The following is a 72,089-nucleotide window of genomic DNA, read 5'->3' as shown; positions in this document are numbered from 1 at the left end:
GTGTAAGTATGTAGGACTAGTAGCATGCAAAATTTTGTGCTATTGCCATAGAGAATGCATTGGGCGTTTAAGTTAAATAACTCATAAACTACAAAACATAAAAATAAAAATAAGTTCCAGCATGTGTCTCCACAGAAAGCTGAATAATAAAAAGTGTGAATGGAGTTTCTAGGTGAAAGTGACTTTTGACGTGCCTATAGAGCTGCCATTGAGCCCCATGTTAAATGTCTCAAATTTGAAAGCACTATATTTCTAAAACTATGAAACATTTCAAAGATTCCTTTTCAGGCAAACATGTCCACCGTAAGATGAACCTAAGTAGGCTAGAATGGGGTTGCTAGGTGTAAGTATGTAGGACTAGTAGCATGCGAAATGTTGTGCTATTGCCATAGAGAATGCATTGGGCGTTTAAGTTAAATAACTCATAAACTACAAAACATAAAAATAAAAAAAAGTTCCAGCATGTGTCTCCACAGAAAGCTGAATAATAAAAAGTGTGAATGGAGTTTCTAGGTGAAAGTGACTTTTGACGTGCCTATAGAGCTGCCATTGAGCCCCATGTTAAATGTCTCAAATTTGAAAGCACTATATTTCTAAAACTATGAAACATTTCAAAGATTCCTTTTCAGGCAAACATGTCCACCGTAAGATGAACCTAAGTAGGCTAGAATGGGGTTGCTAGGTGTAAGTATGTAGGACTAGTAGCATGCGAAATGTTGTGCTATTGCCATAGAGAATGCATTGGGCGTTTAAGTTAAATAACTCATAAACTACAAAACATAAAAATAAAAATAAGTTCCAGCATGTGTCTCCACAGAAAGCTGAATAATAAAAAGTGTGAATGGAGTTTCTAGGTGAAAGTGACTTTTGACGTGCCTATAGAGCTGCCATTGAGCCCCATGTTAAATGTCTCAAATTTGAAAGCACTATATTTCTAAAACTATGAAACATTTCAAAGATTCCTTTTCAGGCAAACATGTCCACCGTAAGATGAACCTAAGTAGGCTAGAATGGGGTTGCTAGGTGTAAGTATGTAGGACTAGTAGCATGCAAAATTTTGTGCTATTGCCATAGAGAATGCATTGGGCGTTTAAGTTAAATAACTCATAAACTACAAAACATAAAAATAAAAATAAGTTCCAGCATGTGTCTCCACAGAAAGCTGAATAATAAAAAGTGTGAATGGAGTTTCTAGGTGAAAGTGACTTTTGACGTGCCTATAGAGCTGCCATTGAGCCCCATGTTAAATGTCTCAAATTTGAAAGCACTATATTTCTAAAACTATGAAACATTTCAAAGATTCCTTTTCAGGCAAACATGTCCACCGTAAGATGAACCTAAGTAGGCTAGAATGGGGTTGCTAGGTGTAAGTATGTAGGACTAGTAGCATGCGAAATGTTGTGCTATTGCCATAGAGAATGCATTGGGCGTTTAAGTTAAATAACTCATAAACTACAAAACATAAAAATAAAAAAAAGTTCCAGCATGTGTCTCCACAGAAAGCTGAATAATAAAAAGTGTGAATGGAGTTTCTAGGTGAAAGTGACTTTTGACGTGCCTATAGAGCTGCCATTGAGCCCCATGTTAAATGTCTCAAATTTGAAAGCACTATATTTCTAAAACTATGAAACATTTCAAAGATTCCTTTTCAGGCAAACATGTCCACCGTAAGATGAACCTAAGTAGGCTAGAATGGGGTTGCTAGGTGTAAGTATGTAGGACTAGTAGCATGCGAAATGTTGTGCTATTGCCATAGAGAATGCATTGGGCGTTTAAGTTAAATAACTCATAAACTACAAAACATAAAAATAAAAATAAGTTCCAGCATGTGTCTCCACAGAAAGCTGAATAATAAAAAGTGTGAATGGAGTTTCTAGGTGAAAGTGACTTTTGACGTGCCTATAGAGCTGCCATTGAGCCCCATGTTAAATGTCTCAAATTTGAAAGCACTATATTTCTAAAACTATGAAACATTTCAAAGATTCCTTTTCAGGCAAACATGTCCACCGTAAGATGAACCTAAGTAGGCTAGAATGGGGTTGCTAGGTGTAAGTATGTAGGACTAGTAGCATGCAAAATTTTGTGCTATTGCCATAGAGAATGCATTGGGCGTTTAAGTTAAATAACTCATAAACTACAAAACATAAAAATAAAAAAAAGTTCCAGCATGTGTCTCCACAGAAAGCTGAATAATAAAAAGTGTGAATGGAGTTTCTAGGTGAAAGTGACTTTTGACGTGCCTATAGAGCTGCCATTGAGCCCCATGTTAAATGTCTCAAATTTGAAAGCACTATATTTCTAAAACTATGAAACATTTCAAAGATTCCTTTTCAGGCAAACATGTCCACCGTAAGATGAACCTAAGTAGGCTAGAATGGGGTTGCTAGGTGTAAGTATGTAGGACTAGTAGCATGCGAAATGTTGTGCTATTGCCATAGAGAATGCATTGGGCGTTTAAGTTAAATAACTCATAAACTACAAAACATAAAAATAAAAAAAAGTTCCAGCATGTGTCTCCACAGAAAGCTGAATAATAAAAAGTGTGAATGGAGTTTCTAGGTGAAAGTGACTTTTGACGTGCCTATAGAGCTGCCATTGAGCCCCATGTTAAATGTCTCAAATTTGAAAGCACTATACTTCTAAAACTATGAAACATTTCAAAGATTCCTTTTCAGGCAAACATGTCCACCGTAAGATGAACCTAAGTAGGCTAGAATGGGGTTGCTAGGTGTAAGTATGTAGGACTAGTAGCTTGCCAAATTGTGTGCTATTGCCATAGAGAATGCATTGGGCGTTTAAGTTAAATAACTCATAAACTACAAAACATAAAAATAAAAATAAGTTCCAGCATGTGTCTCCACAGAAAGCTGAATAATAAAAAGTGTGAATGGAGTTTCTAGGTGAAAGTGACTTTTGACGTGCCTATAGAGCTGCCATTGAGCCCCATGTTAAATGTCTCAAATTTGAAAGCACTATATTTGTAAAACTATGAAACATTTCAAAGATTCCTTTTCAGGCAAACATGTCCACCGTAAGATGAACCTAAGTAGGCTAGAATGGGGTTGCTAGGTGTAAGTATGTAGGACTAGTAGCATGCCACATTTTGTGCTATTGCCATAGAGAATGCATTGGGCGTTTAAGTTAAATAACTCATAAACTACAAAACATAAAAATAAAAAAAAGTTCCAGCATGTGTCTCCACAGTAAGCTGAATAATAAAAAGTGTGAATGGAGTTTCTAGGTGAAAGTGACTTTTGACGTGCCTATAGAGCTGCCATTGAGCCCCATGTTAAATGTCTCAAATTTGAAAGCACTATATTTCTAAAACTATGAAACATTTCAAAGATTCCTTTTCAGGCAAACATGTCCACCGTAAGATGAACCTAAGTAGGCTAGAATGGGGTTGCTAGGTGTAAGTATGTAGGACTAGTAGCATGCAAAATGTTGTGCTATTGCCATAGAGAATGCATTGGGCGTTTAAGTTAAATAACTCATAAACTACAAAACATAAAAATAAAAAAAAGTTCCAGCATGTGTCTCCACAGAAAGCTGAATAATAAAAAGTGTGAATGGAGTTTCTAGGTGAAAGTGACTTTTGACGTGCCTATAGAGCTGCCATTGAGCCCCATGTTAAATGTCTCAAATTTGAAAGCACTATATTTCTAAAACGATGAAACATTTCAAAGATTCCTTTTCAGGCAAACATGTCCACCGTAAGATGAACCTAAGTAGGCTAGAATGGGGTTGGTAGGTGTAAGTATGTAGGACTAGTAGCATGCGAAATTTTTTGCTATTGCCATAGAGAATGCATTGGGCGTTTAAGTTAAATAACTCATAAACTACAAAACATAAAAATAAAAAAAGGTTCCAGCATCTGTCTCCACAGTAAGCTGAATAATAAAAAGTGTGAATGGAGTTTCTAGGTGAAAGTGACTTTTGACGTGCCTATAGAGCTGCCATTGAGCCCCATGTTAAATGTCTCAAATTTGAAAGCACTATATTTCTAAAACTATGAAACATTTCAAAGATTCATTTTCAGGCAAACATGTCCACCGTAAGATGAACCTAAGTAGGCTAGAATGGGGTTGCTAGGTGTAAGTATGTAGGACTAGTAGCATGCCAAAGTTTGTGCTATTGCCATAGAGAATGCATTGTGTTGCGGAGGATGAGAGGAATGCTCTCATCCTCCGCAACACCCATTCTCATACACCGCTATACACCGCGAGGATATGGGCTATAGCCCATATCGTACGGCATACTATACTGTAGCACGCCGTTTTTCATAATTTTTGAGGATTTGGAAAAAAATTAAAAATTAAAAAAACGATGGGTTATAGCCCATTGTTTTTTTTAATTTTTGAAAAATATAATATCCTCGTTTTTCATCATTTTGGACCATTGGCTATAGCCCATATCGTACGGCATACTATAGCACGCCGTTTTTCATCATTTGTGAGGATTTGAAAAAAAAAAAAAAAAAAACGATGGGTTATAACCCATCGTTTTTTGAATTTTGAATTTTTTTTTTTGAATCCTCGTTTTTCATCATTTTGGACCATGGGCTATAGCCCATATCATATGGCATACTATAGCACGCCGTTTTTCATCATTTTTGAGGATTTGAAAAAAAGAAAAAAATTAAAAAAACGATGGGTTGTAGCCCATCATTTTTTTACATTTTTTTAAACCTCGTTTTTCATCATTTTGGACCATATCGTACGGCATACTATAGCACGCCGTTTTTCATCATTTTTGCCATTGAGCCCCATTGTAAATTTGAAAGCACTATATTTCTAAAACTATGAAACATTTCAAAGATTCCTTTTCAGGCAAACATATCCATCGTAAGATGAACCTAAGTAGGCTAGAATGGGGTTGCTAGGTGTAAGTATGTAGGACTAGTAGCATGCGAAATGTTGTGCTATTGCCATAGAGAATGCATTGGGCGTTTAAGTTAAATAACTCATAAACTACAAAACATAAAAATAAAAATAAGTTCCAGCATGTGTCTCCACAGAAAGCTGAATAATAAAAAGTGTGAATGGAGTTTCTAGGTGAAAGTGACTTTTGACGTGCCTATAGAGCTGCCATTGAGCCCCATGTTAAATGTCTCAAATTTGAAAGCACTATATTTCTAAAACTATGAAACATTTCAAAGATTCCTTTTCAGGCAAACATGTCCACCGTAAGATGAACCTAAGTAGGCTAGAATGGGGTTGCTAGGTGTAAGTATGTAGGACTAGTAGCATGCGAAATGTTGTGCTATTGCCATAGAGAATGCATTGGGCGTTTAAGTTAAATAACTCATAAACTACAAAACATAAAAATAAAAAAAAGTTCCAGCATGTGTCTCCACAGAAAGCTGAATAATAAAAAGTGTGAATGGAGTTTCTAGGTGAAAGTGACTTTTGACGTGCCTATAGAGCTGCCATTGAGCCCCATGTTAAATGTCTCAAATTTGAAAGCACTATATTTCTAAAACTATGAAACATTTCAAAGATTCCTTTTCAGGCAAACATGTCCACCGTAAGATGAACCTAAGTAGGCTAGAATGGGGTTGCTAGGTGTAAGTATGTAGGACTAGTAGCATGCGAAATGTTGTGCTATTGCCATAGAGAATGCATTGGGCGTTTAAGTTAAATAACTCATAAACTACAAAACATAAAAATAAAAATAAGTTCCAGCATGTGTCTCCACAGAAAGCTGAATAATAAAAAGTGTGAATGGAGTTTCTAGGTGAAAGTGACTTTTGACGTGCCTATAGAGCTGCCATTGAGCCCCATGTTAAATGTCTCAAATTTGAAAGCACTATATTTCTAAAACTATGAAACATTTCAAAGATTCCTTTTCAGGCAAACATGTCCACCGTAAGATGAACCTAAGTAGGCTAGAATGGGGTTGCTAGGTGTAAGTATGTAGGACTAGTAGCATGCAAAATTTTGTGCTATTGCCATAGAGAATGCATTGGGCGTTTAAGTTAAATAACTCATAAACTACAAAACATAAAAATAAAAAAAAGTTCCAGCATGTGTCTCCACAGAAAGCTGAATAATAAAAAGTGTGAATGGAGTTTCTAGGTGAAAGTGACTTTTGACGTGCCTATAGAGCTGCCATTGAGCCCCATGTTAAATGTCTCAAATTTGAAAGCACTATATTTCTAAAACTATGAAACATTTCAAAGATTCCTTTTCAGGCAAACATGTCCACCGTAAGATGAACCTAAGTAGGCTAGAATGGGGTTGCTAGGTGTAAGTATGTAGGACTAGTAGCATGCGAAATGTTGTGCTATTGCCATAGAGAATGCATTGGGCGTTTAAGTTAAATAACTCATAAACTACAAAACATAAAAATAAAAAAAAGTTCCAGCATGTGTCTCCACAGTAAGCTGAATAATAAAAAGTGTGAATGGAGTTTCTAGGTGAAAGTGACTTTTGACGTGCCTATAGAGCTGCCATTGAGCCCCATGTTAAATGTCTCAAATTTGAAAGCACTATATTTCTAAAACTATGAAACATTTCAAAGATTCCTTTTCAGGCAAACATGTCCACCGTAAGATGAACCTAAGTAGGCTAGAATGGGGTTGCTAGGTGTAAGTATGTAGGACTAGTAGCATGCGAAATGTTGTGCTATTGCCATAGAGAATGCATTGGGCGTTTAAGTTAAATAACTCATAAACTACAAAACATAAAAATAAAAATAAGTTCCAGCATGTGTCTCCACAGAAAGCTGAATAATAAAAAGTGTGAATGGAGTTTCTAGGTGAAAGTGACTTTTGACGTGCCTATAGAGCTGCCATTGAGCCCCATGTTAAATGTCTCAAATTTGAAAGCACTATATTTCTAAAACTATGAAACATTTCAAAGATTCCTTTTCAGGCAAACATGTCCACCGTAAGATGAACCTAAGTAGGCTAGAATGGGGTTGCTAGGTGTAAGTATGTAGGACTAGTAGCATGCGAAATGTTGTGCTATTGCCATAGAGAATGCATTGGGCGTTTAAGTTAAATAACTCATAAACTACAAAACATAAAAATAAAAAAAAGTTCCAGCATGTGTCTCCACAGTAAGCTGAATAATAAAAAGTGTGAATGGAGTTTCTAGGTGAAAGTGACTTTTGACGTGCCTATAGAGCTGCCATTGAGCCCCATGTTAAATGTCTCAAATTTGAAAGCACTATATTTCTAAAACTATGAAACATTTCAAAGATTCCTTTTCAGGCAAACATGTCCACCGTAAGATGAACCTAAGTAGGCTAGAATGGGGTTGCTAGGTGTAAGTATGTAGGACTAGTAGCATGCCAAATTGTGTGCTATTGCCATAGAGAATGCATTGGGCGTTTAAGTTAAATAACTCATAAACTACAAAACATAAAAATAAAAATAAGTTCCAGCATGTGTCTCCACAGAAAGCTGAATAATAAAAAGTGTGAATGGAGTTTCTAGGTGAAAGTGACTTTTGACGTGCCTATAGAGCTGCCATTGAGCCCCATGTTAAATGTCTCAAATTTGAAAGCACTATATTTGTAAAACTATGAAACATTTCAAAGATTCCTTTTCAGGCAAACATGTCCACCGTAAGATGAACCTAAGTAGGCTAGAATGGGGTTGCTAGGTGTAAGTATGTAGGACTAGTAGCATGCCACATTTTGTGCTATTGCCATAGAGAATGCATTGGGCGTTTAAGTTAAATAACTCATAAACTACAAAACATAAAAATAAAACAAAGTTCCAGCATGTGTCTCCACAGTAAGCTGAATAATAAAAAGTGTGAATGGAGTTTCTAGGTGAAAGTGACTTTTGACGTGCCTATAGAGCTGCCATTGAGCCCCATGTTAAATGTCTCAAATTTCAAAGCACTATATTTCTAAAACTATGAAACATTTCAAAGATTCCTTTTCAGGCAAACATGTCCACCGTAAGATGAACCTAAGTAGGCTAGAATGGGGTTGCTAGGTGTAAGTATGTAGGACTAGTAGCATGCAAAATGTTGTGCTATTGCCATAGAGAATGCATTGGGCGTTTAAGTTAAATAACTCATAAACTACAAAACATAAAAATAAAAAAAAGTTCCAGCATGTGTCTCCACAGAAAGCTGAATAATAAAAAGTGTGAATGGAGTTTCTAGGTGAAAGTGACTTTTGACGTGCCTATAGACCGATTCCGTACCGGTTTCATGGTCGCAGCCTACGTATTTCCTGTAGGCGGACTCGACATAGCTGCGGGAGCAAAACCCTCACCAGGCGCACCTCTTCCACTACAGTGAACGGCAGAGTGACTGATGTTAGTTTGCCTCAAACTTTACTCCTTTACCTGATTTTTTACTAACACTAACATTACAAAGATGCCCAGAACATCGAGATGAACCTTTGTAGTTTATGGCTGCTCCAACAGTAGTGGCAACATAAAAATAAAATAAAAACGGAATGTCTAATATCCACCGCGATGGCGGAGACCAGAGCCATTGAGTAATGGTTGAGACAAAGCAGTGAAAGATACATAACGCCAGTCTTACCCAATACCAAATATTTATGTTTTATTAACACAAGGCTGCTGTACTTTATACCTCATACTTTAAATGCTTAGTATGAGGTATAAAATACAGCAGCCTTGTGTTCATAAAACAGAAAGATTGGGTATTGGGTAAGACTGAAATTATGTATCTTGCAGGATTCTTCACTGCTTTGTCTCAACCATTACTCAATGGCTCTGGTCTCAGCCATCGCGGTGGATATTAGACATTCCGTTTTATTTTATTTGTTATGTTGCCACTACTGTTGGAGCAGCCATAAACTACACAGGTTCATCTCGATGTTCTGGGCATCTTTGTAATGTTAGTGTTAGTAAAAAAGCAGGTAAAGGAGTAAAGTTTGAGGCAAACTAACATCAGTCACTCTGCCGTTCACTGTAGTGGAAGAGATGCGCCTGGTGAGGGTTTTACCCCCGCAGCTACGTCGAGTCCGCCTACAGGAAATACGTAGGCTGCGACCATGAAACCGGTACGGAATCGGTCTATAGAGCTGCCATTGAGCCCCATGTTAAATGTCTCAAATTTGAAAGCACTATATTTCTAAAACTATGAAACATTTCAAAGATTCCTTTTCAGGCAAACATGTCCACCGTAAGATGAACCTAAGTAGGCTAGAATGGGGTTGGTAGGTGTAAGTATGTAGGACTAGTAGCATGCGAAATTTTGTGCTATTGCCATAGAGAATGCATTGGGCGTTTAAGTTAAATAACTCATAAACTACAAAACATAAAAATAAAAAAAAGTTCCAGTATGTGTCTCCACAGTAAGCTGAATAATAAAAAGTGTGAATGGAGTTTCTAGGTGAAAGTGACTTTTGACGTGCCTATAGAGCTGCCATTGAGCCCCATGTTAAATGTCTCAAATTTGAAAGCACTATATTTCTAAAACTATGAAACATTTCAAAGATTCATTTTCAGGCAAACATGTCCACCGTAAGATGAACCTAAGTAGGCTAGAATGGGGTTGCTAGGTGTAAGTATGTAGGACTAGTAGCATGCCAAAGTTTGTGCTATTGCCATAGAGAATGCATTGTGTTGCGGAGGATGAGAGGAATGCTCTCATCCTCCGCAACACCCATTCTCATACACCGCTATACACCGCGAGGATATGGGCTATAGCCCATATCGTACGGCATACTATACTGTAGCACGCCGTTTTTCATAATTTTTGAGGATTTGGAAAAAAATTAAAAATTAAAAAAACGATGGGTTATAGCCCATTGTTTTTTTTAATTTTTGAAAAATATAATATCCTCGTTTTTCATCATTTTGGACCATTGGTTATAGCCCATATCGTACGGCATACTATAGCACGCCGTTTTTCATCATTTGTGAGGATTTGAAAAAAAAATAAAATAAAATAAAAAACGATGGGTTATAACCCATCGTTTTTTGAATTTTGATTATTTTTTTTTTAATCCTCGTTTTTCATCATTTTGGACCATGGGCTATAGCCCATATCATATGGCATACTATAGCACGCCGTTTTTCATCATTTTTGAGGATTTGAAAAAAAATTAAAAATTAAAAAAACGATGGCCCATCGTTTTTTGAATTTTTGATTTTTTTTTAATCCTCGTTTTTCATCATTTTGGACCATGGGCTATAGCCCATATCGTACGGCATACTATAGCACGCCGTTTTTCATCATTTTTGAGGATTTGAAAAAAAAAAAAAAAAAAAAACGATGGGTTGTAGCCCATCATCTTTTTTACATTTTTTTAAACCTCGTTTTTCATCATTTTGGACCATATCGTACGGCATACTATAGCACGCCGTTTTTCATCATTTTTGCCATTGAGGCCCATTGTAAATTTGAAAGCACTATATTTCTAAAACTATGAAACATTTCAAAGATTCCTTTTCAGGCAAACATGTCCACCGTAAGATGAACCTAAGTAGGCTAGAATGGGGTTGCTAGGTGTAAGTATGTAGGACTAGTAGCATGCCAAAGTTTGTGCTATTGCCATAGAGAATGCATTGTGTTGCGGAGGATGAGAGGAATGCTCTCATCCTCCGCAACACCCATTCTCATACACCGCTATACACCGCGAGGATATGGGCTATAGCCCATATCGTACGGCATACTATACTGTAGCACGCCGTTTTTCATAATTTTTGAGGATTTGGAAAAAAATTAAAAATAAAAAAAACGATGGGTTATAGCCCATTGTTTTTTTTAATTTTTGAAAAATATAATATCCTCGTTTTTCATCATTTTGGACCATTGGTTATAGCCCATATCGTACGGCATACTATAGCACGCCGTTTTTCATCATTTGTGAGGATTTGAAAAAAAAAAAATAATAAATAAAAAACGATGGGTTATAACCCATCGTTTTTTGAATTTTGATTATTTTTTTTTTTATCCTCGTTTTTCATCATTTTGGACCATGGGCTATAGCCCATATCATATGGCATACTATAGCACGCCGTTTTTCATCATTTTTGAGGATTTGAAAAAAAATTAAAAATTAAAAAAACGATGGGTTATAGCCCATCGTTTTTTGAATTTTTGATTTTTTTTTAATCCTCGTTTTTCATCATTTTGGACCATGGGCTATAGCCCATATCGTACGGCATACTATAGCACGCCGTTTTTCATCATTTTTGAGGATTTGAAAAAAAAAAAAAAAAAAAAACGATGGGTTGTAGCCCATCATCTTTTTTACATTTTTTTAAACCTCGTTTTTCATCATTTTGGACCATATCGTACGGCATACTATAGCACGCCGTTTTTCATCATTTTTGCCATTGAGGCCCATTGTAAATTTGAAAGCACTATATTTCTAAAACTATGAAACATTTCAAAGATTCCTTTTCAGGCAAACATGTCCACCGTAAGATGAACCTAAGTAGGCTAGAATGGGGTTGCTAGGTGTAAGTATGTAGGACTAGTAGCATGCGAAATTTTGTGCTATTGCCATAGAGAATGCATTGGGCGTTTAAGTTAAATAACTCATAAACTACAAAACATAAAAATAAAAAAAAGTTCCAGCATGTGTCTCCACAGAAAGCTGAATAATAAAAAGTGTGAATGGAGTTTCTAGGTGAAAGTGACTTTTGACGTGCCTATAGAGCTGCCATTGAGCCCCATGTTAAATGTCTCAAATTTGAAAGCACTATATTTCTAAAACTATGAAACATTTCAAAGATTCCTTTTCAGGCAAACATGTCCACCGTAAGATGAACCTAAGTAGGCTAGAATGGGGTTGCTAGGTGTAAGTATGTAGGACTAGTAGCATGCGAAATGTTGTGCTATTGCCATAGAGAATGCATTGGGCGTTTAAGTTAAATAACTCATAAACTACAAAACATAAAAATAAAACAAAGTTCCAGCATGTGTCTCCACAGTAAGCTGAATAATAAAAAGTGTGAATGGAGTTTCTAGGTGAAAGTGACTTTTGACGTGCCTATAGAGCTGCCATTGAGCCCCATGTTAAATGTCTCAAATTTCAAAGCACTATATTTCTAAAACTATGAAACATTTCAAAGATTCCTTTTCAGGCAAACATGTCCACCGTAAGATGAACCTAAGTAGGCTAGAATGGGGTTGCTAGGTGTAAGTATGTAGGACTAGTAGCATGCAAAATGTTGTGCTATTGCCATAGAGAATGCATTGGGCGTTTAAGTTAAATAACTCATAAACTACAAAACATAAAAATAAAAAAAAGTTCCAGCATGTGTCTCCACAGAAAGCTGAATAATAAAAAGTGTGAATGGAGTTTCTAGGTGAAAGTGACTTTTGACGTGCCTATAGAGCTGCCATTGAGCCCCATGTTAAATGTCTCAAATTTGAAAGCACTATATTTCTAAAACTATGAAACATTTCAAAGATTCCTTTTCAGGCAAACATGTCCACCGTAAGATGAACCTAAGTAGGCTAGAATGGGGTTGGTAGGTGTAAGTATGTAGGACTAGTAGCATGCGAAATTTTGTGCTATTGCCATAGAGAATGCATTGGGCGTTTAAGTTAAATAACTCATAAACTACAAAACATAAAAATAAAAAAAAGTTCCAGTATGTGTCTCCACAGTAAGCTGAATAATAAAAAGTGTGAATGGAGTTTCTAGGTGAAAGTGACTTTTGACGTGCCTATAGAGCTGCCATTGAGCCCCATGTTAAATGTCTCAAATTTGAAAGCACTATATTTCTAAAACTATGAAACATTTCAAAGATTCATTTTCAGGCAAACATGTCCACCGTAAGATGAACCTAAGTAGGCTAGAATGGGGTTGCTAGGTGTAAGTATGTAGGACTAGTAGCATGCCAAAGTTTGTGCTATTGCCATAGAGAATGCATTGGGCGTTTAAGTTAAATAACTCATAAACTACAAAACATAAAAATAAAAAAAAGTTCCAGCATCTGTCTCCACAGTAAGCTGAATAATAAAAAGTGTGAATGGAGTTTCTAGGTGAAAGTGACTTTTGACGTGCCTATAGAGCTGCCATTGAGCCCCATGTTAAATGTCTCAAATTTGAAAGCACTATATTTCTAAAACTATGAAACATTTCAAAGATTCATTTTCAGGCAAACATGTCCACCGTAAGATGAACCTAAGTAGGCTAGAATGGGGTTGCTAGGTGTAAGTATGTAGGACTAGTAGCATGCCAAAGTTTGTGCTATTGCCATAGAGAATGCATTGTGTTGCGGAGGATGAGAGGAATGCTCTCATCCTCCGCAACACCCATTCTCATACACCGCTATACACCGCGAGGATATGGGCTATAGCCCATATCGTACGGCATACTATACTGTAGCACGCCGTTTTTCATAATTTTTGAGGATTTGGAAAAAAATTAAAAATTAAAAAAACGATGGGTTATAGCCCATTGTTTTTTTTAATTTTTGAAAAATATAATATCCTTGTTTTTCATCATTTTGGACCATTGGCTATAGCCCATATCGTACGGCATACTATAGCACGCCGTTTTTCATCATTTGTGAGGATTTGAATTTTTTTTAAAGTTTTTTGAATTTTGAATTTATTTTTTTAATCCTCGTTTTTCATCATTTTGGACCATGGGCTATAGCCCATATCATATGGCATACTATAGCACGCCGTTTTTCATCATTTCTGAGGATTTGAAAAAAAAAAAAAAAAAAAAAAACGATGGGTTATAGCCCATAATTTTTTTTACATTTTTTTAAACCTCGTTTTTCATCATTTTGGACCATATCGTACGGAATACAATAGCACGCCGTTTTTCATCATTTTTGTCATTGAGCCCCATTGTAAATTTGAAAGCACTATATTTCTAAAACTATGAAACATTTCAAAGATTCCTTTTCAGGCAAACATGTCCACCGTAAGATGAACCTAAGTAGGCTAGAATGGGGTTGCTAGGTGTAAGTATGTAGGACTAGTAGCATGCGAAATTTTGTGCTATTGCCATAGAGAAGGCATTGGGCGTTTAAGTTAAATAACTCATAAACTACAAAACATAAAAATAAAAAAAAGTTCCAGCATGTGTCTCCACAGAAAGCTGAATAATAAAAAGTGTGAATGGAGTTTCTAGGTGAAAGTGACTTTTGACGTGCCTATAGAGCTGCCATTGAGCCCCATGTTAAATGTCTCAAATTTGAAAGCACTATATTTCTAAAACTATGAAACATTTCAAAGATTCCTTTTCAGGCAAACATGTCCACCGTAAGATGAACCTAAGTAGGCTAGAATGGGGTTGCTAGGTGTAAGTATGTAGGACTAGTAGCATGCGAAATTTTGTGCTATTGCCATAGAGAATGCATTGGGCGTTTAAGTTAAATAACTCATAAACTACAAAACATAAAAATAAAAAAAAGTTCCAGCATGTGTCTCCACAGAAAGCTGAATAATAAAAAGTGTGAATGGAGTTTCTAGGTGAAAGTGACTTTTGACGTGCCTATAGAGCTGCCATTGAGCCCCATGTTAAATGTCTCAAATTTGAAAGCACTATATTTCTAAAACTATGAAACATTTCAAAGATTCATTTTCAGGCAAACATGTCCACCGTAAGATGAACCTAAGTAGGCTAGAATGGGGTTGCTAGGTGTAAGTATGTAGGACTAGTAGCATGCCAAAGTTTGTGCTATTGCCATAGAGAATGCATTGTGTTGCGGAGGATGAGAGGAATGCTCTCATCCTCCGCAACACCCATTCTCATACACCGCTATACACCGCGAGGATATGGGCTATAGCCCATATCGTACGGCATACTATACTGTAGCACGCCGTTTTTCATAATTTTTGAGGATTTGGAAAAAAATTAAAAATTAAAAAAACGATGGGTTATAGCCCATTGTTTTTTTTAATTTTTGAAAAATATAATATCCTCGTTTTTCATCATTTTGGACCATTGGCTATAGCCCATATCGTACGGCATACTATACTGTAGCACGCCGTTTTTCATCATTTGTGAGGATTTGAAAAAAATTAAAAGTTTTTTGAATTTTGAATTTATTTTTTTAATCCTCGTTTTTCATCATTTTGGACCATGGGCTATAGCCCATATCATATGGCATACTATAGCACGCCGTTTTTCATCATTTTTGAGGATTTGAAAAAAAATTAAAAAAAAAAAAACGATGGGTTATAGCCCATCATTTTTTTTACATTTTTTTAAACCTCGTTTTTCATCATTTTGGACCATATCGTACGGCATACAATAGCACGCCGTTTTTCATCATTTTTGCCATTGAGCCCCATTGTAAATTTGAAAGCACTATATTTCTAAAACTATGAAACATTTCAAAGATTCCTTTTCAGGCAAACATGTCCACCGTAAGATGAACCTAAGTAGGCTAGAATGGGGTTACTAGGTGTAAGTATGTAGGACTAGTAGCATGCGAAATTTTGTGCTATTGCCATAGAGAATGCATTGGGCGTTTAAGTTAAATAACTCATAAACTACAAAACATAAAAAAAAAAAAAAGTTCCAGCATGTGTCTCCACAGAAAGCTGAATAATAAAAAGTGTGAATGGAGTTTCTAGGTGAAAGTGACTTTTGACGTGCCTATAGAGCTGCCATTGAGCCCCATGTTAAATGTCTCAAATTTGAAAGCACTATATTTCTAAAACTATGAAACATTTCAAAGATTCCTTTTCAGGCAAACATGTCCACCGTAAGATGAACCTAAGTAGGCTAGAATGGGGTTGCTAGGTGTAAGTATGTAGGACTAGTAGCATGCGAAATTTTGTGCTATTGCCATAGAGAATGCATTGGGCGTTTAAGTTAAATAACTCATAAACTACAAAACATAAAAATAAAAAGAAGTTCCAGCATGTGTCTCCACAGAAAGCTGAATAATAAAAAGTGTGAATGGAGTTTCTAGGTGAAAGTGACTTTTGACGTGCCTATAGAGCTGCCATTGAGCCCCATGTTAAATGTCTCAAATTTGAAAGCACTATATTTCTAAAACTATGAAACATTTCAAAGATTCCTTTTCAGGAAAACATGTCCACCGTAAGATGAACCTAAGTAGGCTAGAATGGGGTTGCTAGGTGTAAGTATGTAGGACTAGTAGCATGCGAAATTTTGTGCTATTGCCATAGAGAATGCATTGGGCGTTTAAGTTAAATAACTCATAAACTACAAAACATAAAAATAAAAAAAAGTTCCAGCATGTGTCTCCACAGAAAGCTGAATAATAAAAAGTGTGAATGGAGTTTCTAGGTGAAAGGGACTTTTGACATGCCTATAGAGCTGCCATTGAGCCCCATGTTAAATGTCTCAAATTTGAAAGCACTATATTTCTAAAACTATGAAACATTTCAAAGATTCCTTTTCAGGCAAACATGTCCACCGTAAGATGAACCTAAGTAGGCTAGAATGGGGTTGGTAGGTGTAAGTATGTAGGACTAGTAGCATGCGAAATTTTGTGCTATTGCCATAGAGAATGCATTGGGCGTTTAAGTTAAATAACTCATAAACTACAAAACATAAAAATAAAAAAAAGTTCCAGCATGTGTCTCCACAGTAAGCTGAATAATAAAAAGTGTGAATGGAGTTTCTAGGTGAAAGTGACTTTTGACGTGCCTATAGAGCTGCCATTGAGCCCCATGTTAAATGTCTCAAATTTGAAAGCACTATATTTCTAAAACTATGACACCTTTCAAAGATTCCTTTTCAGGCAAACATGTCCACCGTAAGATGAACCTAAGTAGGCTAGAATGGGGTTGCCTGGTTTAAGTATGTATAGGACTAGTAGCATGCCAAAGTTATACATTTCTCATTTTTGGTTTCGGACGGCATACATGCCGTAACATGGTAACATGTTGGTAACATGCCAAAGTTTGTGCTATTGCCATTTAAAATGCATTGGGCAATTTAAGTAACTCAGAAACTACAAAACAGCTGAATTATAAAAAGTGTGAATGTAGTTTCTAGGTGAAAGTGATTTTTTTTACATGCCAATATCTGCCATTGACCTCCATTATAAATGTATTTTAAGCACTATATTTCTAAAACTATGAAAAAACTATACTATAGTTCATGGTTTCGGAATAAATTTCATGTTTTTGGAGAATGTTTTTTTAAATATGAAAAACAAGAAAAAACGACATAGTTCATGGTTTCGCACGACATACACATACTATAGTAGGCCATATAGAATACAGAGTGTGGTAGCTCACAGTGTTATAGTGTCTGTCCACATGATCCAGACATTGCTGGTTTAAAAACTTCAAATCCTACTCTGCTCTTTACTCTGAAATTTTACTTTGAAGAAAGAAGAAGAGAAATGACAGAGTTACCGTGTGGGGATAAGAATATAATAGACAACATACTAGACTGGGACCCTTACACCAAAGGTAGTATATCCAGGCTATACAGGAGATTAGCCCTCCTCTTTTGGACAAAACCAAATCAGCCTGGGAACAGGAATTTGAGGAAGGGATGTTGGAACACTCTCTGAGGTGCATTCATTCCTTACTTACTTAGGCCTTTAAATTCCCTGAGGAACATACTGTAGGTCATTGATGAGTCTCCTCCATCCCTGCGGTCTTGTGCCCTCCGCTCCAGTTGTTGTCATGACAGCCCTTGTGCCTTCATCTCCTGCTCTGTGGCCTTCCTCTCTGCCCTTTGAGTTCCATGTCAATGCATGTCTTGTGATTGATCTATTGTGTCTTCGCAGTGTGTGTCCTATCCATGTTCATTTCCTCCTCCTGGTCCGTGTTTCTATTGTGTCTTGTGTAGTGACTAGTGAGGTCCCACAGGTTGGCATTGAGGCGCATTCATTCTACCTCCTTATGTCTTAGACATTGTCTGATTCTTTTTTTTTTTAAGATATTTTTTGCGGCTTACGCCTTTTATTGATTTTTGAAGGGACAGACAGTAGGCTGACAGGAAACGGGAGAGAGATGGGGGGATGACATGCAGTAAAGGCCGTGTCGGGTCCGGGAGTCGAACCCGCGGCACACTGCGACTGGATTACCAGTCCGGTGCCCAGATCGTTACGCTACGGCCTGGGCCGACATTGTCTGATTCAATTAAAAATAAATAATACATCGTTTGCATTTCTCCAGAGAAGAAATATCCAAAATGTATCCTGATGTTGACTCTACCTGTGTATAAGATGTACAGTAATCTGGAGCCAGCCTCTATTGCAGTGTTGTTCAACTTTTACAATGGAGGGACACTATTTCCACACTCACTCCAGAGGGCCACATTGCATATTACTGTCGTAGCAAAAATAGCCGATATACAAGCTCAAAACGTCGCAGTGCAGCGCATTTTGAATTGAAACCCTGAATATATATGTTTTGCTATTTTTGAATTAGAATCCTGAAAAGTAACATTTTGTATTTCATTTCAAAAGAACTTTATGAACTAAATACAAATACATTGGACATAAAAAAGACAACATTTTAATATTACTCATTAAGCTACGAATTTAGACTTAAGTAATTAAAGTGGGTCATGTTTGCAAATGAATAATATATCAGAATTCTGATATTAACTTGAGGGCCACATTAAGTGAAGGTGGGGGCCGCCAGTTGCCCATGTATGCTCTATTGGACATGTTTTGGGGATACACTTCTTTGACTCCATTTTGGACTATTTGGGATACCTTCTCAACCATAGGCCTATAACAATTGAGCCTAACCTGATAACTGCTATATTTGGAGTTCACAGTGATTATGCACCAGTTACCTCTCCTCAAGCCAACTTCATAGCATTTTCTTCTTATTCTCCGCAATTGGAAATCTGATAAACCTCCAACATTCACAAGTTGGGTCAATGTGCTATCCTTTATACCTTTAGAAAAGTTCAGATACCACAGATACAAATCTCGCAGATACTAAATGCCTGGTCCCCTTTCCTGGAATTCACCCTTACACTATGTTTCGATGATGTATCTTAGCTGAAATGTATTTTTGAACATCTGCTATTTTCACTGAATGTTTGAATGTTTTTGCCAAATGTTTGGCTGTGGCTCAGGAGGTAGAGCAGGTTGTCCAACGATCCCTGGGTCGGCGGTTCGAATCCCGGCTCCTCCTGTCCACATGTCGAAGTGTCCTTGGGCAAGACACTGAACCCTACATTGCCTCCAATGAGTTAGTCGGTGTGAGCTTTCCACCATTAATGAGGGAAGTGAGGATGCTGGCGTCGACTGTTCGCCGCTTCAACTCCCAATGTATGAACAAAAAGCGCTTTGAGCACTTGGAAAAGCGCTATAAAAATGCAATTCATTATGCATAGAAAAGGCATTCATAATGCTGTGGTAGTTCTAAAGCCAGTCAGCACAACCCAAGGCAGCCTACTGCCTTAGTTATCTTCAAAGCTTCAGCTTGCAGCGCCTTTTCTCTCCTTCTCGTGAATGATTCCATTTCAACATGAGACGCCTACTGAGCTCCTCAAAAAACATGACCAAACATGAAGCACAGAGCACAAAATTGCAAGGCAGACTGCAATGAATCAATGCAAAAGATGTGAGCAAAAAGCTTCACCCACAATTACAAAAATATTGTCTTGTAGGTCTTCTATCTACTGCTGTGTAACTAAGTATGAATCAGGTTTTAGTGTTAGTTTTTGTGCACTATAATCCAGAGGTTAACGTCAGGTGATGAACAGAATTATACACGCCTGAATAGAACCTAATAAATTAGATTAGCAGTTAGCACATGGATATGGAAATGAGCACTGCAGCAAAAAACCCACACAAAATGGATTTAACTATTTATTTATCTTTCTCTGTACATGAAATAAATTAAACACTGTTTAAACTATTAGGCATAACAGCTTATACAAATTATATAAAAAATTTGTATAAAACTAGATTCTAAAAGTCCATTGGAAAAATAAAAAAATATATACATACATGTACTGTACAAGAGAGTGTGATAAGATAAAATAACCAGTAGACCAAAATGGTCACAGCTCCCTGTAGTTTGTCTGGCATTCAAGTGCAATTGCACTTTGATAGAGGTTCGGGGTTAGTTACCTTGCCATGATGCAACTCCAAATACTGGGAACTAAATAAATAAATCAAAAATAAGAATGAATGTACAAAATCAGTTCAGGTGGCTGCTCAGCAGCACCACTCCTTGTGTGTGTGTGTGACTCCCATGCCCTCCTCAACTCTTCCAGGTGAAGGGGACACCACTGATGGTGGCGACACTGGGACCGGGAATCACCACACCTTGTCTCTGCAGCTCTCTCAGGATGTCCAAGATGGAGTCCAGCTCCAGGCGGAAGGCCTCCAGCTCCCTGCTCTTGCTCTGGGCCAGTAGCCTCCAGCGCTCCGCCTCCGTCTGGTGCTCGGAGGCCGCCACCTGTCTCGTCTGGCTGACCAGCTTGAGAGATGGAGAGAGAGGTTTTACTGAGACTCTCAGACGCCATTGATCCCTTTGAGACCTGGAACGCATCTATGTCACCGTTACTTTTAACCACTTTTAACCATTGTTTTAAACTTTAGCTATGGAAAAATAGCAGATATACAAGCTCAAGCTATGAGCTTGTAGATCTGCCATTCCCCATCAAAAAATGTTAAATAGAAAAAGTTTGCTTCTGGGGTCCCTGAAACAACACATTTTCAGATGGGGGTTGGCGGCCGAATACATATAATTTTGTGGGTCCTTGACATGATAGAAACATAGGTTTTCCAGAAAACTGTCAGGATTTAGAAGACATTTGTAGGTCTACTTTGATTTGTCCACTCGTGTAATCTCAGCAGTTATTTTGCAGACAGGGACAACTGAGGTCATACTGAATGAAGTTGTGCATAATGCAAACTTTCAGGCTCATTATTTGTGTAGTGCAGTGAAAAAGGAAAAGAGGCCGCACAGCTCGTAGTCAAGACTACGAGCTGTGTGGCCTCTTTTCCTTTATCTCCTTTATCTCCTTTTCCTTTATCTCCTGCGGTCAGCACCTTCCCACTACTGGTGGGCACTTCTAACTCTTGTTTGTTCTGTGTAGTGCAGTGAACAAGATCTTATGCACACGTTATCGGCTATGCGCAGGCAGGGATCAACGTAGGGCATGAAATAAAATGACTGTCCTTGCAATTGCACAATATAATAGGAACATTTCAGTCTCATAGACACAGGCATTATATTGTCCTATTTGCAGACGGTGTGTGGGTCGTTTAATTTCATTCCCTTGTGTAGTGCAGTGTAAATGGTTCCAATGTGTACAGTTACGAGTAGGCATGTACCAATGAGACATTTTGGCCGATATCCATATCCGATATAATTAATTGCCATTATGGCCGATAACCGATATAACCGATGTTGATATGATCTCATTCGGTATTAAGAAAATATAACCATTTTTGCCATTCTGAAAAAAGGCTTATAAACTCTGAATTAAAAAATGTTCCAACTTGTTGACTCTTTTGAAAGCTTCCCCAGAAAACATTGATACAATTTGCACTGAACCTTCATCAAATAAAAGGCCTTTTCAGGCTTTTATTAATGAATTAATTTATAATCCCCCATCAGTAGTTATGAGGGTCCTTGAAATGAAAAGTTTGGAGAACCAGTGGTGTGTAGCGTGTCATACTGTCATCAGTGTTTACCTGCTGCAGTTCCTTCTCCCTCTGGGTGTGTCGGAGGGCCATGCTCTGGATCTTTCTCTCCAGGGAGAGGAAGTGTTTGAGTTCTGGGCTGTGGGTCTCTTTCGCTTGCTTCAGTTCTCCCAGCAGCCTGGTGAGCTACAGGTGGGGGTGGGTATGGGTAGGAGGTGACAAATCAAATCAAATATCCCATTAACTACACTTATACTCTTGGGTTGCCTTCACACCAGGATGTTATAGTTGCGTATTGTCGGAAAGTGCGCTTCGTTTGGCAGGTGTGAAGGCTCATTCGAACTCTGATGCGGATCAAACAATCGCATTCTAGTTCGCCAAAAACGTGGGTTTCGCTTCGCTTCCTAGCACACCTGACTTGGATTCACAGCAGGTGTGAAAGCAACCCGCATCAAATAAATGAAATGAAGCAAACAATGTGGCGGATGAATGAGGAGTAAACGGAGAAAGCATATTTTACGCAGCGCAAATATTTACAATTTAGGAATTTAGCAGACGCTCTTGATCCAGAGCGACTTACATTAAGCAACGCACGCAAGAAACACTTTTAGCTTTAAAACGAAATCGTTTGCATTGAAATGCAAGGCAGCCATTATATGTTCTCAGTCAACGTGCAGCACGGCACTCTGTAGTGTCTCCAATAATGAATGAACACAGAACATGTCATTATATTGGTTGTGAGTGAGGAAATGTAATCATTGTATGAGACGACGGCAGTGGTTGAAAGTAACCAAGTACTAGGGATGCACCGATACGGAAATGATTGGCCGAGACCGATGATTAACATAACAATTTAGCCGATAGCCAGTACTGATACCGATATGTTTATTTAATTTTGTTGTTTTTATTTCCCTTTCTTGTGCCAAGGAATACTTGTATGTTCAGAATCTACAGCTTGGTAGGCTGCAGATAACCAACATACCAACGAAGCCAATGCAAAATGTATGCTAAATAAATAATTTAAATATCAGCTACTGCCATCGGTTAATGTCACTATTATTTGCGGATACGTATTTTGACCAATAACGGCAAATATTGGCCGATACCGATATGTGGCCGATACATCAGTGCATCCCTACTGTAAATTTGAGGACTTTATACATTACAGGATTATTTAAAATGTTCAGTACTTTTACTCCAGATCTCCCAGAGCCGAGACAAATATTGATACTTTTTACTCCACTATAATTATACTTTGGTTACTACTATTAATTACTTTGTAGGTTTATATTATCACAAAACATGCATTAACCACTTTATATTTCACAAACACTAGCTGAAATAGGACATTTTGCATAATGACAATTATGTACAATTTTAATACCGGACTGCATTGTAGTTTTGATTATTTGACTTAAGTAAAACCTTTGAGTACGTTTCCCCACATTGCAGAGGCTCACTGGGTACCTGGGTCTGCAGAGTGTCTTCTCGCAGCCTGGACAGTGCCAGTGCATCTCTGGTCCCCTGCAACTCTTTAGCCTGCTCTCCTAACTGCTGGAGCACCAACTGAAGGTCAAAAGGTCAGCGAGTGATACTGGTCAGTTAACCACTTAAACCAGTGGTTCCCAAACTTTTTCATGTCAAGGACCCCCAAATTGACTAACCCTCATTACATTAGCCTGCGGACCCCCATTTGAAAAGATATGCCAGGGACCCCCATAAGAGAAGATTTTTACTTCTCTAGCAGCGATTCTCAACCCGTTTCATTTCAAGGAACCCCAGTTTGGTCTACGGACCCCCATTTAATGGCATTTCTATCTCTCGGACCCCCAATTTATATTGTAAAATCAATGTTAATTTAACTCTGAGTGTACAAATGGAACTGTCCATTTGGCTGTCAGTTCAAAGCTAAAAATAATACCTCCAGGCAATGTGTGTGTAATTAGCATTAGAACTGCAATGAGATAAATACCTCATTGCAGTTCATTGGAGCGGAAGAAGGAAGTCAAGTGGAAGTGCATTAGGCACGCTGCCACTCAAAGTGACTACTTGCCAAACGCAAGCGCTTATTTTCTGGGACTTATCAATTAAATTCCTCTGAAAGGAGCCTTATTAGCATGAGAAAACAAACGTGTACATTGCCTCTGATTGGCCTACCGAACGTCCCCTAAGCTTGCCTTCCCTGAAATGGCTCCAGAGATACAGACTCCCCAGAGCCGGCGCGTACCTTTCCATGTCTAGGCACATACCTCCTGTGTGGCCAGCTTGTTGGTCAGTTCAGCCACTTTGGACCGGGAGTGTCCCAGGGCGTGGTTGGCACACAGCTGCTGTAGCTCCCTCTGGTGGTCAGCCTTCAGAATGGACAGCTGCTCCGCAGAGTGCTCCTTCAGGCTGCAGAGTCAGACAACACGTCAACATGCTTTATCCTCATGCTGGGATCTGCTGTCTAATGGCTTTTATTCTGTACTTGTTACAAAAACAATAGTAGTTTGGTCAAACAGGCTTGTGACATTAACACAATCCAACACTTGACTGCCATGCACGGTATATTTCACCATGTGGTCTTTTCAGTGGTTTACGCTAGAGGGCGCTGTTCTCCAACGTATGAATGATACTAGGTTGCTAGAATCCACCTCAACGTTATCAGATTTAGCTAAATACATATTATACATTTAACGGCCCATAAGAAAACAAATGTTTACAAAATGTATTTTCCGGGTCAAAGAAAAGATCATCTGGGACACATCTTGGGTTCCATGGGTCGACAAAACAAGATAAAAACACGGTTTTGGAAGAATGAAGGAATGAATACCTCACAGTGAATGGGTTAACACTGATTGCCCAGGGTTATTTAATCCATTAAATCATAGCGCCCAAGCGATTTATAGCAACAGAGCACTTTTACCGACGGACCGGAAGTTATACCGGATGTGGCTGGAGCAACTAAATGTAGCCAAAACGGCGATGTTTGGAATCTGACTTGATTGATTGACAAAAGGGGCCTGTAAGCTCAAACTCACAATGCAATATTTTGTTTTCAACAGTGTTGGTCCACAAGGCTACTTGCATACTTATACAATGAAGTCTACATTCAAGGCTTCAAGGAGTTAAGAGCTTAAACCACTGGAGACTGCCCTGCTCCCTGGTAGCCGTTGGTAGCGAAACAAATTGACATTTCAACTGTAACACTTTCTTCACAATTTTTAATTAAATAAAGTTCTTCTTCTTTGAAACATGTGGTTAGATGGCAGTTTCCCATTTCTTTATACAGTCAATAATGCATTATTGTTGAACTCGCGAGATCTTTTAAGCTGCAAGGGTTGGGTAGTAGAGGGCAGAAAAGGCAGTGCTGCATCGTATGGTCCTCTTCTCCACATTCACAGATGGTTGGGCCGGTTTTGTAGCCCCATCTTAGCCTGGCTAATAAGCCAGACCGACAGTGTGATTTGAGTCTGGCTTATTAGCCAGGCTAGCCCCATCTGGCCATAGCAGCTTTTAAAGTTTTGAGAAATCCTGATTCTGTTTTTGATGTCATTTTTTTCTGCCTAATTTAATCATGCCAGCTGTCATAGGCAAACCTTAACTATTGGTCTGGGGAGCATGTAAACCAGTGGATCCCAAACTTTTTAGCTCAAGACCTAAAAGAGAAATTAGATGCTTGCCCGGGACCCAAATTAGTGAAAATAGCAGATCTACAAGTTCACAAAACATCACTTTGTGCCGTGTTGTGAGCTCGTAGATCAGCTATTTTCACTACTTCTTAAACTTGTTTTTTTTTTACTTTTATTTAATTATGGAAATTATTTATTTATCAAATACTTTAGAAAATGTTTAAAACTTTATTTTTACAGCTTTTGAAAGAATACACTTTTTTAAATGTAGGAAATGGAAAGAATATATTATTTACTCGAGAGTCGCGACCCATAAAACATGTGCGATGTACGAGCAAAAAGTGGGACACGGTCAGCATTCCATTAATAAGTGCAAGTTTGTGCATCCAGGTGCTCCACTCACTATTTCAGGAACAAAAGGGGGGTAGAATAAAGGCAGGCGGCAGCAGGAGGCTGAATAGGCTTATCAAGGAAACTGGTTGTCCTCGAGTACCGCCTTGGATACTGTGGAGGAGGCGGCCAAACGCGCCGAAATATGGCTGCAGCTGGTATAAACTCTGATTGTCTGACACCTGTTGTGTCTTCGTCTGGGCCGTGTTCGTTAGACTCGTTGCCTTGAAGCAGAGATTGTGACATGACCTTGGGGAGATATGCCAGGAACACACTTACACAAACACATGGGAAATGAACTTTCCACCGAACTGTTCTCATGGACACACATGTCTTTACACACAGCCGCCTTCTACCCTCCCCCCCCCCCACCCCCCCACCGCAATAAGTGTCTGCACAACCAAATTTCACCCATGTTACTTGTAATGTGTTGTGACAATAAAGTCTGAACTGAACTGAACTGAACGCCTGGCCATCATGGACAAAATCCCTCTCACCATGGAATGTGATGTAAGATGAGAAGAGCGTCCCTCACTTCAAACGAGTGTGATTATTACAATTTTTGGCTATGCTTCGATGTTTTTCTTTTTACATAATTATTTTGCAACTTGACGCCTATAACGGCATGCCCAAATTAGGCATTATTATTTGATTATTTTTATCAAATTATGGATTATTTATTTATGTATTATCAATTGAATTGATAAGTCTGATTAACTGTTTTTAACTGCTTTATTATCCCCAGCGCCGCCCAGCTCTGAGAAGTCCTTTTCCTCAAAATGTCCGCCATGACCTCCTGTTGTAGCGTTACCTGCACAGCTCAGCCTGGGCCTGCGAGGCGGCCGCCTGCAGTTCAGCCGCGCGCTGCTCCGTGTGCAACCGCAGCTGCTCCAGGCGCTCCTGCAGCTCCTCGTTCTCCTGCAGCACCTCGCTGATGTGGCTCCCCGAGAACTCCGTGGGCCGGTAGGCCTTCTCGCACTGCGCGGGCAGAGGAAATGTCTCCTCCCCCGCCCCTCCCTCGCTGCCGGGACGAGCCGAGGCCGCCGCCGGAGGCGTCTTGCTGTGAGGCGAGGCCGCCTGCCGTCGGGTGTCTGCGCGCCTGGGACTGGGACTCGACAGCAGGTTGCGTCTCTCATTCTGCAGGCGCTCCACCTATCCATTTGAATAAAATTGCATTTATTTTTTTGTCATCTGGTTTCAGTTTTAGTAGACTAAATATCATGAGATCTTAATCGACTAAATGTACAGTTGATTTTGTTGACACAAGTGTACTGTATTTTGGCAGGCTTTGATGGCGTCTTAATGGCTGATTTTACACTTTGGTTGAGTTGAGAGCTTGTAGATTGGCCATTTTCAGAGTGCAACACCCGCAATTCTTCTCCACTAGTCCCTCCTTAACATTTAGTCTAGTTTTCATTTGTTGACAAAACTGTCAATATATTCTCAGGTTTGATGTATTAATTTTGTCATTTTCGTCAGTGAAAAAAGGCAGTTGACAAACTTTTTTCAAGTTAGTTTTAGTGGACCAACCGTGCGGCTCAGCTCCTGGATGGAGCGGGTCTTGGTGGCCAGCTCCTGGTTGAGCCTCTCTATGCGGACGCCAACAGCTTCCTCTGCCTGCCGCTGGTGTCGAGAGGGACTGCGCGGGACTCTCTCTGGCTCTTTGGTTTGTTGGTCATGCTGGATGCAGTTTTCAGATGGGTTACAAGTGTCCATTTAAAACAAACTTTACTCAACTACAACTACAGTAATTTCTCTGGCATGAGTACAGTCAAACATTTGGTCTAAAAGGATAACACCAAAAGGTCCTTGCGGTCTTGTTTCCATTGGGGTCCTATATGTATTCAATTCATCAACATAACATAAAAATAATCATCACAAATATGAAACAGTATACTAATATATAACTAATCCTGTCAACCCCAGGCCTAAAGGAAAGGAAGGCACACACCTTCTGAGAGAGCTGCTGCTGGAGAGACTGGACCTGTTGGCGCAGGGCTTGTTCCGTGTTGTGGTGAGCCTGCTTCACGTGCTCCAGCTCCTGCTCCAGCTCCTGCTCCAGCTCCAGAGTTTGGAGCTGACCCTCCGGAGGGGACTGACACACCGGCTCCGACTGAGGCTTCTGGGCCAGCTGTTGCTCCAGCTGGGAGATCTGATGCTCATACTGAAGCTGTACAGGGAAGTGGCGTGTTAAAGGAGAATTCCATACTAAAAGGCTTTCTTACCTTTCTTTGTAGTTGTTACGTCCCCACCAAATAGGTCCAGGTGTTATTTTGTGCAAAAGCTCCTTATTGGCTATTTCCCCTACCATGAGCCCTAAATTAATTGCATTGAATGGGAATTGAATGGGGCTATGGGGTGTTGTGCTAATTCGCTTATTTCCATTGCTCAAAATTATAATTTCTTTGTATATATCCTATCTTCATAATGTAAATAATATCCCAAGCGGCACACTTTACTATTTCTTTCGATGGAAATAAGCGAACTAGCACAACACCCCATAGCCCCATTCAATTCCCATTCAATGCAATGCAATTCATTCAGGGCTTATGGTAGGGGAAATAGCCAATAAGGAGTTTTTTCACAAAAAAAACACCTGGACCTCTTTGGTGGGGACGTAACAACTACAAAGAAAGGTAAGAAAGCATTCTAGCATGGAATTCTCCTTTAAGTGATGCAATGGAGTAGATTTTGATTTAATTTTAGTCATACTAATTTAAAATAAAAACCTAACGTAAATGTAATATTAGTAGGGTTGTCCCGATCGGATCGGGTGATCGGAAATCGGGGCCGATCACGTCATTTTCAAATGATCGGAATCGGAAGCCAAAAAACGTGATCGGGACATCCCTAATATCAATATTATATCCATATCATGATATTAGACTGTCTGTGATTTGGGATATTGTTGTACTATTGTGATACTCCTGAATGAAGTGCCTGGTGCTGGGAGTCTAGTGCAACGCACAGGTCCTGGGCCTGGTGAGAGCAGGAGTGGTCCTGGTGAGACGTAGGAGGGGCCCGGACAGGAGTCATCCCACAGAGCCTAGTCCCTCCAGAATCTGGTTCTCCCAGTCCCGGGCAGAGTAGTTCCGGAGTAACGGATTGTGTGGCCTTGCTCATTCCCTGATGGACTTATCGAGGGTAGCTACTGGGACGTAAATCGGGATTTAATCAACCCCGGCTGGGTCGCCTGAGTGAGGGGTATGATTTTGGTAGACCCGAAACCCTGTTGACCTCAGGATACATCACTGAGGATACGTCAGGTGCATCCATGCAATGTATTTTTAGTTATGATATGGCATAATATTGTTCTAGAATGGCATAATAATGGCAGATAATGTATGTTCTATAAAATACAGTATATTTATCGGATCGGGAAAAATCGGTTTCAGCAGATGCTCAAAATCAAATGATCGGGAGCAAAAGAACGTGATCGGGACGTCATATTTTAGTCATCTGAAATCCTTTAGTTTTAGTCAACTAAATCTACAGTTGCTTTTGGCAGGCCTTGATGGCGTCGTAATTCCTGATCTATATACTATAGATCACTAATATACATCGGGTTGTGCAACATCCGAGCACAACCAAGTGCAAAACGACTTGTCTTAGTTCTACTGGGTCCAGTTTACCCATTCTGACCGGGAACCCATTTTGGTGTCAGCATCATGTCGTGCTTTAGCTATTTAAAAATAGCAGATCTACAAGCTCATATCGCGCCACCGAGTGGCGCGATACGAGCTTGTAGGTCTGCTATTTTTGAAAATTCGAAGAACGACTGACATAGAAACATAGCTTTATCAGAAAACTGTCAGCATGTAGAAGACGTTTATAGAATCTGATCTCAGGTCAGAATGGGTTAATCAGACCAGTGTGTCCAGTGGAAACCTCGTATGAATCTGATCTCAGGTCAGAATGGGTTAACGAAATTGTCAATAAAGTAGTTTTAGTCATCCTAGTTTTTATTTAATTTGTGTCAGTGAAAAGCGAGCGAGCGAGCGAGTGAGGGCTTTTGGCACTCAGAGAGTGTAAAAATGGAGTGTACAAATGGAACCAAATGGACCATAACAGGTCCATTTGGTTCCATTTGTACTCTCTCAGAGTTAAGTTGACATTGATTTTACGATATAAAAAATAAAAGTTATAATAAATCGAGGTCCCAGATATAAATGGCATTAAATGTGGGTCAGTAGCCTATGCATGTCAAACTGGGCATCCTTCAAATTAAAATGATGAGAATCACTGCTAGAGCCCTGCCATATATTTCTTAATGGGGTCTTGCCGTGAAAATGAATTCATTTTACCCTCTCAAGAGTTAAAGATCTAAAAGGGTACATTTGGTTACCAACTCGCCATCATTTAGCTGGGGACCACCTGGAACCCCCTTAAGGATCACTGGTGGTCACTGGACCACTGGTTGAGAACCACAGTTCATCTATTCTAAGCATAATTAATTAATGAACAAAATAAAACCCCCAATTTTTCACACGGGCGGACTCGGCCCACATCCTGGTACCCTAGTCAAAATATGGCCCTTGAGGAAAATTAATTGAGGAACCCTGGGCTACATACTGAACAGTAATTAAGTACTATATGTATTCATATAGTACTTAATTACTGTACTCACACAGTGCTCCTCTGCTGCTACTACTAGCCTGGCTTAACAGAATGTGTCAGTGTCTGACAACACATTTAAATAACGGATGTGCATCAATCGACCTCATGAATCGAGTCAGAGGTCAGCTCCCTTGCTTCTCAGTATTTTCCGAGGCAGTGTAACTGATGAAAACCAATGTTCTATTTCATACCTTCAGACCGGCAGAGGCGGTGTTTTCAAGGTCAAATGAGGTCAAGTGAGGCCAAATATCAATACCAACACTGTCACCCCGTGACCCTCTGTGGGCGTGAGCTGCCAATAAAGCAGCCCGGTATGCAGGGTTCATCCTCTCTTTTCGCTCTCGAAGCGCAGGTCGATTTGTCGAGCCCTTCGAGGCTGCATGCGGGAGCTCCCGAACTATGGCTAAGCCTCGTAACTGTTCGGTTGGAGCTACCTTGCGTCCTCCAGAGGCTGCATAGCGACGATAATTTCCCCGCCTCGAGAGAGCAAACCGCGGCGACATTTGTTTGGCCTATAAAGGATTCAATATGGTTAATCAATGATGATCATGTGCGGTGTGGCTCGTAGAAGGCATGCTCCGCCTCGATAGAGCGACCGCAGCGACACTTATTTAATTTGACTGATTAAGGGGGATTAATCATGTTGAGCGATCGCATAATTCTAAATGAGCGACTGCAAAATGTTATGATGGGTACTGACGTCCGTGTGGCTCACAGGTGTTTTTCGCCTCGGTAGAGAAACCACCGCAAAGCTTGTTTGACTGATTGAGGATTGATCATGTTGACTGATCGCTCCTCTGAGTCCTCTCAACGCTCTCTGCAAGAGGAGTGTTTTTTTTTCGCTCTGTCGCAGACACTCCCTCTACCACGAATGTGGCGCTTGATTGCAACAATGGCTTCCAGAGGAAGGATTTCGTTCAGCGACATTTGGTGAGCGTTCCCCTCCAAACTTTAACGTGTGAAGAATGCTTTCGCTTTGAGCAAACATTTTATTTACCGGTAAGCTGGCGCCTGTTTACTTAACTGCAGGCGACAGAACGCATAGTTGTAAGCGCTGCTCAGTAGTAGGCCTACTGACTTGCGCTAGTTTATTTTGCCTGTTATATTAGGGAATAGGGATGTGACGATGCTGTCACTGTGTCAGTGTGCCTAATGTCACGGTTTACGTGTATACTGCTATGTACATGCCTGGTACTCAAGATACTCATAGTGCTTACTCATGGTTACAGCAGGGTTACTGCTTCAGTTATAGACAGGCATTCAAGTAAGAGCGTGCTCCGCCCTACTGCCTGGCACCGTGGTTATGGCAGGGTTACTGCTCCATTTATATACAGGCATTCAAATAAGAGAGTGCTCCGCCCTACTGCCTGGCACCAAGCTTGCCGTGTTCATATACTGTAGGCACTAAGAGCGTGTTCTGCTCTATCACCTACTACTGGAGCACGGAGTGAGGACTGCTATTGATACAGGCATTGCACTGCATTTGTTATGGATAACATTTGTCATCCGGTATTCATAGAACCTCAGTTATATGTATAACTCTCGGTTTGTACGACATGAATTAATCTTCAGGGAAAAACCTGAACAGAATTTTAAACCTGCACGTCAGACAGCAGACAGTACGTGACATCCACACCAATCCCGGATGGATGCTTCCAAGTTACATTTCGTGGACAAAAATCATAAACATAGTGATTAACGTGCGATGCTATGCAACAGTGAGGTGATTTGTCAGTGTAACATCTAATCACAGAAGTGGAATGATCAATCTCTCATCACCAGTCTCTAATGGTTGATTTAGAACAGAACTGATTGGTCCAGTCAGACAGCATTCAATCAGTCGTTCTCAAACCTTTTCATGTCAAGGTCACCCAAAATTATATTGAATTTGGCCGCGGACCCGTATCACAAAATATTTTATACCAGGTATGCCCAGAGAGTCAGGTAATATTTCAGTTCAAAATGTTCGCTTAAAAAGTATATGTATTCAAAAGGTTCGGACAAATGTTAATGATTAAAACAAAAAGAGCAGATATATAAGCTCAGATATACACGCTATGAGCGTGTATATCTGGCTCAGCTATTGTTGGTTTCCTTCAAGATGATCATTACTATACTATTACAGTGAAATAACTGTAATAGTACACAAAGTGAAACAACTGTACAGACATACTTTGATCCTCTGGAACTGTTGATCCATGGCCCTCAGGCTGCGTTTGGCCTCCTCGTCGCAGCTCTCCAGCTCTGCCTCCAGACGCTGGATCCTGCGCTCCAATAGGGCGTTGACCTGGGAGGGCGGGCAGCTCTTTGCCACGGCAGGGTCCTGCTGCGTCTCCGCCGGTCCACAGGCTGCGGCGGCGTGGATGAGAGCCGGCAGGGAGTTGGGGTGTCGCCGCCGTAGTGTTTGCTCCAACTCCTTCACCTGGCGGACGGAGAAAAGGACCCATCATCAGCTAAAACAGTGACACTTTTATGGGAATTACCTTTTACTTTGACTTTATTTGTCTATTTTGACGTAGTCGCTCAAGACAGGGGTCGCTGTTTTCCATTTATTTGCCGAAGGGATTCTCAGATTGACCTACAAGCTCGTAGCGCGCCACTCGGTGGCGCGCTATGAGCTTGTAGATCTGCTATTTTTCAATAGCTAAAGCATATCATAAATAATGCTAAAACCAAAAGGGGTTCCCGCCCAAAATGGGTTAACCTAGAGTTCTGTAAATAGAACGGTTTAACCCATTTAGACCTGTTTTTAGACGTTTAGAATTTAGACGTTGTTATACCTTTCAATCTGGGAGCTACCTCTGTGCCGACCTCATTAGTTGTTGCTATTCATGCAGCAACATAACTATATTAAATATCACCCTCCCTGCCCGGCTTCCCTTCCCGACCCAACACAGGCTAATTGTGTTCACTCTGGAGTCTGGATGCACCACTCGGGATTCAAACCCGCAACAGATCATCTATGATTATGTTCGCTATTTTTGCATGACACTGTTGAACAAGTATAAAATAGGACATAACCCATTAAAACCGGGAAAGCATCTGTGCAATTTTCTATTTTTCCCTTTGGCTATCCTTTATCCTAAATTGCCTAGAGGATCAACCGACGGTCTGCTCCAAACTTGTCATAAACATTGGTCAGGGGTCAGCATAGTGACGCCAGGGGCCCCGTGTGGCAGCCAGGGGCCCTTGGCTGCCATAGGTGCACCGTCGCTTCGATCCGCACCAAACTTGGCACAAACAAACAATCTTCAGTTGATTGGAGGCCATAGCACAGAGAACAATAGTTCTCAGCGGGTTCAGACGTACTGAACCTGGACTGGTCCCTGAAGACTGATGCTGTCTACAAAAACACTTTGTTCCGAGGAGGCTTAGGTCTTTCCATGTGTAACAAAATGCTGCAAACAGTGAGCAGTGGCAAATGTCATGTTCTATGCAAATCTTTTAGTTCTTAAATGGACTTGCACCTCCACCACTGAAACAGTTCATAGGTCGAAGGGACAGTGGTGCCAGAACAACCAGGGCAATTACCAGAGGGGACTTTGAAGTAACAACCAGACGTAGAGTGTTTGGTAAAACGGTCCTCTCTGTTAGAGCCTCCCATCACTGGAACAGTCTCCCTACAGAAGTAAGAGAGACCTCCAACTATCTGACCTTCAAATTCAACCTGAAGAGGTGGCTAAAAACAAATCAAATCTGTAATCATGATTAATTATCAGCTCTATTCTTTCACTGGTGTCATCTCTCACTTCACTACGGTTGTTCTTGTCCCCTGTACATTAGCTTATAGCCAAACCATTTACATGGATGTGAAAACTGACATGTTGATTAATGAGCATTGTCCCTGTCAAATAAATAAATATGATGCTGCAGGGAGTTTGCTAGGGAGGCAGTATGATGGACGATGCGAGGCGGCTCTGTGCTTGGTGAGAGGCGGAGGTGTCTAGTCAAGAGGCAGTTGAGACATAAGCGATGCGGGCCATAACGGACAATGTGAGTCATCCTTTCGATAGCCTTGGATGAAACCCAGATTACCCAGACGTTTTTATTTCCAGGAAGAAGAAAAAAGTCTCTCTCTATCTGCCAACTACTGATGGTGCGCACGCATGCTCGACAACGGGCACCACTATAGAGGCCCCACGGGCACGCTCTAGTAATATTTCAATTATATCAAGTGAATTGCCCAGCCTTATACTGTATCGTCGCTGTCTGGCAGAAACCAGCTAACTCCTGTTTTTTTTCCTATAACTCAATGCTATTGAACACCCTTTGGGTCTGTGTGTTGGTTAAAAAAAATAACCAATGAAAAGCCTTAAAAAGCACTTCTGACAAAACCAGCTAACTCCATTGGACCCTCTAACGGTCTGCTAAAGCAGCAAATCCACCCTGTCAAGTAATTGACAATATATAAAGTCACAACACCAACTTTGATGAGGCAGTATTGCCTTGTTTTATAAATACCGTATTATATGTTTTTCTTCATTTCTGGAAAATAAATAAATAAATAATTTCCTGAAAGATGAGCAGATATAATATACTGTACTTTATAGTATGCTACTGTGTGGGATATATGGTGGATCAGCACCACGTCCTTGTACCGTTTTGTATCCGAGGCAGTGAAACTTTCCTACTGTTAAAAGTAATGTGGGCAAAGGATCATTTACTTACATCTCGAAACCACAGCTCGAAACCAGTGTCAAACTGACAACCAATTTGAGGTAGTTTAGCAGAAAAAGGCATGTCTATTGGAAAAGGTTGACATATAGGGATATTAGTTTAGCATTGATAAGGGAGAAACTGTTGTACAGGGTTGTTTTGTATTTGTAATGTAAGTGCATTGTGCAATCAAGTGCAGTCTCCACACTGGAACACTGGCCCAAAGTGGAGGATGTAATGTATGTACGAGCAGGTGGGCATGATTACATTAATCATGTATATTTATATTATAGCTTTTATTTTTACCACCAATTGTGCATTCCATGGTTTCCCACCTCTTTGCCTCTTTCCCACCTATTTTGTGCCCTCTGACAAACATCTCAAAGGCTGCACACACCGTCTGCGAACGCCGCGCGTCAAAACAGCCGCCTCCGTTATTTTCAATGAACCTATCGCACACCGGCGGCGTCCGATGCGCGTTCACGCCTCGCCTGACGCTCCGATACGCCACTGTTCTATTTTCCAGGCGTTGCCGTGCCGCGTCGCTGCGCACCCGTTGTGTGTCGGGCTTTACATGCCCTCTGACATACATTTGTGCCCTCTGACATATTGTCGTTTCTTTCCTCTATTTGTGTTCTTTGGCTGCCATTTAGAATAACATCTAGTGTGGGGTGGTAACCTTGTATGTCCAGTACAGGACAGTTGCTTTTCTGGAAACAAAGAGCTTGTGATCCAATGGATCCAAGGACCAATATAGTTATTATTTGGTTACAAGCTCTTGATAATACTTTTCTTTTTTTTAACTTTACATTTTATCCCACGATTTTGTAACCTATTTTTCACCCCTGTGTAAATTATCTAATGTGATCCTGGACTCACACACACTCTGCCAACCTAGTTCCCATATATAGGGGACATGGGGAGAGCAACGGACTTGAACTCATGCTTCCCTCATGCGTGAGTGTCCAAGTTGCTCCTTTACACCTGACAGGGGGAGTTTTCCTGGTTGGACGTAGCGTGTGGAAGGAACACATTATTCCAACCAGTTCCTTTCCCCTCCATCAGGTGCCCCGGCTGGCCAGGGGGAGGCAGTTCAGAGACCAGGATTACTGCATGTTTTTTGTGAGGGTACCTACACCCTAGGGGACACGGCGAGAACATGCAAACTCCACACAGAAAGGCCCTTTCTTTCGCCAACCCGCCTCAGGTATGGACACTGATGACAAGGAGGAGGAAACACGCCACCAGCACCCACAGCGTCCCGAGCGGGAATCGAACCCAGGACCTTCTAGCTGTGAGGCAACAGCACTACCAACTGTTACACCGTACCCTTGATAATACTTTTCATTAGTTAAATATTTATAAAACCCACAGACAGACTTAACCACTTTCACAGAAAGTAGAGGAAATAGCTGATCTACAAGCTCACAACACATTGTGATGTGACGCGTTGCGAGCTTGTACATCTGCTACTTTCGCAGATTTTGCACAACACTCTTGTATGACGCAGTATAGGCACTGCATTACGAAAGAACATTAGGATTTCAAACGTGGAAATAGGCAAAGGGACGATCTGCACATGCACTCATTTGGAGAGCCTTGTAAGACTCCAGCTGATAACCCCCATCCCCACGTTGCTGCTTATCTGAACCACATTCCTAGTTACTGGGGCAACCAGAGATACAGTACCCCTCAGGAAGCTGGTTGAGGTGCGGACCAGTCTGCTCTCAGACTCTCAGGCTGCTCTCAGTAATAGGGCCACAACTATCAATTGTCTTCTTAGTGTTTCGTCTATCGATCACTTTTCTGAATACTCAGGTTTTTTTTCTTTTATATTATTTGTATTTTATTTATTTATCAATGAATCTACATAAAAACAAAAATATCATTAGTATTTGTTTTAATAATATAATTATTGTATATAATACTGCTTCATACAAATAGTGTCACACAAAAACAGCGCTCAATCTACGGTTATCTGCGGTTATGATCACATCTCAACCTCTCCACTTTTCATTTACCTTTTGAGGAAGGATGAGCTTTGGAAAATGGAGTGAACACCAAGAAGCATTCAGGAGGTCTAAAGACTTTATTACGCTACGTATACCTTGAAATTCTTTGTTTTGGGCGTGATTGCAACATTAACATTTTAATTCCGGTCGAAATGGAATCTGTGAGCATCATGGGAAATCTCAGCCTGTGTGTGGCTGTACTGTAGATCTCGAGAAACTAATAATATATTTGTCACTTAGCGTTCATTTCTGGCGTGTGTGAATGTCACTTTCTCACGTTCAACTTCGTTCAAGAGTGAGTGTTTCCATACAGCCTTCCAGGTGAACCCCCCGCTAAAACACACCTTAAACAGGCCTTAATATCTAGCGTAAACCCCACCAATAAGTCCTTATCCGACACAAATTAACTAATCTTTCTCAGCCGTACTACAATTTCACTGGAGCGTACAGCGAGCAACTACATGATGAGACAGGCAGCAGACACAGAACATCCCAACTCCCGACCCAAACACTGATGAAACTTGTTGCCACGAAAAATAGCTTCCAATAGCTTGTAATTTTTGCGTCGAGGAGGTATGTGTCCATATCGCGGCCAACAAAATACAGCTCCCTCCGGTTCCCACAGACTAGTGAAGCGCACTGCGCAGTAATGCATGATTTATTCTTCGTCGTACAAAGTGTTCCTTGCTGAAAATAGCTGATCTACAAGCTCACAACATGTCGCTTCCGCAATGCGCTGTGAGCTTGTAGATCAGCTATTTGCAACACGCAGAGATATGCAGGCTGTGAGAAACGAGAACATTCAGAAACTTTTGCCTTTAACTGTGAGAAGAGGTCACAGACTGGGTGAAGGGAAGCAACTCTTATATCTACAGCTCCGAATGACAGCGACTCTCCCTGTATACAGACTTCAACATCATCGTCTCGTCTCGTGAACCATCGCCTGCAACGTCCGGGACCAACCAGGACACGACAGCATCCAATCACGACAGTCCAACAACAAACTGATGTCATCTAACTCGTTAAAGCCATGGACAATGCTTCAGAACTTCATTCAGAATTCAGGACTCTATTCGGAACTATTTTTGTGACCAAATTATATGCGATGTAATTTCTGAATCTCACAATACTTGTATTCTCTAATTGAATTATTGCTCACAAAATTATCCAACCTTAGGATTTGTTTGTCAATTCTTGCGTCTTTTCTAAATGACTATTTTTGGGTTGTTTCTAAAAGTATTCTCTGCCTTGATAACTTAAGGTCTTTAAAGGGACAGTGTACTAAGTTCTTCCTGATTCTTACTATTTGAGGTTATAGTTATTATTCATTGATTCATTGGATTCCTTTGGTTATTGAGTAATATTTAAAACTTATTTGTCTGGTCAAAAGCTGACTGACAATGCTGCTAATATTTTTTTTAATAAATAACACAAAGTGTATTGCGTTTACCTGCCGCTCCAAGTCCTGTATCCTCTTGGCGTCGGCAGCTCTCTCCCTGGCCTTGGTCTGCTGCTGTTGGCCTCTCCTCCCCACCTCCGACTTCAGCTTCTCTAACTGAGATGGAGCAAACACATTTGTATTATATATAATTATACCAGCATCAGTTTAATTGCTGTGTTGATGGAACAGGCAGGTCTGGCCTGTTCTTCCAACAGATGTCTCTCTGTGACCACAGCCGGTGCTTCCAACTCCGGTGCTTTCACACTGCACGGCCATAGACATAAGTGCTTGCATCGTGAGAACAAGCACGACACATTTCCGCTTGAAAGGGTCTGTGTTAGATGGCTGAATGCCTCTTTGCTCAATTTGGCAAAAATCGCTTGAGTTGAACATTTTTACAACTTGCATTGATGACTCCATTTGCATCGCTTTGGGCATACACTAACACAAAATATGTCACATACAAGTTACAGTCATTTAGCTTTTAGCAGACACTAAATCCAGAGCGACTTACAGTAAGCAAGACAACACAAGGTAATACTGTACATCAAATGCATAGAAATATATGCCAGTTCTATAAATGAATCTGGCATCTGTTTACATAAGATGCTATCTAAATTACATTTTAGCCTTTGCATAAGCCTGCAAGGTGGTTGAGGCTAGGGCAAGTGCTATGGGCTAAGCCGGAGTCTGAAGAGGTGTCTTCAGGTTATGGTAGAAGATTGGGAGTGAGTCTGCAGTTCTAATTGCAATGGGGAGTTCATGGCCCCCTCTACCTCTCTGAACTCATCAACTGCCATGTCCGCTCTCGCTCCCTCAGGTCAAGCACTGCCAACCAACTGGAACCCCGCCGCAAGTCCAACAAACGAACTTGGGGAGACAGGGCCTTTGCAGTGGCCGCCCCTTCTCTGTGGAACTCACTCCCAACTCACATCAGAGCTGCCCCCACCTTCAAAATGTTCAAAAGCACACTCAAAACCCACCTTTTCAGACTGGCTTTCCCTACATAACGAACCCCCCCCCCCCCCCCCCCCCCCACACACACACACACACACACACACACACACACACACACACAAAGCAGCCAGAATTCACATGCTTCACCACCGTCAACACGCGCTCCGCCTCTTCTCCTATAATTAAAGTGAACAGGGAAGCTGCCGGGCATGACGGGTCAGCAGCAAGTGAGCCTCATACTCAGTTGCCAATTGCTTTTGATAACAGTTTGAATAGTAGCAAATGTATAAATATTCATTGTGCGACCTGCTCTTTGAGCGTGTGTGTCTGAGCTGTGGCGGCCCTCAGCCTGGCCGCATCTCTGTCCAGAAGCTCCTGGTTCTCTGCGTACCACTGCAGCTTCTTCTGCAGGGCGGACACCTCGGCTCTGTGCCTGTCTTCCTGCTTATTCTGCAGGGCGGACACCTCGGCTCTGTGCCTGTCTTCCTGCGCACGCATCTCAGCGTCCATGTCGCCTGCAAGAGGAATCGCACGCACACGCACACCCACAGAGTGTAATGTAGTGGTGGAAAGTAACTAAGAACATTTACTTAACAATTTGGGTGCCGTGCTCAGACACAGCCAGCCAGCCAGCCAGGGTCACACATAGCTGACTATAGGAGTGGTTGCACCACTCAAGAATGTGAGTACCAGTCACTGGTGTAATGTGATGTCACATGCAGAACGCAGACTTTGCACACAAAATGAATATGCACAGGTGCATGACCACACGCCATGTGCCGCTCCACTATGTGGGTTTTACCCGAGGTGGAGCTGAGCTGGGTTCTCGCCAGGTCTTTCTCTTTCTTCATCAGCTGGAGGTCTTCTTCAAGGGCCTTCTTCTCCTGTTGCAGACTTTGGCTTTCCTCTGTCAGCTTGGCCTCATTCCGCTGCACACGCACATACAAAAGAACATGGATTCCCACGCAGCTGTGTTGATTTTGGCAGCAAATTTAGATTTTAGTTTAGTCATAGTCTTTTGAATACAACTTAATTTAGTTTCAGTCATCTGAAATGCTTTAGTGTCGACTAATGTGTCACGTGATTTTATTCAACTAAATCTACAGTTTGCGTGCCTTGATGCCGTCGTAATTGCAGATTTTTTACGCTTGCTGAAAATAGCCTCAACATTTTCAGATATTTTCTAGCTAGCTATGTGAGCTATTTTCAGCATGCAACCAAGTCGAAGTGTTAAATTACTTGTGTATTTTACTTACTGGATCTCTTGTACACTAGTCCCTCCCTAACATTTTAGTCTACCGGTAGTTTAAATGTGTTGACGAAATTGTTAATATATTTAGTCTTAGTCATCATAGCTTAGTTTTCGTCAGCGAAAACAGGTACCGGTAGTCGACAAACACATTTTTCGTCATAGTTTTAGTCGACGAAATGAACACTGCCACACGGTTCCATGTCATTTTTCAGACAACCCATTATTCGATGTCCCGTTGGTCTGACTGGCCCCATTAGAAACCCTGTCCCTTAGGCCAAACCACACCAATGATTTGCCATGCATCTCCTTGCAACAAAACGGTTGCAAGTAGTTGCATGAAACCATTATCCCAAAATGGCAGTTTCAGGCCCAGGCCGTAGCGTAACGGTCTGGGCACCGGACTGGTAATCCAGTCGCAGTGTGCCGCGGGTTCGACTCCCGGACCCGACACGGCCTTTACTGCATGTCATCCCCCCATCTCTCTCCCGTTTCCTGTCAGCCTACTGTCTGTCCCTTCAAAAATCAATAAAAGGCGTAAGCCGCAAAAAAATATCTTAAAAAAAAAAAAAAACTTGGAAGTAGTCTCGCGTAGTCAGACAATTATTCCACAATCTCTGAATGCTATATAGATAGATTCTGGAACTACACCTCCTGAAATCCGAGTAACGGCAGGGCTCCACCGGGCTCGTTGCGTCTCCGTCGCGTGCGTCAAAAAAGGAACCGGGGCAATTTTAATGGTGACGCGACGCAACGCGGGCAGTGGAGCCACCCTTCATTGATTAAAAAGGGAACATTCTGTGACGGTGACGCGACGCTGACGCGCCCGGTGGAGCCCTGGTGTAAGGAGCTGCCATTTCAGTTCACGAAAATATATTTTTAAATATCTTTAGAGCAAATTTTTGTATTTCCTTTTCTGCTAAGCAACAATGCTTGAGAATATGCTTTGATGATTTATATTTATATAGGATCAATTTGCGCGACTGTAAAGACGAAACGGAAGTGGGGAGGAGTCTCCACTTCCGCTTTCTATTTTACTCATTACAGCTCTTCCGTTGCTCCAGACTGTATGAAAGCATTTTGAGAGGCAACAGTCTGGTAATGCGAGAATAACGTGGAAGCCACATAGTCAGAGTAATGGGATGACAGAATTATAGGCTGTCCCCTCCCACATGCACATTGGTACTCCTACGTTGTAGGACAGCAACTTCATAAATGTCATTATTTATTATTATTGCCTTTTGCAACCAACCCGAGTTGTACTTTCTTGCCTGTGTAACCGACCTACATGCTCACAATGCCTTTTCTCTCTCTCTCTCTCTCTCTCTCTCTCTCACACAACCCCACACACACACACACACACACACACACACACACACACACACACAAATAATTAATAATAATAAAGAAGTAGTGAAAATAGCAGATCTACAAACTCACAACGAAGCGACACGCTATGAGCGTCCAACTCACCTGAAATGTTTCTATGTGAGCCAGCAGTTCTGTGATGCGTTGAGTGTGACCCATGGAGCAAACATTTCTCATGGGTCTAGGGGTCTGCTGTAACTGCTCCCTGGAATTAGAAGTACTCGCATCATTAAAAGTATCAATACCACAGTGTAGAAATACTGTTACAGGTACAGTACAAGTCCACTATTCTTACTTGAGTAAAAGTACAAAAGTAAAAGGACATCGCAGGAAAAGGGGGTAGAAACTAAAAACTTTAGGAATTGCACCAAGGAATTCCTTTTACACAAGGGTTGTGATAAATTATTGTACACTTCATTTTCCAAATAAAGTAAACAAAGCAACAAAGCCAAGTCAGGTTACGTTTTAAGCAGCATACCCTACCTGTGCCAAGACATAAAGTTGCGTTATTTTTTTCTTTTAGATTTAGATTAGATTTAAAAAAGAAAAGTTGTTCTGATGTGCATTGTGCACACATGTGCACATGGATGCGCCCATGGTTATATATTCTTTCAATTGTCCCATATCTCTGGCAACTGCACTGCGTTTCTGTTTAACAGGTGGGGCAGATTGGGTTAATGTACTTTTTGTCAAATTCATAAAAATCTACAAACTAGTAACTACAGTAGTAACTTAAGTTTTCAAATAATTGTAGTGGAGTAAAAGTACAATATTTGCCTCTGAGATGTAGTGGAGTAGAAACAAAAGTATTGGAAATGCGTAAATGTAATGTTGGAAATAAACCACCACATATTTAAGCCATGGCTTAATTCACAGTTTGGTCATATTGGGGTGATGAAATGATTTGTTTCCAATACAGTAGGAATGTAGATTTCTTTCTCCAATATTATCATATTGGTTCTGCTCAACTGTCTACAGTAGAATTAGTGTCTAATACAGTAGAATTTGACCTACTCTTCTCATGACATCGCTGTAAAAATGGCTGCACACTTCGTTCACAGTGCTATGCCTTTCCCTAAATCGTGAAATGTGTTTTTACTTTTTACTATCATGACTGTGAGCAGGCTCTTCTAAACACGGTACGCACTTCTCCAGAACAGTGTAATATCTAAATTTCTTCTAGAACATCAAGTATACAAATCATGCTTTAGTAACCTCGCTCACACCACATTAATGCCTGTCAAGGTACAGACACCTGGGAGACCCTGGACAACAAAGTAAGTCTGCACTTGCGAATGCGATGTGATGATGTTGTTGAATGAACTCACTTGGCTAAGGCCAGCTGGATGAGCAGCCTCTGGTTTTCAGTAAACATAGCCTCCTCATTGGCTTTAGTCTTGGCCTGCTGGGCCTTCATCTGCAGATAGAGCTTCTCATTCTCCTGTCAGACACATCAGCACAGTGCAGAGAGCAGACAATGGGCTCTATGCATACACACCATTTTGGAAAAGAATCACACCCGTGTGAACTGAGTGGTGCATTTCCCCTCTCCCTCTCTCTCTATTTTGGTGGGTGCTCCTAATTTTTTTCTGGTGCTCCTTCATTCTGAATTTGTTAGCACCAGTGCTACCAAGTAAAAACGTTAATTTCGAGCCCTGGCCACTGTATATGCAACCTCAAGCATGCTGATATAGACTTGTAGAGCCAAAAGTGCGGGGGACGTCATGGCTTTCACCGTTTGTTTTTATGTAGCTCCGAAAAGTGTAACCAAATCAAATTGAAGAGTCCTCCGGCTGGCTCCTCAGAATTTAATAAGCTGCCTATACTATACTACTAGTTATAGTAGTTATACTAGATTGTAGTATTCTGACTTTCTATTTAAGGGACATTCAAGCTCATAGGCCTTGTGAAAGTTACAAATACAACATGAAACATTGGATTGCATAGACATCACTTTCAAAGTTATATTAGGAAGTCAGAAATGAACATATAGGATAATACATTATATAGTTAGACAAGTATACACAGAGCTCTTCACGGATTCAAAATGATGGACACAAACGATAATGGACATTATGGACCTCTGAAATTGGTTCTGAGATCAAAGTGGAGCCGACAAAAAAAGATGTACCCGCGCACCGGAATGACATTAAATCGCTGATTTCACGTTTGATGTGTAGTCTCTCGGCTTTCACTTTACCTGGTCAGCTCACAGCAGCACTTGATCAAATTCCTAGCAGCCCGAGCCCCCTGCTGTTTTCATACTTACAGGCTACAGAACCAATTTCAGAGGTCCACGCACACGCGCACACACACAATGGGAAGGATTGTGACCCCCTTCTGAGTAATTGCTGTTAAAGTTAATTTCTGAAGGTCAATGGGTCATACGATTCTATTGTGAGGAGGACATGTGCTCTGATGAGGACAGGAGCTCTTCATATCCGGGGGGCCACAGGCCCAAAAGCTCAAGGAATAGAGATTAACACCCTGAGCGGAAAGGACATAGTTCTCCGTTCAATCAATTAGTAACGCCCAGTGCTCAGGACGGAGATTGATAAAAAACCGATCGCATCGCTCCACATGCTGGAGCGTCTGTTGCGCAACATTCAATGTTATTTTGAGCAATTAACACAATTAAAAAGTATGTCATGACATCACAGGTCCTCTCAAATTTTGGGCTCCCTGGCTATCAGTGTCTGGAGAGCATGAGGTGTTCGGCTATTTTCATAATATCTGTGTATTAAATGTAATACAGACAATTACAAAATCCAAATGCTTGTCGGAGGGTCCCCAGTTGAAATAATATTATCTTGGGGTGTCTGCAAAGTTTGGGTTATGGGTATGGCATAACCTAAAGTAAACACATGTTGACACATGCTCACCTGCTGGTAACCCTGGATGAGTGTTTCCTGCTCCTGCATTTCTTTCTCAAGGAGTCCGAGTTTCTCCTGGGTCACAGGATCCGTGGCTTCGCCCCATCGCCTCTTCTGGTCCACGTCCTCAACACGCAGCTGAGGAGGAAAGGGAAGATTCACCACTGTACCCATTACCATTATTATGGGTCATCCTCTCTCAGGACAGGTGGTACCACTGAACAACACATGCAGTGTTGTTGATAGTAGGAATAAACACATCGGAAGCACACGGAAGGAAGTGGACTAAGAAAGGGAAGGAGCCAAACAGAGTCCCTTTTTTTACCGAATGGGTTTCCATATTCTTTTGTCTGGTAATGTGTCCTCTGAGCACGTGCTGCTGACTGAAGACCAATGGATGTTTTCAACCTCTACAGTTTCCCAGGCCATTGATGGCTCAATTGTCAGCAAATGCTTTGAGAGGATATGATGTGATTATCTCATGTACATGCAGTACTTGCTGATATGTGGACGGTAGACCTATAGCGGAGTGCCACCACGACCACCTTTGTGTCTGACGTTATGCACTTCCCATTCAATACATATACCAGTTTTGGGAATAGCTGACGGTACCGCATAAAATACTGGCATCGGTGAGTATGCCAGTCTATGCCATTCCGATAACAGGTCATTTATGATGCCATTTTATTACATATTTTGATTGCTTCAGTTGATGTTGCATGACTGTTTTAAACTCTTACTGTACTATTTACATTAAATGCACTATACACATTAACGAACAATAATGAATTTGTATTTATTCCTAGATCAGTGGTTCCCAAACCTTAAGGACCCCCATAACTCTCAGACCTGAGTTACAGACCTGTAAGAGTCCATTTGGAACCCCCCGTCCTAGATTTGTTTAAATTACACCCTGGTATGAAATCGGTACTCAATATCGACTGATACACAAGTTATGGGTATCAGAATCGGTACATGGTATTAGTACCGGTATGTCAAATAGTACACAGGTCCATGTCTGTGGAGCGCAGGTTCCATAAAAGAGTATGTGTATGGAGGCTGCTTGACTGCAACTGAACAGATTATTTCCTGCCAGCTCAGGCGAGACCAAACGTCTTGCCTGAACAGATATTGATTTTAATTATAGGGGAGAGTCTCCCTGATGGATGCAGCAGTGCGTTTGACAGCTCTGGATGAGAATGGCCCCAGTGCCCCCATCAACCTATCTATGATTAAGTTCATACTAAAGAATAGTAGCATAAAATGAACAGCAAAAAGACAATTCTAGGCAAGCGCAAATCACCAATGTCAATGATTGTAAAATATAATGGCTGTGGCAGCCATACCGTACTAAATAAATGGTAACAATACATGGATTTCAAAAAGTTATCTGAAATGAACAATGTTCCTAATCCTGTGTTTGTTCGAGATCGAGATAGGAGGTGGCTTGTTAGTCTCTGTGTTAGGGCAAGGTGATGTGGAGTCATGGACTATGTGTGTGCGCCTGTGTTGTGCAAGTGTCCGACTGTGGGCATGCGGGTTCATTCATACCTTGCTCTGGAGCACGAAGTTCTCCTGTCTGAGGGAGCTGAGCTCCTCGTTGTGGCACTGTTTGAGCTGTTCCTCTCTGAGGAGCAGCTCCTTGTCCTTCTGGGCCAGCTGGGCTCTCAGCAGGGAGCGCTCCTCGTCAGCCTCCTTCTCCTCCTCCCTGGGCTCCATCTAGCAGGGAATAACCAGATCAATATGAGACTGCCTGACCCGACTCGCTGGTGGTCGTTACAAGAGGAGAAGATGTAACCCAGGCAAAGTAATGCGTCACTCTGCAACTTTAACTAATGTGTTCCACCTGTCCAAAGTCATTTCTGATACAGACATAGCCTTGGATCAAGACTAATACAGATTAACAGACATAGCGTATATATTTCCAAACAGTAGCCCAGCCTCAAATAGCCACCCGGTTCATTTTAAACACCCAGGATCTGACACCATTTTGCTAATTATGTCCCGTCCAAATAATAGGAAAGGCTTCCTTCTCTGGCTAAAGGGCAGACACAACAGAGGTTCACCGCTGGAAGAAGCCCAGAGGAGCATTTTACAGCTTCCAACCTATTTACAAATACCTTTCAGTGTCTCTTCTTTGAATATTCTTTGAATAAGTCATTGTATAAATATAATTATACAGTGCTGTAAGCCAATTACAATGCATTAAGTGCACTTAGTAGAGGTCACTTAGTAGGGAAAAGAACCCGCACACTCACACACGCTCCAAAAGTTATACTTTATATAACGTTTCGAGCCATTAAAGGCTCTTTGACCAGATGAAGAGCCTTGCCTCTTAACGTTGTCAATAAAGTATAACTTTTGGAGCAGATGAGTGTGCGGGTTCTTTTGTCTTTCTCTTTTCATCGCAATGATGAAATGTCGGCTTTTACCATTAGACAAATAACTTGTAAACATGACATTGTAAGAAATGAGAAATCAAGGTTTCTTCTTGTTTACAGGTACTGAGGACATTAATTGAACATAATGCTTTCTCTTTTTTTGCTTCCTCTCTATGGGAAAACGGACACATAATAGCATGCCTTACGTTCTTTTCTGTAGCATGGTTTGTCTGTCTGCTTTCTTGTTGACCTTGGGTATCCTGAGTAGCTGCAGGGATGTGGAGACTGCCTGTGTCAATGTGGTGCTGTAGGAATGCTAGCACTTCACTGCTCGCCTGCACCTCTGAAAATTACACAATTACACACTCATGTCAATAGCTGAGCGACTTGCACTATAATGTGACAAGCGTGCATGCGTGCACAGATAACAAGACATTTGTAGTAGGTCCTCCTTTCTGACCTTGGGTTTTCTCCGTGGGTTTGGGTTTGGGTCCGGGGCTGCGGTGTGAGGCCTGTCTGGCGGCATGTGGCTTCTTCTGGCCGAGAGAGGATGTGGTTCCTGCACTTCCAGGTCTTGAGAACCTGGAAGCTGTCGTTGGCCTGCCCTCCCCTCTTCTACCTCTAGCGGGAGCCACAGAGGGTTTCCTGGCTGAAGAGTTGGGTGGCCCGCTGAAACATGGTCCACCCTGGGGCTGCACCAAAACACATTTATTTGATTAAAGGCAACATATGTATGCTACAAGAACACTGTAAAGGCCAGAAGACAATAAAAGAACATAACGATAATAATAAAAAAGTGGTTAAATACTGCAGCCATAATGGACTACTTCAGGGTCCATTTATGCTACTCGAGTAATCAATTATTCTATAAAAATATATATTAATTTGTTCGATTTACTGCTGCACCCCACGTTTCTCTCACCTGTTGTTTCTGGTCTTTTCTGGCCTGAGTGGACGAGGGTCCTGGAGAGGCGCCGTCCTCCTGGTCCTGCATCAGTCTCTCCATCTCCTCCCTGATGTTCCACGTCAACGCCTGGAGAGGAACCCCCGAGGAGGTTGGGCTGCTCGGCCTGCCCGCCTCCCTCCTCCCCACGGCAGATACAGGCTCTCTTGACCGCTGCTCGGAACTCGGCCCTGGGGATCTCCTCTCCGACGAGATGTCTGCCTTGTCTGGGTAAAGTTCTACACCACTAAAAGAAAAGCAAATGACGAGTATACTCGTCAATGGCAATCAACCGTTGGATTTCAAATGACGAGCATACTCTAAGAGCTAAAAGGTTGTGTGTGTACTGACGTGGCGGGCTGGAGGGTGAAACCTCTGATGTGCTCCATCTCTGGTCTGATTGGCCTCATCAGCTCTTCTGCAGTGGGCAGCTCTGAGAAAACACACAAACACATTCAGATAATAGTGTGCCTAGAAGCACACTAGTACACTGTGTCCAAATCCCTCTCTATATATACACATAGTGCACTTCTATGGCTACACCACTTCGTAGCGCTGCACGTGCACATTACAAACTGCACGCTGAAAGCATATTTCACTCAGGGCCGCATGCATTACAAGTTGACAACCCCACCCCGTGTGTGTGTGTCCACTGACTCCACTCCCAATCTACCTCTTCAGACTCCATCATGGCACGTAGCACTTACCCTACCCCCTTAGATAGCACTTTTTGTAGACTTCGAGAGCATTTGCTAGACTTATAGCATGTTATGTAGACAGCACTAGAATTGCATTGGATGTAGACATAGCACTTTATAGTTATATGTATAGCACAATATAGTATATAGCCTATGTATAGTTGATCGTTTCATTATATTCCACTGTTACATTCTTAGCTTACGCATGTTTCATGATGACTACTTCTATCTATGTGATGTATTGCCAATGTGTGTGACTGCATGTGCAACTATCAGCACATTGAAATGTAAGGGAAGAGAGAGCTCACTCCTGTGTGTGTACCAGTGTCACACCTCCCCCGCTAAGTCACACTCCCCTGCTGTGTGCGTGTGTGTGTGTGTGTGTGTGTGTGTGTGTGTGTGTGCGCACAGCCGCACAACAACTACCAACACCACTAACAAAGACACACTTGCCATCTCACTTCTCAGATGTGCACCATCGCCTTCAAGGTCAATGGAACAGCCTTCGGACACAGGTACCTATGCATGTTAATCTATCCAACTCAAATACTGTGTACAAAGAGGCTCTACGCACGCCAAAGTCCTTGTGGCAGTGCCGGCACACGGGAGAAAACTGTAGAGGAGATCTTGAATGAACAAGAAGGTGGCCGCACACACCAATAGCTAGAGTACCAATATTTATTAGGACAGCAGGTAAGACAGGAATATCCAACGTTTCGGCGGTTAAGCCTTCATCAGGGAATCTATCCAACTCACCCTAAAGCAATGTGGCCATGACACACATTTACTATTTAATGCCTTCAAACAAATATCACATTGTCGGCCATAATACTTTCCTATATGCTGCTGCATATACATTATTATCTGCACTTCCTTCACAACATCATTCCCACAACATCTCTACTTCTCAGCTGAGCGCCGTGAGGACATGCGACAGAATGAGAAGGACCCGGTCATTGGCAACATCTAACTACTCTCCTTCTCGCAGTCAAACTGTATATACCGTACTACATTTATCACATTACCTTCCTTCCACAGATGACGTATACAAATTCTCATTACTTCTCATAACACAATATTTACATTTCATCCCTATCTTCTCAGCTCAGCAACATGACGACAGGCCCCAGAGAAAGACACGCAGCCACTCATTGGAAACACCTCTGGCCACAGGTAACTACTGCTCTTCCCATTACCAGTGTCAAGCATCTACCGGTACTACAACTGCATTTTCATTGACTGCCTTATGACAGATAGATACAGTTTAACAGTACTTCTCATACTAACACAATATTACCCTTTCACCACTACCTTCTCAGGTCAGCACCATGCGGACAGGCGCCACACAAGGACACGCACGCCCTCATTGGAGTTTTGCCTACCTATACTACCTGTATTCCTAATTATCCTTTATCCTTGACGACATTCATTATTCATTTGTGTACTGTTCTTTAAAACCCCTGCTCATTACATTGCTCCCAATTACTGCTGCCAACTACCTTCATATTCATACTCAATACGTTTTTGTACAGTCATTTCATGTTACTCACTACTATTACACTTTCTCTTATATCCAAAAATAAAACAGCCTATGACAAAATATGCAGTGCGTTGTCCACAGATACAGAAATAATGAATAACCCATCCGTTTCTACACAATACTGGGTTTACAAATACAGCTGCAACACGAAGTGGAATCTGTCAACTCCCGCAATTTCCTTCTTCCCATATTGCGCTGCAACGTAACTCTGGGATGAGCCGCCCGTAGTTTAATTAAAAAAAAACATTTTGCAGTTTTCACATTTGTCAATTATCATAATTTTTTTTTCTAGGGTGTGGGAGCCCCTGGCCTACCTGACTCCATGGTGGAAGCGTGTTGTAGAGTCCTCTCAGGGGGGGAGGTGGGGGGAGATGGCCTGCTGCTCCTCCTCCCACCACTCCTCCTCTCTGGGGAAGCCCGGCGGTGTTGGCCGTGGTCCTCCCAGTTCTCTGCAGAGTGACTGATGTTCCTGTAGGCCTCGTGGAGGGCCTCCATCTCACTGCCTCCACTCTGCACATAGGACTGGCCCGCTGGGAAAAGGAGGCAGATTCACTAAATATAGCCGACTTAGGGGCTGCAACACCGAGAGTTACACCGAGGCTGAGATGTTTGTCGTTCAGCGGCAACGACGACTTAACGCACATAAGGAATCCGCACTTTCTGGTCAGACAAAGGAGGAGCCAGGCCCGGAGGCAACCCACCGTGCCTAGAGCCTCCTAGTGTCAACATCTCATCAGCCATCTTCCCCACCGACTGTCTCTAAACCCCCAAGAGACAGTGGGGGCTGTAGCAAGCCACTTGGACACAGGCCGGAGTCTGATCAGCCTCGGACTCTGGAGGATTGTCTCTTTTGCGAGACCCGAAACACCCAGTGACTCCAGTAAACACCCAGTGACTCCAGTAAACACCCAGTGACTCCAGTAAACACCCAGTGACTCCAGTAAACACCCAGTGACTCCAGTAAACACCCAGTGACTCCAGTAAACAACACTGCTGATGTGTCCAAGTTTGTGCAACAGTAGATGTTTTATTTACATATTGGACCACATACTTTGGTACCCGATTTAATAACATAAGCTAAACAAGGCGTCCCGCGATGCACGTGGGCCTGTAGAATGGCATTGAGGTATACTATTCGGTCAGGCATATTGTGATATTTGATTCTGGCTCTATCGCCCAGCCATTCACTGACTGCATCATTACAGCATTAAAAATGCATAGAACAAAAATAAGGCACTTTGATCCGATACCTGGGCACTTGACTTCAAAGCATTCGACGTGCCTGCAGGGGCACGTTTTATTTGCAGGGGTGACTTGCGTTTGAAGTGCCCAGGTATTTTTCTTTTTATATTCGGTTTGCCCAACGTCGAGCATCAAGCCCTTCTACCAACACCGGCTGAAGTGCGCTGGACTCCTTCTCTTTGTGTATATCAGAAGTGCTACTGTATGATTGATGTAATAGTCTAGAGACCCATGTTTGCCTTACCTGGTAAAATAGCCTCAGTGTCCACTGGCTCCCTCTTGTCTTCTGCAGGTGTAGGGCCTCTACTGGTGGAGTCCAGCAAACTGTCCAGAGAAACTGAGACACAACTCCAGTGAGAATAACCAACCACTACTGTCCTGGTTCAATACATAGTCATATTGGGAGATGATCATAATGTTGAAAGGTGTAACTGCTGCCAGACCCAACTCACTATTGTGTATAGTCACACAGCAGCCATGCTTTCATACTTGTTTGGGGGTTATAAAAAGTAAAAGCAAAATGGCCACTGTGTGAATAAGGACCCAGTCATAATTCAAATTATTATGTTTTTACCTTTGGCCTGGAGGAGTGGACTTTCAGGTTCCTGGAAATAAGAGAGGAGACAAACAACTACTGAGTCACCTGGTCACCTGTATCATGGTCTGTCACACACATTGAAAAATAATCTAATTTCATTTGAAAATCAAATCCAAAGATTTGGAAAAATGCTGAAGTGTAACAGTGGTCTGTCCCACCAACAACCGCTCACAGTTCAGTGTTATAGTGCCGTGGCAAGGTTAACGGTCAGACGGGACAAAACGTTCACCTTCGCCACTCTGATCTAACTTTACCTCCACTGGCGTCTCCTTCCCGCTCCCTTCATCTTCAAAGTCCTCACTGTAGTGTGGGGAGGCTGCAGGTGTCAGTAAGAGGAGACAGTTACTCAAATGAGCTCAGAGTGAAGATGCATGACCATGCACAGAGGAAGGAAGATGGGAGGCGGGGAGGTAAGTGGGCAAGAGAGTCAAGAGACAAAAACAAAGAAAGAATTGGGGCCCTATGTTGTGCCTCCCCTTAGCCCTTATCTCTAAACTTATTTGCCATTTTTTACTATTTTGAAAAACATTTTAAAATAGTTAGTGTTCAACTAGCCGATCTACACCGAAATGTTGTGGGCTTCTAGTTCGGCTATTTGAACTATTTTAAAATGTTTTTCAAATTAGTAAAAAAGGGCAAACAAGTTTAGGGATAAGGGGTAAGGGATATAGCCCTTGGTTTCTTCCCTCGTACCTGGACAGCTTCTGTCAGTCTCCATGAATCTGTCATCCCTTCTATCTTCTTCAGCACGCTCAACTTTCCTGGGGAAAAGTAAATCCATCTTCATTAAAGTAGCATGAGCAAAGACCAGGCTTTGCATCTGTAAGTGGAGATCACACATTACATATTAGTGTGTAGTGGAATCTCCATGGGACATACGCCTGGGGCTGGGAAGTGATAGACAATCGCCCCAAGCCATACCTGAGTGTGAGGCCGGTGTCGTTGCCTGTAGCGTCCAGCTCTCTGTTTAGCTTGGAGTAATCGATGCTAGAGGTTGCCTCCGCTTCTAGCTGTGCAAAGAACCTGGCTTTCTCCTCTTCTTCTTCCAGGGTGTCCATGCAAACGCTCGCTGTGACCACAACTGGACCCGATGCCATCACCGACTCTTCACACACAAAGGGAGAAACAAAGGAACAAGTGTATCTAGTACTGTCAGGGAGTCACAGGAACCAATCAGAAGAGGACAATGATCATCAAAGCATCAAGCTCCCCAGGGTACATTTTTGATGGAGCTACTAGCCACATTGGCAGGTAACTGGTAAATCAGGGTTCCCCAATAGGCTGCCCGCGGGCCATTTGCGCCCCCTTGTGGCCGCTGGAATTAAAAAGTTAATAAATATATATATATATATATATTTGGGGGGGGGGGGGTCCAAGATATAAATGGCATTAAATGGGGATCAGTAGCCTATGCATGTCAAACTGGGCATCCTTTTCAAATGGGGTCTTGCCCTGAAAATTAATTTTCAGGACAAGACCTCGACCTCGCGCGTGCGGACTCGGCCCCCAGCCTGGTACCCTAGTCAAAATATGGCCCTTGAGGAAAATTTATTGGGGAACCCTGTGGTAAATGGTCTATGGTCAATAATATCAAAAGCTGCACTAAAATACAATAGCACTGTTCCAACCAATAATTTACTGTCAATTTGTTTTAACCAGTCATCTGTCAATTGTGTGAGAGCTGTGCATGTCGAATAACCTGTTTTATATGGGTGTTGGAAATCTGAATGAATAGAGAAATGTATATTTTTTAATTTGCTTAAATACGATTGTTTCCATTCATTTACCAAAAACCGGTAAAATACTAATTGGCCTACTATTCGATCCAGTGAATGCTTCTTTCCTATTTTCCGGTAGAGGAGTTACTTTAGCAAACTTCCATACCCGAGAATAGATTCCTTCCTTGATACTTAAATTAAAAATATAACATATATATAATTTCAGCTGACCGCTTTAAGAATCTACTGTCTAGGATATCATGACCACAGGATTTGTCAGATTTCAATTCAGACAATAGATTTTCAATTTCAGAAACATTAGTGACTGAAAATTAGAATTTTCATGCTTTGTCCTGCATTATATCATTTTGAATAATTGATTCCGATAGATGGCCATTTGCAGGCAACATGCCATTTTGTATATTATCAACTATACTTGATACTATACTATACTTGACAAATAATTGTTGAAATAATCAGAAATGTCTTGGGGTTTGGTGATGAAGCCTTCACCTGATTCAATAAATGATGGTGTTTTGCCCATTTTATCTCTACCCATGATTTGATTAAGAGTACGGTACTTAGTATAGCCTTTTTTGTGTATTTAATTTGGTCACTTTGTTGGTCACTTTCTTAAAGAGTGATATACTAGCCAGTCCTCTGAGCTACCTGAATCTACAGCAACTTTTTTCAGTTGATCTCTATCTTTCATCAAGCTTCTCAGGTCAGTCTAGCCAAGGGGCTTTGACAGATCTGACGGTGAGCTTCTTGATGGGTGCATTCTTAACAGACAAAGGAAAATAACTTTGTGAATTAATGCAGAGCAGCTTCAGTATGCGTAGACTCAAATACGCTGTCCCACTTTATGTTCTGCAAGTCTTCAATAAAGGCATTATCACAGAAGTGCTTATAGTCTCTTATGTATAGTTTTAGGTCCCAGTGTTGAAAGTGACAGATGCAAAATGAGATATGCCAGCCACAGGAGCCTGCATACGAATATGTAATTTACTTTATCTTTGTTTCCTGTACATGTCCCACAAATGGAAGCCTTGTGCACTTGTTGATTGGCTATTTTCGGTGCATGAACATGGCGCACAGAAAAAGCATGACTCAGACTTTACCCTCAGCCTCTAGACTGTCCCTGCTGATAAGGGGCTCTGTTCTTTCTTCTCCTGGCCGCTGTTCCTCTGCCTCCTCTTGGATTGATTGGGACTTTCTCATAGACTTCATGAACGTCTTACCAGATCCCAGCAGCCCTGGACATATCAAATCAGAACTAATTATGTAGATTTATACAACTGTTGCAGAGTTGCAACAGATTATCATGTTTTTTGGGGGAATTTAGTTTTTTTCAATAAAAAAAAGCAATGAAATAAGGAAATAATCGATAGTTGCAGCCCAGTCTGGTAAATGTAGCTGGGGGAAGGGAAAGAAAAGAGAGGACCAATTCCAGTAAAGTCTCATCTCTGGCACAGCGAGGGCTACATTGAAGGTTATTAGAGGCACAGTTCAAGAAAAGTTTTTTTTTTAAGGTGCTTTCATCTGAGAATTCTCCAACTGTCTGCGCAGAATTACCTTCTATGTCCTCAGTCTCACAACAAACATTATTAAACAAAAAATATTAAATTAATGAAAGGGTTGCCTGGCACAATAGCCTGCCACTGGTAGCCATAACAACAGTCATAGATCATAGAAGGGCAGAAAGTGAGTATGAAAGGGAGACTTCTACCATCTCCACTGCTGTACTGGGAACCAGTATCACTGCCGGCCGATGGCGTGACAGAAGAGTCATCAGGGGTCCTCCTACGCCCTGATGTACTGTGAGGACTTTGGGAGTCATCAGCTGCTTGAGAATAAGCCTCTAGATCACATTTACGGCTGTTGTCCGATTTAACATGCCTCTCTGGAGCTTTGCTACGAGGCGTGGGGGTTGGCTTGTGAGGGAGCTCCGCACTGACAGCTGATAGAAAGCCAGGAAGCGGCAGCGCCGTGAAAGGAGGACAGAAGAAAGACCATGATAAGAGAGGCAGTTCATTAATGAGAGGAAACGTTAAAGAGAAAAGGCTGGCTAAGATGGGAGTTGAAAGACAGACGGTCTGGTTTCTCACACAGCAGGCGAAGATATGTCGTGTTGCGTGATTTTGGCCCCTGAGGCAAATGCATTAATAGTTTGCCTATTAGCACAATTTACACAAATGCTCTCAATCACTGGAAACAGTTCTGAATAGTGAATACCAATACACTCCCAGAGTTAAATTGACACATTGGTAATGCTAAATCAACAAGTCCCAACAAGTCTCTGTGCGCACTTACTGCTTTAATGTGCCTGCAGCTGGTCTGGTCTTTGACTCAATAAACTGCTTTCTAGTTACTCCCGAGCCCGACCTCTTATTATGTGTTTCGGTTGAGGTGCAGACCGTTTCATTTAGGAGAGTCAATTTAGGGTTTAACCCCCAAAAAATTGATACAAAAGGTTTTTCAATGGATCTTGGTAGTATTGGGCATGCTAAATAACATACTAAAAGTCTACCAAAATCTACCTCCCAGAAAGCCGCCATTTTCAAGATGGCGTCCAAAATGGATGCGCGGAGCTTAAAATGGCTATATCTCAACTGGAAAATGTTGCAAATGATTTGTCAACTGATCTGGTACCTCTGGACATGCTTAAGGACATACTAAAAGATTAGGAAAATATACCTTCCGGAAAGGCGTAATTTCCAAGATGGTGTTCAAAATGGCAGCCGGACAAGCTTAAAATGGCTAATCTCAATAGAAAAACATTATACAAACGATGGTCAAAAAACATACCATTTCCAGACTAAAGTGGATGCTGGACAAAAATCCCTGCTATGTTTCGACTAGTGTGACATACGCACGCATTTGGGGAGAAAAAGGCATACAGTATGCTTACGGTGTTTCTCATTCACTGTTACACAGAAGAAAGATTCACTCTGCAAATGATCATCACAATCAGAAACAAAACGCTCATTTAAAAGTTTCCAAATCCCTACAATATTTGTTTATTAAAGTTATTTAAGACCTCGAATCTGCATTGTTCAATGCCTCAATGTAAGCAGTATGTGCGAATCGGTTCTTCATTGATCTAGTCTGCACGCTCTGTGCTTCTAACGTATCTACCGCTCAATGTGTCCTTTGTGTGATATATGTATAGTGTCCAGTGTAAGCTATATGAAATATGCCGTCTTCGAATGAATGGAGATGTATTTTGAAGGTCATCTCAGACTCGCATGAAGGATGCCGGCAGGGGCCATTGTGATTAACAAAACAAGGTTCAAGGTTCAAGTTTATTTGAACCCGAAGGGAAAATTACATTACATTTAACAATGAATGAAACAGTACAAACAAACAAACAGTTCACATAGCGGATACCAGAGTACAAAGGTGCACACAACCATTAAAGTGCTATGCGATAGGTCATAAAAGTGCATTGACATAGGCACAAGATAATACAGTAAAAAGTGCTCATCATAAGGTTATATCCTCGATCTACCCACAGCAGCATTCAGTGTGCGAATAGAAACCGGGACAAAGGAATGTTTGTACCTGTTTTTTGTGGCACAGGGGGCTCGCAAGCGAAGGCCGGATGGGAGAAGGATGTACTCTCCGTATAGTGGGTGAGCAGCATCAGATCGGATACACAGGGCTTTGTTAAGTACCTGTTTCTTAAAGATCTGGTCTAGGCCGTTCATTTGTGAGCCAATAATTTTAGAGGCCACTTTTACAATTTTTCCTAGGGAATTTTTGTCTCTGATGCAGAGATTACCATACCAACAGATAATGTAAACGTATTATACAATATAGATTTGACTTTGCTGGCAAACAGCTCATGCCATTCATACCTCTTAAAATATTTATTTCCTTTGGCTCTGGTGGAGTGAAGTGTCCCATTCTGAAGACTTCAGAGTTTTTTTTACACCTCTGCTGCTTAGCGGAGGGTGTGGTGTTGTAGAGGTCGTCTCCCTGAACGCGTGCTTATGTCACACTAGTCGAAACATAGCAGGGATTTTTGTCCAGCGTCCACTTTAGCTGATTATGGCTCTTCCATTGGCCCAGACTGTATGATGAAGCGTTTGGAAATCGTGGAGGCAACAGTCTGGTAACGCGAGACTATCTCAGAGGTGAAATTGACAATGGGATGAATATTGTTTCCTCTGTGACTGTGCAATTGTACCATAGCTTTGTGCGAGCTTCCATGGTATTCGGTGAAGGAGTGAACCTCCATCAAGAACGTAATAATCCGTTTCTGGTACCGAATCTAAGATTGCATCACTTGCATGATCACAGATCACATGTGCTAGTTGTGGTTTATCAGCCTTTCGGAAAACGTTTCGGTCTTCAAAAAGGACAGAGTGAAAGGACTGAGCTCGTAACACATAACCTCCTCCAATGACAGCTCTCCAGTTTGGAGACAATCAGGAAAAGTTGAACAGAAGTGTAGAATCAATGGTTATAATCATGCACGTTCACTCCGTCCTCAGCGACATAACAACATTCAACACCAGTAACAACATTCCTAGCTCAGACTGTGAAAACATAGGCCTAATGAAACTGATTCAGATGGTGAAATCAGTCATTAGAAGGTATATTGTGTATTTTATTGTGTAGAATAGGTATCAGAATAAAACCTATTCTCCCGGCCGCCATTTTGGCCGCCACCTTGAAAATGAAGCCTGTCTGGAAGGTGAATTATCCTAGATGTTTTGTATGTTCATAAGCATGTCTAGAGGTACCAGAATCAAGTGAAAAGTCTTTTGTATAATGTTTTTCTATTGAGATATACTAGCCATTTTGAACGCCATCTTGGAAATGACGCCTTTCTAAAAAGATGGTAAAGCAAACTTGGCTCAAGGTGGAATATTTCCGTTGCTGTGCGTCATTTTGTATCTTTTCATTGACTTTGCATGTAATCTGGGGGGTATCTTTGCCTCCTGTGTGAACACACATTAGAAATAAAGCACACCACAGGGGTTTAATTGGACAGCTTAACTACTTAAACCTAATCTAGGCTGTACTTTAAACGATTAGCACTACGGTTCTAATGGAGCACAGTGGTGCTGATACCCTGTGTAGGTGTGATTTTCCTTGGCTTGCGCTCATCCTCCTCAGTGTTCCCAGCCTGTAACTTTTTTACTTTAATAAATCTGCGTTTGCGTGCTGGAAAAAGATGGAGAAAAGAAGTGTAAACACAAACAAGCAGAAATGTAAAGGTAGTAGCAGGAGATTCTCATTAAAAGCAGTCTGAATACATGCTGGCAAACATGGCGTTTGAGAGACCTACACCACCCTCTGCTGGCTACACAGACTCAGTGCATTAATATCAGGAAATGTTACGAAACCTCTAGAACAAACTTTCATATCCACATATAAAAATGTTAATTCATGCGTAAAATTCATTAAGAGATGTAATAAAGTCCACGTATTGAAAAGTCAGTGTTGCTTATAGCCTTTTTGAAAAAGTAGTCAGTCATTGATGTGAAACTCAGTTTCAGATTCCAAGAGGGTTTCCAAGTACTGAGGAGTTTATATCCTCAACTACTGTCATGATCTGGCTGGCAATTTCATTGACAGTCTGGCGTGGTTGGAACTTTAATATTATTCCTGATAAGAGTATCTTAGTTTTATTTTTTAACTAAAGCACTGTCCTGACCTGACACCAGTTAATCGTATGACAAATTGACAACATATTCCATCTGATCACTCCAACCTCCTCTGGCCATAACAGCACTTCCAACGAACCAGTCGAGCCATTATATAACTTGATTATCCGTGAAGTTCTAAAGTCAGTCATGCATTATATAACATTTGTTCTCAAATGGGTAAAGGGCATGTTATATAATTGATATAAAGGGGCCATTTGAGAACACTCCTTGACTCCATGCCTTGGAAATTGGAACGCTCATATATGGGGATTTCTGTATCTGACTGTGTCCCTTTTGTGCCCATACTGTATATAGAGTTCGGTGTCAGGCATAACCAGGAGGAGGCTATATGATGTCATACTGAGTACTGACCATACTCCATATACTGAACGGAGATTTTTGGTTTTGGGAAATGATGCAGATGCAGCCGATGAGTCCCAAAGTTATACCTTTTGAAACATTTTCCAAAGTTCATACAAGCTCTCAACAAACACCGTGGCTGGTAATCCAGTCTGGCAGTGTGCCACGGGCTCGACTCCCGACGGCCTTTACTGAATGTCACCCCCCCCCCCCCCCCATCTCTCTCCCCATTTCATGTCAGCCTACTGTCCGTCCTTCCATAAAGAAAATATTAAATAAAGGCACAAAAAGAAACATAAATAAAATAATTGTCAACACCCATTAAAACCAGGAAAGCGAGGGGCATGGTGGCACAATCGGTAGTGCTGTCGCCTCACAGCTAGAAGGTCCTGGGTTCTCTCCTCCGCGTCTTCAGTGCCCATATCTGAGGCGGGCTTGGCGAAAGGGCTTTTCTGTGTGGAGTTTGCATGTTCTCCCCGTGTCCCCGGCCTAGGGTAGGTAGTTTAAAAAGCAGGTGGCTAGCGCATATCCAGTTTGGCTGTCCCTCATTGGTGTTTGTAAATTGCAAAGCAAAGTTACTATATTTACCCAGGGTAACTGGACTAAGCTCAAGAACTTGTTTACAGCCAGGCCCTGCTCATAGAACATTTCATGGTAGGGGTTCAATGCCTTGCTCAAGGGCACTTCAGCGGTGGTAATTTTTAATGTGCCGGTCCGGGGATACGAACTAGCGACCTTCCGGTATCAAGACCGCTCCGCAAACCGTTCTGCCACCGCTGCCTACCCAGTCAACGTCAGTCACGTGACGTGACGACCCAGATAAAATGGAGGTTGTCACATACTAACAAATATCACCTGATGAAGGCCACCTGCGGCCGAAACGTCGTGTCTTGTATTATGGTGTTTTAAATAAAAGAAAACACCATCGGAGCAAACCTGTGTGCGGACTCTCTTCTCTTCACCCTAGTGTAGGTAGTGGTACCCTCACAAAAAACATGCAGTAATCCTGGTTTCTAAACTACCTCCTCCTAGCCAGCCCGGGGGGCTTGATGGAGGGGAAAGGAACAGGTCGGAAAAACGTGTTCCTTCCTCGCGCTGGTGGCCCCCCCAGGTTGGCAGAGGAAGTGTAGCGCCCAGGATTACATTAGATAATTGACACTGGGTGAAAATGATAAAGGCAAGTCAAAAATAGCAGATGTACAAGTTTACAGCACGATCTGCTCATTTACATTTATTATTTGTATCTTTAAAGTGTGAGAAGTACTTATTTAGAAGGCATTCGTAGAATCGGCCTCATGTCTTAGAGTTAGGACTCTCCACAATCAAGATTCGACCTTAAAAACTGGGCATCGGTCAGGGGCCCTAATTAGTACCTCTCCCTTGTCCTTGGTCACTGTCATCCTCATGTTGCCACCATGGTGGAACGCTGACAGCTGGCTTCTTGGCTGGCTTCTGATAGGCTCCTCCAAGGCTTTCCAGGACACTGGGCCTCTTAGGAATGGCACCCAGGTCCACAGAGTCATCTGAAACAGACTGACAGCATAACGTAAGTTATGCCATGTTTTCTCATCGTGCCAAAAAAGCCCCTTTGAATTGAATTGATTCACTCACACTTCTTATATACTATAGTTTGACACACCCTGAGATGCTATGTTGGCATGAGAAACATGTTTACATTGCCAAAGCACGTGAAATAAAACAATCAAAACTAAAATGTACAATTAAAACTAAAAAGGGATGAGATGTGTAAACAGAGCTGCCTGTGTCACAAATTCACAATGCAATTGTGAGGTCAATGTGAAAAAACGAGTTCAAAAAAGAATTGTGCATTTCAAAGATATACTGTATTATTTGCATCGTTGTGGTTGAATGGGAAACCCTGTTTGTTCAAAACTGTAATATTTCAATCCAATGTAGTTATTATTTAATAACAAGCTCTTGTTAATCCTTTTCAGTGGTTAAATAGTTATAAATCTCTCAAAAATAGAACGATTGCCGGTCTACAAGCTCAAGTGTTGCGATGCTGTGTAAATTATGATCTTAATGTAGATAAGCAAATCTTGCTACGTTTGTGTGACACTCTTGTACAATGAAGTAGTAGGACTTTTATTTACAAAATTAAAATAAATACAAGGTTTCTGGCCGACAGTGACGAAATACAAATATATATGGAAGGGTTATACAGAATACATATACATACTTCATAGTTACAATACTATCCAGTATATATTCTGTCTAACCCTTCCTAGTACATGGCTCTCATTAGTTCTTGCTATATGAAATTGTGAACAAAATGTGCTGTGCAATAAAAAGCTATATATAACAGCATTTAGATGCTAGTTACATTATCATACCAAGTATTGTATGTACATTTTACCCACATTATCTAAATGCAATCAACATAAACAGAGGTTCCAGGCTCATGTTAGCCACACTTATCTGTGATCCTCCAAGATCGCCCTGAGAATAGAAACTCATAGGCCCTCATTTATCAACCGTGCGTACGCCAAAATATGGGTGCACGCCAAAATTACCACCATTTCCGCCAAAGCTTGAAATTGAACTTGACAAAGTTCAAAACTCACGTCTGGTCGGGAGCTGTCGTACGCTTTGTCCTCACCTGTTGTAGAACAGCGGAGCAGCATTGTTTGACCAGCGAGAGTCTGTCACAGGCATCTAAACATATGTATTCACTCCTAAAATGTTTATATAAAACTGTATAGGTAATAGGTATGTATATGGGCTACATGTAAAAAAGAAAAAGTAAAGGAATACATCAATGATGTGTCTTTGTGTCATATGAAATTAGTAGGAGATAAAATCGCGCAATTAAAAACAATGTTGCAAGTTAGATGCTTAAGCCATTTAAACAGTGTTTTGCATGAGCACATACATGCGAGGATTTGGGCTGTCTGTGCTGAAATATTTCCATGACGGAGAGTCCCAATTAACGTGGGTAGCCTATACTGTAGCCTAATCTACAGCAGGCCGATGTCTTTCTGGAGTTACGGTATATGTGCAATCTCCTACTCGTTTAATAAACCCGACGCGTCGCTCGAATGCCAAATGTACCGTGCCAGCGCAAGTGGGAACCGCATCGGAGATAGGTATAGCTGGCTACCCAGCCAGCCCACCACCACCAGTGCCATGCAGCCACATAGGCTACGGTTTTGGCTGCACATTCATATATTGACAGCCACTGCAGCGACTAGCAACTGCGAGGAAATCTAAATAGACTGTCGAACGTGCATGGTCAGTAGGTCACGGTGTCACGGACGGACCACAGTGATAGAGAGAGACAGACAGGACAGGAGGACTAGGAGCACCTATATGCAAAACAGCAGCGTGTGTGTGCCTATTTGTTATTTAATTCATGGTTCACAGGTTCAGGTTTTCGTTCACTAATATATATTGTTGTATATTGAATTAGTGACAGTTGCTTGCAAATTGCGATATGTGTGTGTGTGCGGGGGGGTGAGGCGGGCAGCAAGGGAAGCGAAGCGAGAGGAGAAACAGACAGCTTTATTTAATTCATGCAGTTTATTTATTTAAGATACAACAAGTTGCAAGTTGCGTGTGCGTGCGTGCGTCTGTGCGCGTGTGTGTGTGTGTGTGTGTGTGTGAGGGGGCAGCAAGGCAAGCCATGGTAACCATGGTTTCATTGGTTTCGCTAGGGTCGTATTGCAATTTCATGTCGCAAAAACGAGGGTGAGGCTTGATTTCATAGGGCGTGCCAGATAGATTTCAGCCGTCACATTTATTAACGTCAGAACTAAATTAAGGAAGGATCAGCTGTTTGCGATCACTTTATAAATGCCGTGGCGACGTGGGTGTACTACGAAACCTGCACTCGAATCTGTGGTAGATTTTACACTCAATTGATACATGAGGGCCATAGTGTGATGAAACCTGTGTCATAAAACCCATCTCACCTCCTTCAAGAACTGCTCAAACTGCTCATCAAGCTCCTCTTTGGTGTGTCGACGACTCCGACGAGACATGGTGATCACGAGTGCACCATCTATGTGATGTAACATTATGCAGACACAATCAATTTAGTCATTCATAATCCAGCTACAGCTTGTCCAGTGGATCTGTAGCTACAGCTACACTATGTAGCTTGTTTTTACTCATAAAATTACATTTTGCCCAATCTGTATGGTAGAGTATGTGAATATAATATAACTCATACAATTGGGGTGGTTGTATTTTGTCTCTATATGCTCTTCTATTGAGACATTTAGATTATTATATCATCTAGACACAGGATCTGATGATGATCAAGATTCAATTTAACGTCTGAGCAAGCAGGCTGGCTCCATTAGATCAATGGTAAAAATGTCGGCACAGGAAACCGGGTTCAAATCCGGAGTAGAAGAGGAAAGTTTCATATTTCATAGTGCCATTTCATAGATAAAAGTATTGATGATACAGGAAATAACTTTTAACCACCAATAACCCTGTAATGTAAGAAAAGAACACATTCTGGGTTTTGATTACCCTGTCGGCCTGCCTGGCTGATTAGCACCAGATGAATCACTGTCTCTAAACAGTTCACCCACAGAGGAAATCTGATTAAGATTAAACTATTAGTAATGGACAATTTGCTATCAGTCAGACTCGGTACCAGATCACATGATCAAAAGTACGTCACACATTAGCCCTCCAAGCAGAACCCAATGGTACTGAAGTTTCTGACATTTTTGACGACACAGACCATGGGGTCCTGTTCCAGCAGTATCCTGCCACCTGGTACGCGGACATAATAAAACATAAACACCGTGTTTACGGCCTGTCTGCGCTCTTTGACGACATTTTTTCGTGTGAGGGCTTCTGAATATGTGAAGTATAAGTACCTATACATGCCGCTGCGAATATCTTTGTTTGACCGATTTGGTCGCTTTGATTCTTCTCTTCCTTCCTTGTTTATTGACACCTCATTGTACCGCCTATCTGGCTAGCTAGTGGCGCTATAGCTATGACAGAGCAGATCAGAGGCAGGGACGTAGCCGCACAAGCCAACCGCACACCGGGAGGCGGTACAATAAACGGTAAACAAACAAGAAGAAATAAAGCGACCAAATCGGTCAAACAAAGATTAAAAATACTTAACGGCTTCCGCGCCACAGGAGATATTCGCAGCGGTTTGTATAGGTACTTATAGTTCACGAATTCAGAATAACTTAAACTAAAAAAGGCCGTCAAACGCCGCAGATACGATGTTAGTGAGCATATTTATGTCTGCGTTCCAAAATTCCCATACAAAAATATAGTTATGAACAGGGACCCTACAATAAAGCGACATCAACATTTCAGAAAAGCTTTATGGAGGGTTCCGAGAGGGGCTAGTCACACATCAGACTTGACTCATAGTTTCGATGCATGTTTTGAGTTTCTCAAACTGCGGGTCCCCAAATTATTTTCGGGGGTCCCCAAACAAAATGTAATGTCTAAACTCCTACAATTCGAATGACTGACAGGGTGGGGACCTTCTTAGAGTATACTCTATGGTGGGGACCCCCAGTTCAAATTATGATTATTTTGGGGGTCGCAGCCTGAAACGTTTGAGAACCATAACCACTGACCGTAGGTTGTTGAGACTGACTGACAACTGCTGTCAACAGCCAACAGTGCTCTGTTCACAAGCAAAGTGGCTTAGCTACAGCAGCTAATCTACTGTAGCCCAAGACCATTTAGCAAGAGAAGCTAACAAGTACAACAATCATTCAACTTTACTCTAGATGCTTTTCATCACGCATACGTACCGGTTGATACAAAGAAAAGTCAGTGAACCTCACATAAACTGTCCAACTTGTTTGAGTGTTACGGTTAGCAATGCATACAGCACTTTGTTTGTTATCATTGTTAGGTGCATGGGCTCCTCTGGGCTGGCTTGCGTGTTCCCGCGACAACAGCCGGGTGAGATAAGCAAGCTGATTGGTTAGAAACATTTGCCTCGGAGGCAAGTCACGTGACCACCATCAGTCACGTGACCAACACCAGTCACATGACCAACAGACTGCAGTGATTCACTTATTTTTTTTCTTTGTTTGATTTCATACATTTGCAAACACTGTAGGCCTAACATAATGTTTCATGTTTGCTTTGTCAATGTATACATAAAGTTTTCTATAGCTCACTGTGCCAATAAAGCCCTTTGAATTGAATTGACTTGATTCACTCATACACCCTGGGATGCTATGCTACACAATGGTGTACTGTAAAGTATGCATGTAGGCTGTAGGCCTACCCTACTCAAGTACTGTATTTACTACAATTTTGAGATATATTTTTTACTTTACTACTGGATTATTTCCAATTTCTGTACTTCTACTTCTTCCAGGGATGGATTAACCCCCATGAGGGCCCCTGGGCCGGTAAATTTTCTGGGGTCCCTATAGACCGTGTGTGCGGAATTTTCATGTTTTTATAAAATTTTGGACCTACATTTAACAAAATCAATGGCCAATGAATGTCTCCAGTCTCCAGGAGCTCTTTTCAGGGCCATAAACCCAGAACAGAGCAGTCCAATTTCCCCAAAGGACCCCTGAGAGCCAAGGGCCCCTGGGACACTGCCCCACTGGCCCAATGGCTAATTTGGCCCTGACTTCTTCTACTACATCTCAAAGGAAAATACTACAATAATTTGACAACTTTAGTAATACATTAACCACATATAGGCCTATACAGCCCTATATAGGCCTATTCATGTGAGCCATTTGAAAATAGATGATCTACATTCTACAACCTAACGAACCTCTCAATATGTTGTATTGTGATGATGAATGATAAGCCTACATTCATATCCGTCCATTTTAAGGAAAACGTTTGAGTAACTTTTCCCACCACTGACTGACATCCCCCATTTGAGGAATTTAGCACACACACACAAAGCCACAACAAACACGAAATCCAGTGTGGGGGTTGTCTGGTGTGGGTCTCTCTTTATTCTATTTTAGTCTGTTCTGTTCGAAGGGCCTTTATTGGCATGAGAAACATAAGTATTTCCAAAGCAAGTGTGAAATAAAACAACCAAAACTAAAATGTATGTACAATTGATAGGAATGAAATGTGTAAACAGAGCTGCCCATGTGTCACATCACATAACATATGGCATGTGGATGAATGGGAAAACTTGTTTGTCCAAAACTTTTACATTTCAGGAAATGGATACAATGTAATGTATGTGCAATTAAAAGGAATAAAATGTGTTCAAACACAGCTGCCTGTGTGTGTCATATTGGAAGTGTGCAGTCAATGCATGTGTGTGTGTGTGTGTGTGTGTGTGTGTGTGTGTGTGTGTGTGTGTGTGTGTGTGTGTGTGTGTGTGTGTGTGTGTGTGTGAGTGAATAGGCCTATAGTGCACGAAGTCGAGTCACAGTTGGAACCCCCTCCCTGGGGGTTACAGTATGTATAATTCCATTTCACACTTTGCTTTGGCAACAATGTAAATGTATGTGTCCCAGAACAAAAGGCTCTTTGAATTTGAATGGGGACAGGGAGTATTGGCTTAAAGAAGAGACATACAGGTTTAGCACTCAGGCTCAAATTACGGGTGCACCACAACTGGTCTTTTTAGAGTGCTACCCACCCCCATCTTGCCACTTCCCTTCTCTGAAAATAGGCATGTTTCTGCTACTGGTTTACTGGAGCTTTTACTGATATGTAATATAGAGACTATATTATATGAATAGTGAGTCAGAGTGATACATTGAGTAATGGACCATGGACCACAATGGAAACAAGCTCCCATGGCCTTTTGTGTCATCCCACGACTTTTGAATGTGCTAATGCATGCTGTTAACAATCAATAAAGTATCCAATAAATCAATACTAGTGAAAGAGAGACTAAATTAGCCTACACTGGATACAGTTGAGTTCTACTGCTTTTGAGTACTGCTTTTGTCTGCAGAGACAAATAATCAGATTATTACTAGTAATAGTGATTATTGATAACTAGCCTACATCTACCCAACAGTGGCAAATTTGCCAACGGGCATATTGACAAGTCTGGAAAAGGAAAGATTGTTGAAACGAAATGGGTCTTCTTTCTTGGCGCATTAATACTGGGCCTCGTCATTTTGGTTAAAAAAAGGTTTGTGGCGCATTTACCCATGGCATTTACCGCATCAACAATGGGCAGTACCCTACCGCCAACTGTGGGAGGCAGCAATATGCCAACGGGCACCTGTCCGCTGGAAGCCGAGAAGGAAAAGAACGTTCTGGAATGGATCTACTTTATTGGCGGATGTACACGTGACCTCATCACCGCGTTGGTATAAATTCCGTCTGTGACTGTGACGCGTTTTCATACATACACTACTCATCATACACTGCGTGATGCGAGCTCTTCACGCGGGTCATAGCGGTTTTTTATTATTCTTTCTTTATGCGGTCGGGTATCTTTAGCAGCTGTAACCGAAAGATATGTATTTCTTTTCATTTTATTTCACTGAATGTGAAGCGACAGGCATAGTTTTGTCTTTTCTTTTGACTGGCAGTAGCTTTACATAATAGTTGCTGCGCAGTACCAGGGCGTAAGGCAAGTAGGCCACTAAAGTTTGCTGACGTGTCGTAAGTAGTGGAAAGTTTATTATTGCACTTACCTACAAATGCCATGTACAGTAAGTGAGGCTTCTTTATATTTACTGTAAATGGCTTAAATGCAGATGTATGTAGGCTTTATATATATTAACTATGCGTGTTCATGCAGCAAACAATGGATTGTTGATACTATCAGGTTATGAAAGGGACTATTCATGTGTCTATTGTGGATAGATGACGTTGCAGTTATTTGTTTGAGACATTATCGATAATTCAGGCTAGAAAGTGTCGAAGTTGCTAGATTGTTCTCTTATCGAGTCAAATCAAAATGGCGCCCAGGCGTCGATTGGGGAGCGTCCAGGGGGGCATGATGCCAGCTGTTGGCAGACAGAACGTGTTTGCAGTGGTTATAGATTTTAACATGCATGAGGTGCGGCATTTAATTCACGATAATATAAGAATAGTAAATCAAACTTTTGATTCATTATAAGAATTATAGTGAACCAAACGCTAACCAATGTAAGGCATTGCACACTCTTAACACTGCAAGTTGCAGTTCATTCAGAAATGGATGCATATACTTTTTAACACCGACGAGATGATTAACTTAGTCAACTGACTATGTTAGACATGTTTTGATTCGTGACTAGTAGATTAACTTGGTCAACTGACTAGGTTAGACATGTTTGAACCGTAGATTAATTTATTCAACTGACTAGGTTATCTACGTTTGAACCGTGAAGAGTAGATCAACTTGGTCAACTCACTAGGTTAGACATGTAGAGACGGAGGACAATGATTTTTCAGCAAGATGGTGACAGGCAAATAATTTAAAATGGCTTCCATTGTAGCAACGCTCTATAATATCATTCAAGATAAAGAGGAAAACTTCACCAATCTAACAATCCATACTTAGAAAATATATGCTACTGTGAAGCCTTAAAATCAAGATTCAAGAAAAAGATTATTGGTTTAACTGAATGAAGATCAAAGGTTAATGAGTATAACAATACTTGAAACATTGTCAAGCTAGAGATCAAGATTCAAGACAACGAAAAATATTCAAGATTATCTAAATGAATTCTGTAAACAAAATTCAAGGTCCAGACAAAAGACCAAGAAGCATTAAACAAAGAAGGCATCTATCAAGTTTTACGGTCAAGAAAAAAAAACAAGACCAAGAAGCATTAAAAAAGAGCCAAAAGCAATCATTCATTCTCAAGTTGAATGAGCAAGATTTCAATATCTTTTTTTATTTTGCTAATTACACGTAGCATCTTAACCATAGCATCCATCAAGCTATAAGGTTTTTTTAATCAAACAATGAAATATAATTGTCAAGCTATGTCAATCAATGAATCAATCAATCAGATCAAGATTCAAGACAGTTGTAACAAATGTTTTTGCTTTTTAACAATCTATCTGTAAAATCAAGATTTTATTTTTGTTTTGCTCAGATTTTTTTTTAATCAAGATTCAAGAGCTAAATTCATTTTTTTGTACTACATTACACATACATTCTCAAGTTTTGTGTATCTTGTAAACGTGAAACCAAGAGCCCTTAGTAGTAGCTCTAGGAGTCACAAGCTCAGCTCAACTTTTTTTTTTTTTTTTACACTATTGCTTTAGCGAAGATGGAAGATTTTTTATTATTTTTTTCTTCGGTGAGAGGACTGTGTTATTGAGGGGAAAATGGACTTAGTCGTTAGAGGAAGATCACAGGACCAGTGTGCAGCGAGGCCATAGGAAGCGGGAATGACCAGATGCGTTGCCAGGCAGGACCAGAGGGGATCGGGGAAGGAGCAGAGGGACACCAGAAGGAGCCAGAGCCGCAGGGCAGGGTAGCAGCACGACATGGCCACCAGACCAGTGGAGCAGTCGACCTCCAGTTGTCCCAGAGCCAGCCAGTGATGGGAGGGTACCAGGCCAGCTACAGAGGGGGTGGGAGAAGGGAACGCCAGTATCGTCTAGCTTCGCCAGTGGTAGAAAAAAAAGCACATTGGGTTTGTATGTCGGGTAGCGGTATCACTGTATAATAATAATTATCCAACTTTCCAGAAACGTTTTTGTAGAACACTATTTCTTGCACAAGCTCTCTCTTCCTTTTCCAGGCGAGGCGGGTATAGCATTCTGTCTACTGGGTCACCCCTCCTGTTGTGTGCTGACGTGAGTGTGGTCGTGGTGTCTGCTGTGTGCCGTGGGTCGTGGTAGTGTGCGGTCGAGGAACATCTTATGGACCAAGAAAAAGAAGCAACATATTGCCAAAAAAAAAACAACATATTACCAAAAGATAAAAAAAATAAAAAAATGAAGAAAAAATAAGCAACATATTACCAAAAAAAAAAAAAAAAAAGAATCTCAAAATTAAGTATTGTTTGAAACAGAGATTCAAAAAAAATATTAAAAGATTCCAAGAGGACAAAAAAAAAGTTGCTTCCCTATGCAGCAGTTTCAGAATACAAGTTTTCTAACTGTAATGTTGAAATTGTCATGTTTCAGTCAAATGTAAAACAAGCCATTAGATATCTGCATTTATCTCATGTAAACTTGTTAACTAAGAGCCTTTAGTGGTAGCTCTAGAAGCCCACATGCTCAGTTTAACCCATGTGGACTTTGGCTTTGGGTTATTGGTATTTTTTTTTTACACTTGCTTTAGCGAAGACAGAAGATTTTTTTTCCCCGGGGAGAGAAGGACTGAGTTGTCATTTGAGGAAAATGGACTTAGTCATTAGAAGATCATCACAGGACCAGTGTGCAGCGAGGCCATAGGAAGCGGGCAGGACCAGAGGGGATCGGGGAAGGCGCTTTGCCAGGCAGGACCAGAGGGGATCCAGATGAGCGGGAAGAATCAGCCGGGGGTACCGCAGAAGGAGCCAGAGTCGCAGGGCAGGGTAGCAGCACAGCATGGCCACCAGTGGAGCAGTCCAGTTGTCCCAGAGCCAGCCAGTGATTCGAGGGTACCAGCTGCAGAGGGGGTGGGAGAAGGGAGCGCCAGTATCGTCTAGCTTCGCCAGTGTTAGAGAAAAGCATATTGGTTTGTATGTTGGGTAGAGGTATCACTGTATAATCATTCAATTTTCCAGAACCTTTTTTGTAGAACACAATTTCTTGCACAAGCTCTCTTCCTTTTCCAGGCGAGAGGCGGGTAAAGCGTTCTGTCCCCTGGGTCAAGCCTCCTGTTGTGTGCTGACTCGAGTGTGGTCGTGATGTGTGCCTTGGGTCGTGGTAGTGTGCAGACGAGCGGAACTTCTCAACCCCCCCCTGCGTTCAGATGTAGTTCCCCAGGCCAGGAGGAGAGGGCGTTTTCTGTTTTTTTTTTTTTATTATTCGAAATAGGTCAACCTCACAGAAGCTGTCTGCAAGTGTCGTGTGAGTGGATGGTCACCTGTACGCCTGCCCGATTGCGTGTTTCCTACAGCCTTTCCTCTGCGCTACAACACAACGCCCCCCCCCAAAGAGCATCTACATCTACTGGTTACAGTGTGCAGTGAGTTAATTGCATGTAATGTACATGTGGGTGTAACTATCCCTGTACATCGCTACAATTGTACTTGGCTGTAGTCTATTATGTAAACCCCTGTGTACTTAAATTGGTAGTCATTCTTGGCGTAGTACATTTCTGTGGGGTCTATAGGGGAGGGTGGGGACTGGGGCCTTACAACATGTGTTCAGTTCTTTTTTTCACAGGCCAACCCCAATACGAGTTGAAACTTCATATTGTAGCACTAAGGATGGACTCGAGTGATGTCCTGCATAAAAGGG

At 41.5% G+C, this 72,089-nt stretch overlaps 1 protein-coding gene across 1 annotated transcript; it reads right to left on the bottom strand.

The window, feature by feature from the left end:
* Positions 1–19,668: 19,668 nt before the first annotated feature.
* On the bottom strand, positions 19,669–65,687 carry cep162 (centrosomal protein 162). Its single transcript, XM_083760480.1, has 29 exons — positions 65,549–65,687; positions 63,716–63,804; positions 61,157–61,316; positions 54,885–55,019; positions 52,967–53,150; positions 52,739–52,806; positions 52,300–52,361; positions 52,022–52,052; positions 51,692–51,784; positions 50,520–50,735; positions 48,319–48,400; positions 47,947–48,214; positions 47,485–47,716; positions 47,231–47,367; positions 46,195–46,362; positions 44,653–44,781; positions 43,099–43,211; positions 41,876–41,975; positions 39,956–40,082; positions 39,460–39,668; positions 38,206–38,310; positions 32,261–32,509; positions 27,422–27,640; positions 27,001–27,150; positions 26,282–26,622; positions 23,719–23,860; positions 22,937–23,035; positions 21,521–21,655; positions 19,669–20,297 (listed from the first exon to the last, which is right to left on the bottom strand). The coding sequence occupies exons 2-29, from the start codon at positions 63,782–63,784 to the stop codon at positions 20,079–20,081; spliced, it is 4,242 nt and encodes a 1,413-aa protein (XP_083616606.1). The 5' UTR covers positions 63,785–63,804; positions 65,549–65,687; the 3' UTR covers positions 19,669–20,078.
* Positions 65,688–72,089: the final 6,402 nt, after the last annotated feature.

The sequence above is a fragment of the Protomyctophum parallelum genome, assembly GCF_964188405.1.
Source record: "Protomyctophum parallelum genome assembly, chromosome: 3".
Taxonomy (NCBI): domain Eukaryota; kingdom Metazoa; phylum Chordata; class Actinopteri; order Myctophiformes; family Myctophidae; genus Protomyctophum; species Protomyctophum parallelum.
The sequence above is the reverse complement of the archived record's forward strand: the minus strand, read 5'-3'. Positions and strand labels throughout refer to the sequence as shown.

Coding starts and splice junctions, on each gene's coding strand:
- cep162 (XM_083760480.1), bottom strand. CDS start 63,784: ATGTCTCGTCGGAGTCGTCGACACACCAAAGAGGAGCTTGATGAGCAG. Junction 52,053..52,299: donor GGAAGGAGACGCCAGTGGAG/GTAAAGTTAGAT, acceptor TCTTATTTCCAG/GAACCTGAAAGTCCACTCCT. Junction 41,976..43,098: donor ATCCAGCTGGCCTTAGCCAA/GTGAGTTCATTC, acceptor TTCTAATTCCAG/GGAGCAGTTACAGCAGACCC.